General features: G+C 41.0%; 1 protein-coding gene across 1 annotated transcript; it reads left to right on the top strand.

Annotated features, from left to right (window-relative positions):
- Window positions 1-28061: 28061 nt before the first annotated feature.
- Window positions 28062-62619, top strand: P2RY8 (P2Y receptor family member 8). Its single transcript, XM_042042072.1, has 3 exons — window positions 28062-28229; window positions 31732-31817; window positions 58422-62619. Exon 3 carries the CDS (start codon window positions 58490-58492, stop codon window positions 59561-59563), a length of 1074 nt encoding a protein of 357 aa, XP_041898006.1. The 5' UTR covers window positions 28062-28229; window positions 31732-31817; window positions 58422-58489; the 3' UTR covers window positions 59564-62619.
- Window positions 62620-72089: the final 9470 nt, after the last annotated feature.

Raw genomic sequence — 72089 nt, 5'->3', positions numbered from 1 at the left:
ATTCTGGAAGAGTCATTGCTAGTGCAACTGTTGACACCCTAAAGAGTTTGGTTTTTTAAAGAGGTAAAACTGCATTACTACAATTGAAGAATTACAATTCTGAGGAAGACAAGATCTTTTAAGCAGACAAGATCCCCTCTGTAGGTTCAGCCTGCCCTGCCCACTATAAGTTTCACCTAATCCAGAAAGACCAGAGATATTTTGGTAGATCTGACATAAGTATAAATGACTGGTATCAATTCCATGTTTCAGCAGCAATGTCTATAGCCCAGCCTTGCTTCCCAACACACTCATCAGGGATGTCAGTGGAATCAGTGGCAGAATGCTCTGCTGTGTTTTCACTCTTTTTGCTCCTGGCAACCTTTTTTTCATTTTCCAGGGCCTGATTGGGAAATCTGAAAAGCTAAACAAAGGAAGGATGACCCAGCCAGGTCACATTTGATTTGCACATAACACTGCTCTTTTCATGCAGACAGGTACTGTCAATATGTTCCAGAGTGTGCTGCCAGGGCTCATTAATTACATCTTTAAAAATGTCTTCTAGTCATTCCTATTACCAGATATTGAGTTTATACTAAGATGCAGATTAAGAGAGCTGAAATAATCATTAGGTAGCCCAAATCTATGACAAAGTTTTATCAAAGTTTGTTTCTGGCCCATTGTATATGTATATGTATATGTATATGTATATGTATATGTATATGTATACATACTTCTATACCCATCACTATACATCAATCTATTTATACAAACATTCATATATATATATATGTATATGTAAACTGATTTTCTCCTAAGGTCCTTCTGCAGATGACAGAGACACTCAAGTTTGTGTAGGGAGAGTCCTCAGGTGTCTGGTGATTCTGTGCTAGAGAATGACAAGTCACCCAAGATTAATTTGCAAATATTCTCCTCCCTTCCCTCCCCAGGTATATCAGCAGTTAAAGAGACAATTTAGGTATAAAAAAAAGACTGGGTTGTCAGAATGAAATTCTGAAAGTCATGTAGATGCTTCATACTACTAATATTGGAGAGCAAACAGCTTCCAGCCAGAGACTGAAAGCTTCCAAAAAGATTAGGTTGTTGAACTTTGAACTTGCCACAAATGAGCAGATATTCAGGTACTGTTGCCTGTTGTGTCACCTGGAAGCAGGAGAAAATATAAAAGTAAGGAGACATAAGGCTGGTTTAGTGACATCAGCTTTAGGTGTAGTGTAGTTTGTTTTGACCTGCACCACAGGAAAGTCTGACCCATATCTGTGTAGAATTTACTTATTCTGTCCACATCTAGACACTCACATAAATCCTGAGAGTTTCCAGTATTATGGCTGCAACACCCACAACATCACTGTAAGTGAGCTATTTTTCCTAACAGCGCAATGACTGGATGGAATAAGCATTTTTTTCATTATTTCTATTTAACCTGCACTTCTCTATTCTGTTGGCAGTAATATTATAGGCATGATGGGAAGAGAAGACAGAGGGAGAAGGGAGGTTGCCATATATTTCATTTCTTTGGGCAGTAGTTATCTCTGATATAATGACAGTCCTGTTTCAAGGATAAAGTGACAGTTTTCCACAAGCGGGCAGAGAATAAAAAGACTTTATCAAGTAATTTTAAGTATAAAAGAAGTAATTAATTCTAACTTAACAGTGTATTTTCAGCTACTTACACTACAGTTTAATTGTTGTCTTACTTCTAATTTGGTATGAAATAACCACATGCTGCAAGCTTTGCACCAAAGGAAAAGTTATTTAGGTTGGTGCAAGGGGACCTAACTATGAGTCATAAGGTATGATTTAGAAAGGGAAAATGTCATGACTGCAAGATCCTTTGACCTATCAAAAGGGAAAGGCATCATGACAGCCAGGTGGTTTTATCTGAAAGACTTTGTGGGCAAAGCTGCAAAGCCTAAAAACTTTTTGTCTTTAGCTTCAATTTCCTGCTTTACCCTTTACTGGTAAGCATACATGGGTATGTCCACTGGATTTCAGTGATATTTCTCTGTCTTCACAAGCTTGCTAGTATTCCAGAGAACTTTTTACCTCTTTTAGAAAGCTTTTGCTTAATGAGCTGAGGGATGGCATTTTTTAATGTTTCTTTCCTTCTATCCTTGCACCAGGGTCAGGGCAACTCCAAGCACAAATATATGCTGTGCAGAGAATTGATTGAGAGCACTCTTGAGGAGGACTTGGGGGTGCTGGTGGATGAGAGGCTGGACATGGCCTGGCAATGTGAGTTTGCAGCCCAGAAAGCCAAACATGTCCTGGGCTGCATCCAAAGCAGCATGGCCAGCAGGGCAAGGGAGGGGATTCTGCCCCTCTACTCCACTCCCATGAGATCCCACACAGAATATTGCATCCAGCTCTGCAGCCCTCAGCACAGGAAAGACATGGATCCATGGAATGGGTCCAAAGGTGGGCCATGAAGATGATCAGAATGCTGCAGCACCTCTCCTGTGAGAGCAGGCTGAAAGAGTTGGAGTTGTTCAGCCTGAAGAAGAAAAGGCTCTGGGGAGACCTTATAGCACCATCTAAAGGGGGCCAACATGAGAGGTGGAGAGGGACTTTGTACAGGGGCATGTACTGATAGTTCAAGGGGGAATGGCTTTAAACTGAAAGAGCATAGGTTTAAATTAGGTATAAGGAAGAAATTCTTCGCTGTAAGGGGAATGAGGCACTGAAATAGGTTGTCCAGAGAAGCTGTGGATGCCCCATCCCTTGGAATGTTCCACCACCAAGGCCAGGTGGGATGGGGCTTTGAACACCCTGGCCTAGTGGAAGGTGTCCCTGCCTACGGCAGCAGGTTGGAACTAGGTGGTCTTTAAGGTCCCTTCCTACCCAAACCATTCTGTGATCCTATGATGTGTTTAAATTATTTTACGTATATATGGCGCAATGGCCAAAACATTGTATATTGTGGATTATGGTATTATAAGAGGACTTAAATTCTATGACAGTGATTATCTTCAACTTTATCACCCTTCCCTACAGAGCTGGACTACCCCAATTTTCTTTACAAATATGGGTATCGCTCCTGTGATCTCAATCAGTTTTTCAGGGACCATGGCTCTTTTTAAGCAAGCTCTTCTCATCAGAAGATTGCAGGGGAGTATAGTTTTAGGCAAACAATTGCAGTTGCCCTGACTCTCGGCTCATCTCCTTTTTTGCACTCAGCTTTCTTTCACTGGCATTCTGGCATGTTCTTACTAAAATAGTGAGTTTAGGGATATGGCAGCACATCAGTTTGAGAATAAAGCAGCATCCTGGTAAGATAAACTCTCAAGGCCTGCCAAGTCCAAGTTCATGACAGCTGATAGTGACTATACAGTGCACAGAAAAAGCAATTTGATAGTTGAACTGTTTGTCCAACAGACTGAAACTGAATTTCTCTCCCTGTCAAAACTTCCTTATAAAGACTTTCTAGCTAAAAGAATTAAGCATGGTGGTGGTTTAATTTTAAGTGTGAAGCTATTGCTTCCTACAGGCACACCTGCATGGAGGAATTCAAACACCTCAGGTAAGGTTTTAAAAAGTCAGTTGGGATAAGCTTAAATTACTCAAGGCTGAAGTCAAGTACAGATTTGAGGTCTTCATTTCAGCTCTCTGCAGGAGATGAGTGCTGAATCTCTCTCTCTCCTGAGGATCAAACAGTTGATTTTTTTGTTAAGATCCTTTCAGTGACAGGTTCACAGAACCTTCATGATTCATCAGCTTCTTCAGGTGAGGTAGGAAGCCTAACCTCATTTTCCATTTCAGCCCAGAGGGAAACAAGCCCACAACCAAAATTGTCAGGGCACATTTTTCCGACATAGTCAAAACAGGATGTTCTTAACACAGAAGCCACTGTTCACTGTTATGAGCCTGAGGTGTTTGATTTCTAGCAAGCTTTACTTTTCAGTCCAGGCTCTGGGCACCAGAAAGGTGGTAGTGTTTGTTAGCTGATGAGTTTAAAAGATAAAGGAAATTTGGGTTAGCACCTAAATTGCCCAGTATGCAAAATTTGTTGTGATGTCTGTTGTTCAGCCAGCAGTTACTGATCTTGGGACATGAATCTAGTGAGGGATGTTCTACAACCTGTGTGAAGATGAGGTCTAAGTCCATGTGATGTTACTTGTAAGAAGCACTTGGGGAGATTTTTGTTTGTATACACAGTGTTTTTCAATTATTTTCACATTGTCATAAACTCTTTAATGTATTTTATTTCAGATAAAAGTCCGGGTGGTCCTGCTGAGCTCAGTGATGTCAAAGACAACCACATCTGCTGATCTGTCAGTGAAGCACTTCCTATGAGCCCTTTCCCACACAGAAGACCAATGCCAGTCAGCCAGCTCCAGCCTGGCTGACCTAATTGATTTTGTCTGTGGTCATGGGGAGCCTAGCCCCATGCCTTCTCCTCCCCAGCCAGTGTCAGGCAGAAGCCACTACCTCAGGTTAAATGTTATCAGCTGCACGGATTTGTTTGGCCTCTCTGCTGGAGATTAAATACCACAAGTAGAAGAAGGAAAAATGAGTATTTGTTTACACCTCTGCTGCCCTCATGCACAGCCCAACTTGTTTAACTGTGGGAGCTGGGGCACATGCTGCACTTTAGTCTGCTGCAGCCAATACTTGTAAGTGCACTACAGTGTACACTGAGCAATTGAGGTCAATGCTTCTGCATGTGACTTTGGGTTCTGCACTGCTGCCAGATTCAAAATCACATTAATTAAGTTGAGCACTGAAGTAGATCTGAGAAACAGCAGAAAGACAAATCTTGCATTGTTCTTTCTCAATCTCCCTCTCACAACTTCTCTATGCAGGAAGTTGGCTGCAAATTTTGGTGTTTCACCAAAGCAAATAAAATTTCTTGTATAGAGCAGCAGTCTTTAGAAAGGCTTCTGTACACAGAACATGTTTCTCTCTTTGTTGACCTTCATCTATAATCTAAAAACCACAAGGGTTCAAGCAGTGTGTTCCAGAGTAACTAGGCTCTCACAGCAACAGGTGAAAAGAGGTGTATCTGAGTTATGATAAAACGAGAATCATAGAATATTCTGAGTTGGAAGGGACCCACAAGGATCATCAAAGTCCAACTCCTCCACAAGCCTCAAGAGTCACACCTTGTGCCTGGGAGCATTTTCCAAAGTCTTCCTGAACTCTGGCAGGCTTGGTGCTGAGACTGCTTCCCTGGGGAGCCTGTGCCAGCGCTCCACTGAAGTGTGATGAAATACAGGCAAAACACAAAGGATGTGTAGATAGCTATAGTATAAAATTTAGCTTATATAGATAATGGCCAAGAAAGAAGACAAATATTAATATTCAGAACTGAAGTTTCACCTTGAAGGTCACTAACAGGAGAACAGCCTAATACAGGAAAAATGGAATGTAACTTAAATTGAGTGACTAAACCTCAAGAAGGGTGAGGAGTGCTAGACTTGGGTGCTGTAGCATAGACTCTAGCCCAATGAAATACCTGCAAGTAAAACACTTCTATTACTAATTCAGAACTGCATTGATTATGGGAAATTATTATTAGCACCACTATTTTTACCAGGTATTTCTAATTTTTATCAAGAATAATACACCTAAAACTAACATTGAGGTTTTGACTCTATATTAAGAACTCTGAATATGTACTGGTTTTAATCATCAGGCTTTCTGACTTCTGCTTTTTGGAAAGCCCCAGCTTACTTCTCACTTCTGATTCTTTTCACCTCTGATGCTTTCAGGTTCTTGTATTTCTTATTTGTGTGAACAAGGCCATCCTGGATGTGGAAATTTTTTTTTAATTTTTACTAATTTTATGAAGGCTGCATGTATATTACTACTCCAATCTGTTTTGCTTCTATCTTCTACTGCTTAATATATGACATTTCCTTAGAGGAGCTCTTGGTAAATGATCAATCTGCTAAGGAACAAATGAATAGCTGAGGTAATAATTTCTTTCAGCATCCCAGCTAGACCTTGAAGAAGACAGCCTGTTCCCAATCTGAGACATTTGCACCAGTCAGGAAGGATTCTTACCTGATCTGTTCAGCACGGGGACTACTACCAGTGCAGACAGGTTCTCTGGTTTAATATATAAGGAAAACAAATGCAAAAGCTATCATTAGGAAAAAGCTTTAGCATAGAAATGGATTTTACAGGGGTGACAGAGGTTTGCTATGGACCCTGTAGGCATTGCTGGCATTACCTAATGTGATGTCTTTGCTAGTTGTCTCCAAAACAGGGTGTCTGTACCCCAAGGAGTGTGAAAGACAATTCAGCAGAGTGCAGGAGGAATATATTTTTGTACCATTAACAAATAAAATAAAAATATGAGTTTTTAAAGTAGTGTTTCTTTCATCTTTACCTCATCCATTTTAGTTTCTATTTCTTGTAGGTTTTATAATGTACATAATACATTAATACAATAGTGCATCTATATAACTTATTTATAAATAATCATACATATATTGAAGGGTTGTGCTTGAAATTTTTTTACTTGGGATACATGATCAAAGAAGTTTGGAGACCTGTGTCATATTGGAACCATCCTGCCCTGGTCGTTTGTCTTATCAGCTGCAGAGCATGAGCCTCAGTACAGATTAGAACATTAAGTAGCACTATTGAAACAGATTACCTGTTTTTTCCACTATGGAAAATTAATCTTATGGTTGAGTGACAGGGACAGATCAGGCTGCTAATACAGAGACAACATATTGCTTCCCTCCTACTCATCTCCATCTTCTTCTTGGATATTACTTAATATTTTAAGAAATTCTTTGCAGTTCTCCTTTCTTTAAAAGGGAGGTACGTATACATTGGAATTTCAGTGCTGCAAACCATATGTCAGTTCTGGAAAAATACCTCTGGTGATGACTCCAGCATTTGTGATGCAAGGTGAGTGAAACAGCCATACAGTGCTCCCTGAGTAACGGGTTCATCATCCAAATACAGGTTTTTGAACTGGAATATTTTAGCAAATACTCTAAAATAGCTTTGTCAGTGACTAAAAGAAATGAAAAGAGGAAATAGGTGCACTAGTATAACAAATGTTTGTATTGGCATCCTACAGCAGAAATGCATTCAGTGAGAAAAGACTGAAGAAGTTCAATGTATGTTAAAAAATCAGGTAAGACAATAATTTATTTATTTATTTAGAATTGTTAAAGTCATTAGCAGCAGAAGTAACCCCTTCCACAGTTTGCTTGACAGACAGGACTAAATGAATTGTGGTAGTATTTGTTCAGTATCTGTAGTTGAAAAGATTGAGTTTGTCTAGACTGGAGAAGAGGAACATTTGGAGGGCTTATGCAGGAAGGAGCTCATTACCTGTGTTCAGGGTGAGCTAAACAGGATTTCCAGGCTCCAGACTGAGTAAAGAATCACATATGGAAGATTTTTTTTCTTTTTTCTCATTTATAGGTGGCATTTGAACAAATTGCCTGAAAAACTTATACTTTCCATCATTCTGTCTAAGAAAATGTTGGATAAACATTTAATATTAGAAATTGAGCTAATTCTGCCATAGGGAAAGGATATGAAGAAATAAGACCCCATCCAGCCCTATTTGTTTTGTGAAACTGTGGCTGCTATTTCTTATATTGTTTTGATTTATACAAGGCTAAATCTGGGTTTTGGTCTACCTTTGCTCCATCTGTCAGTGAAACAAATTCCAGAAACCCCTGCCCCCCCAACAAATATTTGATCTATAAATTACCCAAAGTCCCATGGATTGTAAGTGACGTGGTTTTATTTTGCTATATTGATTGTGTAATTATGTAAAGCTCTACTGTAACAAGCCACATTTTCTTGAAAGTGTCTGTATGGAATTCAGGCTTGACCACAGTGAAATAAAGTTGTGAAAGAATGCCTGTTTAAGGCAACAGTTCTTTTCTGAAAACAGAGTTTCATTGCTAGAACTACAGATCTAGTTAATTCATTTAGCTAACTATGTATTTTGCCCTTACTCAATTGTGTAATTCCACTTGTGTTTTATGATGCCAAGTACTTTGCATACATAAATCCATCTCAGGAAAAGGCTGAAGTTTTCAGAACTGCTTTCTTAATTTAAGAGCCCAAGACAGATTTTGCCTTCTGAAGTCACTTAGGCTTCATAATGAAACATTTTCCTCAGCGTCTCTTTCCAAATACCTGCTAGTGTGAAACGTGGGTGGGGTGCCTATAACACCAGAAGTGAGTAGGATGAGGACTGTGTGACAACAAAACCCAAACCTCAGAGAGCTGCTCATTTTATTTTGCTTGTTCTTCATGGGTTTGCTGCTGGGGGAGGGGCTGTTCTTGTCCACCTGCATGCGCATGAATTCAACAAGCTGCTAAGAGGGAAAGTCAAATTGAGGTGATGAGAACAAGGGAAGGTGGATGAGATGTGGATGCTGGAGGGACGGTGAAGTACAGGGAGATGACCTGTATTGGTGTTAACACACTATGGTCAACTGGTTAATGTGAGGAGAAAATTGACTTTTCTGTGGAAAGTTTTCACTGTCCTGGACAGACATCTGTGACTTTGAACGTTGTGAAGACGTTATTGAATTAATACTCACTGCATGCAGAGCTTATGAATACTCAGGTTGACAATATACAGAGCTTTTCAAGGATTTCAGATAAAGAAATCAACTATAACTTGGCAAAAGGTTCTTTCCACAGAGAAAGGCTAATACAGAAGTGGTTTTTTGGTGGCTGTTTTTCTTGTGAAAGAGTTAATGTGAAAAACTCTGGTTTCTATCTTCCCTCCACTGTTTTCCTCACAGGGCAGTTATTTGATAACTTAGGAGAAACCCCAGGGAGCCAGTGAAAAAGTCCAATGGTTTTCACTGGTTTTTATATGACTTTTTTTTAGAAGGATAACATGTTATGTAAGGAAATGGATACCTTCTGTAAAAACTCCCATTAGAGGACTAAAGCAGAGCTTGAAGTCTTGTAGATTCTGCTCTCCACTTCTGTTTGATATGATGCCAGAGCCCGTGAGTTCACATCATATCCTATACCTGTACCTCTCTGCTGAAAGGGTAAGTTCTAATGAGAAATGTTCAAAATACTTCCTCTTCTGTTCAGCTGTGCTCTTTTGACCATGTGCTTGCATCTTCATGCACACACAGAGTAGCTGTATTCTGGGGGTTTTCCCTCAGCTTAGTGCCCTGACTTTTATTTAGGAAATTACTGGAACCTGTAAAACCAGGTATGTTCACAAATGACAGTAGCTGTGACATGAGCAAAAGAGCATCCTTTGTGCTTCCACTGTTCCATAAGCGGCTGTGAGGGTGGGCTGCCCCACAGGAGCAAGCCAGGAGCCAAGAGGGGCCATGAGGCTGGCAGGGCCATGCCCTCCTGTGCCAGGTCAATGCATCAGTACCCAGCAAGGGAGCAGAGATAAGACAGGGATGGCGATCATGGCCAGCCCAGAGCCCTGCAAACATCTGGAAGGCTCCAGTGATGGGGCAGGTGCGAGGGCCAGTGGGGGCAGTAGGTGATGGCCAGCAGGTACAGGCTGGGCACAGACTGTGGTGTAGCTCAGGAAAGGGCCATGGCTGAGGATCTGGTCATGGATGCAGTTCCCAAGAAAATGGGAGCTGTAAAGCTACCCCAGTGGTACTCTTGGCTCTTTCTGCCCTAAGCCTTTCGCAGCAGTGAACCCAGCCAGGCTGCAGAGCCAGGGCAGCACTCAGGGCCTGGGAGATTGGGGGCTCAGCAGCAGAGCTGGACTGAATTTTTCTTGGATCACTGAGAAATGCTGTTGTATTACATGAAGAGTTTTCTTGGAAGCATATTGCATTATTAGCAAAGTCTCTGGGCTCCAAACAGAGCTCTCTGGGTCCTGGAGCATGGGGCCAGCCGCATAAAAAAGCTTTAGGGTCCAGCAGTGGCCAGCGTGGCCACGGCCTGAGGAGCCTGTACTGGGGGCAGAGGCTTCAAGGTGTTTGTGCAGCAGGCAAGGGGCATACTCAGTAGCTCAATAAAATCCTTGGGGGTTTGAAACTTTCAGAAACATCAACTTCCTGGAAGAAGGGCACCACCCAAGGTGTGTTTCCTCGGAGGAAACATCATAATTTCTTGAAATCTTTGGTTTGTGAGAAATAAAGGGGAAAAAGGATAACATTGTGTATATAGTTTTGTTCTGACTCAGACCAAACCCAAATTTTAAGAGCACTTGAACTTCCCAGAAACCTCAGAACCCTTTCTGATCATCTCAGAAGGAAGGCTTGCTCTGCCACTCACCATTTTTTTCTCTAGAACAAAAAAAAGTTGATTTCTGCACAAGTTCTTTTCAGGAAACATGTTGTTCTCTTGTGGTTGTAGCTGAACTTTACAGCACTGAATATATATTAAAAAAAAGACTTTCACAGTAGAGAAAAGAGAGGACTCTAAAGCTGTAATGAGGCAGGGAACATAGGAGCAAGGTAAAAGCCTTGAATGCTGAGATCACTCTTATTTACATTTACTTCATACAGCCACAAAGATAACCCATTTTTTATTGTGGTATGGACTTACTGGTACTGGTATCAGGTGGGGATAAAGGCAGCCAGTTTTAAAATCTCTCTCTCCAGACAGTGGTTAGACCATAACAGAAATGTTAGTAGATAACAGGGTGGCTTATTTATATTTCAGTACAAAGTTTCAATGTGCTACCTGATATTTCAGTGTGAAAAAATATTGCTATGGATATAACAGTCATGAGCATGTGAATGGGCCTCATATCACTTGTTTTAGATGTTAAAGTCTCTTTCCAGGCAGTGATGGAGCTCAAGTTACAATCAGGTAAAAGATCTAATATAAACAGTGCAAGGCTTCTCAGTTTCTCATCAGAGAAGCTTTTTGATGCTTTGTATATTTATCCCTACCTCACCATGCACAGGCAAGTGTAGGGATATTATTTGGATGAAATCTTGTGGAGTAGCAGCTGCGTTGCCAAAACCACATCAGTATGAAAGTCTTAATGGATTCCAGGAACTGGTCTCTATAGTCTGTCTGACCCCTCCTAAATAGCTTTGACTTCAGGCAGTTTGCCACAGGGATGGGGTTCTAGCCTCAGTTGGATACAACAAAGTAAAAATTAACATCATCTTGTTCCTGGTGATATCCTACAGGGAGGAAACAGAGCTTTGTTGACAGTCTAAGTGCAGTTTCACTTATGGATTGAGATTGTAGCCATGCCATAACATGAAAGCCAATAGATTTGACCTTCTATGCCCTCATGTTCATACGTACAGTGGAAGCTCTCTTTTCCACTGTACCTGATAGGAAATAAGTCCTGCCTTAAACACGTTGGTCGAACGTTGAGCTTGTTAAATTGTGATGTGTCCTTGCTTTAACAGCTTGAAACTGGTTCTGTGCCAGTGGAGCTGCTCAGAGATAAAGATGTCTTGATGTTTTTAACTGTTGGGTGTTTAACTGTCTTGGTAGTAAATCAAAGTCCTGGCTGCAATTTAGAGACAAGTCATGAGCTAGCTGTAGAGGTCAAAGACCCCATTGCTAAGGCACAAGGATGGGAAAAGGGAAGCACTGAATAATTCACAATCCAGGACTTCTGTTTTTCCTGCCTTCTTGTACAGGTGATGCAAAGTCCATTTTTCAAATTCTGTTTGTGAAGCATCTGAAAAAATGCTCATGGTCCTTACCAATGTAGAACACCTAGCAAAAGGAAGTGCAAAAGGAAGTACAAATGCTATTTTTTGCCTTGTGTTGTATGTATGAGTTTAAAGTACAGCATAAAATCAGCATGAAGCCACAGCATTGAGATGAAAAGTCTTGAGGCACCTGATCTCAGTCAGAGTAAAAAAAGTCCCTTTTTTCATAGGTGTTTCGGGTGTTTTATTACTGTCACTAGAACAGTAGTATGGGAATGAGCTTTCAGTTACAACCCTCCACTTGGGGCTCAGAAACCAGACAATTCAGTCATACAAAAAAGCCATGGCACTAAACATATTCTTCCTTCCCTGCCTTGGCAGTGATTCCCTGGAAGTGAACAACAGGGGTTTTCAGCAGGTGCCACTGCCCCAGCCTCAGGAATCTAAAACTGAGTCAGCAGCACCCCTTGCTATGACTCCACTCAACCTGAGGCAGCCCTTGAACCAGCTGAGATGAGGATGTTGCCTCTCTGTCCCTGAATCTCAGGCACCTTCCTCCAAGGATCTCCTCTGATGTGAAGCCAAGCCAGCTGCACTGTACCCTGGGCCCTTTAGTGTCCCAGGAGCTCTGAGGTAGGTGCAGTGTTTTGCTTTCAGCATCTGGAAACTCCGTCACTCCTCAGCTGGGGATTTAGGGTCCTCCTTCAAAATGGCTATGTGCATGTTATTCCAGTATTTTGCATGACTGGGGATCCCTTGCAGCATTTCTGAATTGGACTGACTCCCTTTGAAGTTGTTCTTTGGGCAGTACTGAGAACTGTACTGTGGGCCATTGCCTCTTGGACTTTAAGATTTTTCAAATAATTTTATTAAAGCTTTTTGAATTATACTTCAGGGCTATCTGGGTGAAACTATCTGGACTTGTCAGTTTTTTTCCTCACTTCCTCTCGTTTGCATCAAATCTCCAAACAACCAAAGAACTCCCCCAAAGTGAGATGCATTGAGAATACTTTCTCACCTTCTGCCTATACTTCACTATTTATCTCCTGCCTTCAAAATTACCAGATTTTCCTGCTGCTTGTGGGTCCTCAGCCCTGAGGATCAGCTGTATCCAGAAAGGGATGCCAGACACTTGGGAGGAATGAGTCAAATGGAAAAGGAAGTCAAATGCTTGGTATAGATGAGTAAATAGTCCTATTAGGGAGTTCAGGAAGGAGATGGAAGGCCAAGGATTGAAGATAACCTTTTTGGTTTCGAAAAAAAGGTTGTTAAGGTGGGGGGAGGGGGAAGGAGAGGAAGAGTGGAAGGAGAGGAAGAGGGGAAGGAGAGGAAGAGGGGAAGGAGAGGAAGAGGGGAAGGGCATGCTAGTAAAAGTAATTGTGAGTTCAAGTGGAAGAAAGAGAGTGTATTACTGGATGTCAGAGCTCTCCTCCTCCTCTGGGACTGCAGATAAACATATTTCTATCCCAAGCTGTGTTCTATCAGTCTTGATATCTGCTGACCAAAACCCAAAACTTTTCCATTATTGTAACACCTGTGTTCCTGCTCATGGCTGATAAGCACAAGCTTTTCAACTCTGAATCATCAACTGAAACTTTTATTTCAGGACTGAATACATGTTCATCAATGCTGAGGGAAGGAAAAGTACATGGAGATAGTATCAAAAGGTTATTAATTATATCAATAATTTCTTTCTTGTTCTTTCCTTCATGATTACTTTACATTGTTTCTTGAAAAATAGAATACAGCTCCAAAGAGCAGGGCAGAAACAGATTTGTAAGAATTATTTCTTAGGGTTGATTTCTGCATTAAAAAAACCAACCAAACAAAAAAACCAAAAACAAAACCAAAAAAAAACCCCACAAACAAACAAAAACCCAAACAAAACAAAAAGGCAAACCAGACCCAATCAAAAACAACGACAAAACCAAGCCAAAACAAAAAAACCTCTCACATTTTTAGAGTGTGGAGGAGCCGAGGTCCTGCTGGAGGTACCACGGTAAAGCAGGGATGGCAACTCCTGTACTTCCATGGCACCACCTGGTGGGAGCTCTTTGTCCCTGCAGCTTTTTTGCATTTTGCCTGCACTTGGTTTTTCAGCGGAGCCCAGATACACCCGCACCCCAATCCATGATCGGGCACAGCCAAGTCTTCTAAACTTTGTCCCAGTGACCGTCTCTTCTCCAGGTATCAGAAGGATAGGGCACAGGTGAGGGCAAGTTAACTCCAGGCTCATCCCCTTGCAAATTGAGTCCAAATATCTATAGATATTGAGCCAAAACTGTGCCTAGTCTTGTGTGCAGACACAAAAGAAATGGAATTGTGAGGCTGGGAGTGCATTAATGAAGCTCCTGCTTCAATGAGCAGTATCAACAAAACCTGCTTTTATAGCATGTACGGTTGACATTAGTAGTCCTTTGCATCCATACAGGCAAGTGGAGCCGAGGTAGGCTAGAAATAGCCATCCTCTGACTGAGGTCAAGGGAAGAGGAGGAATATGGTTATGTACTTAAAGAGCAAACTTTCTCACAGTGTGCAGGGGGAGAGTGGTTTTCATGCTCTTATCTCCTAGTTTCCACAATTTGACATTCCAAGCTTCTTTCACAAGTGTAATTTCACATATAATGGGTGCTCACTTTCCTTTTGGCTTTTCCTGTTGTTCTGGAAACATTTAGCTTGCAGTCTATATCTCCGTGCTGCAGCTGCCACAATATCCTCCAGAGAAGGATTCTCCTACATCTTGCAATAGCAGCATGACATGTCATGAGCTTCGTCCACCAGGGCATATTCCAAACTGTTGATGATGCTGGATTTTTTCATTTCACTGGAGGGAAATCTTTTGTGGACAAATGAAAGTGGTTTAGGTTCAACTCCATATCACCTTAAATCCTTTTTAAAATTGCATTAATTGGTTCTTTTTAATTATAGCTTAAACTTTCTTCTTCACCTTTTTTTGCTCTTAAGAGAAAGTTTTCCATCCCCATAGTTGCAGGAAAAGGTTTCAAAATATGGATCTCAGTGGATGACAACCCATAAAGTAATTATTTAAGAAATAAATAATAAATAAATAAATTATTTAAAACCATCTCTTAGTATTTATCACATCTAGGATTTCTAGATGCATGAGACTGGCTGTAGGACTTCCAGGTAAAAGTGTGAAGGAATAAAAAAGCATTACTTTCTGGTCCCATTCTCTAATTCTGCCACATTTAATTTGAAATATCTCTACACATAGCTAACAGTATTATAGATTTAATCTGCTAGAGCATCAGTTGCAGATGGTAATAACTCAGACTCTTGTTTCCATTGTTCTAATGCGTACACCCACAAAAATGTCATATAACTTTATGAGAAATGGGGGTGGGAGAAAGAAAATCACTTTTTTACTCATCTGTTATCATACTTCATCTAAGCTTCAGTCTAAAATAGTTTAGTTTAATAGCCTAAGTATACCAAGGCTTGTTTTGGGAACCTACATCCTGAATATAAGCTCAGCAATGGCTGTAATGTGTTTAACTCATTAAAAAAACTGTAAGTTAAGACTTGCCTCTGTGGAGTGAGTCACAGAGGATGGGATTCAGCTCATGTGAATTAAACAGTCTAAAATGGAAGAGTCTGAATTAATCTTGACAACTGGGGAGTGAGAGACACTTCTATCTAGACACTTCTTTCTAGAAAACAGATTTAATTTCTTGCCAAGGAGGAAGTGGAGGAGAGGGGGAGAGGAGGGAGGCAGGTCCTTGCTGGTGGTCAAAGTTTTCTAGTTTCTGTTGCATCTGACAGTCAAAGCAGGGCCCAGACAGGGGTCCTTGAAGACATCCAGGCTCTCCAAGTCAGTCTCAGCTGCCCTGAGAGAGGCACGCTTCAGTTTGGCATTGGGCTCATGGGGCAGCAGTTTGAAAATATATTCTGTGGGACAGAGCCCCACATTCCATCCAGTCAGAGCCTGTTGAAGGGATAAAAGCTGGGGAGCGTGTGGATAAAAAGAAAAGACTTGGGAGTCAGCTAATTTGATTTTCCTGGAGCTGGCCAACAACAGAGGAACACTGCAGACACCTGGAACAGCATCTGGCTTGGCTTTCCCTCCTGCTGTGTCTCTTCCCTTCCTTGGGACAGCATCTGTTTGCTCCTGCCTTGTTGTGGCAGGAACAGGAGGATGTTTGTGGTGCCAGCTGTTGCTGTAGGGAAGGACAGCATAGCTCATCTCAAAAGTGGGAGGCTAGGAAGTTCTGAACAGAAGGAGGATCTTGCTGCAGGTGGGAGCAAAGTTTCAGGGTTTGATGCTCATGAAGGTCCATGCTTTTGTACAGGGTGTCAGTCAAGGCTTCTACATGTGTGATTAGCCTACCGAATAATTAAATTTAATTGTATGCAGTGTAGCTCAATGAGTTGCAATTAGTGATGCACTAGCCTTATTTTTAATCGTGTTAGCTCACATTTCTCCTTTCTAAATGTTGGTATTCCCTAATGCTTCCTCATTAGGACATGCAAACTAAATGTGTCATAAAATTGCTGATTTCAAAAACACATTTCATTTTTCTCCATTGTTACAAAACACAATAGATGGAGCTGAAACCTGCAGGAAGTATCCCTTATCATCCATGGTCATGGGCTCGTTAAAGACTCAGCCTCTCACATTTGCAGGTACGTTTCTAAGAACAGAGATTACAAACAGATCACTACATACGTTAATGAAAGCTGAGGCAGCCTCTCATCTCTGTGTATGGAAGTTGAGAAAGAAGGTCAATAATGTCGCCACATCTGAGGGGAAGCGGGAGAAATCTGCAGGACAGAAAATCCAGGACAAACTAGTTCATGCATTGGGAACTGGGGAAACACAAAATATTTTGGTCTTGTGGAAGCTTACATGTGCTCAGAGGGTTGAAAATCTACCTGCTGTCTAGCTGCCACTGTAAGTTCAAAAATCAAAATCCTTACATTTCCCATCAAGGCCTTAAATTAAGGTTAAAGATACATCAAGATTCGATGTGGAAAAAGAAATCAAACTTGAGAAAAGTTTGTTTCAGATCTTAGCCTTTTCACAAAGCCATAGTGCCTGACTACATAGGAAACAAAGAACTTCTTAAATATTTTCTTTTTCACTTTTCTCATTTGGCTTCTAGCCATTTGTTCAGTGCTGAATTGGTCAATGAGAACCAAAGAAAATGCTGCTGCAGATGCTTTTGGACTGAATTTTTGCTCCCAGTCAACCAAACAGGCTTGTTTTTCTGCCACTGGGTCCTACATCCCCAAAAGTGTCCAGGTCATGTAGGAGAAGAAGCAGCTTATAGTGGGCCAGCAGGTTGCCCATCTTAACTGGTGTAGCTATTGCTGCTTTCTGTGTCTACATTAGAGCTACAAAAATATGTTGAACAAGCCGAGTGACCTCAGCCACTCCTCACACAGCCTATCCTCAAGGCCCTTCACCATCTCATTGCCCTCCTTTGGACACTTTATAATAGCTTTATATCTTTCTTCTATTGTGGTGCCCAGTAGTTAGTTGAGGACACCTGTGTTTGTGGCTTCAGGAACTCAACATCATGGCAGAAGTCACCAGGATACACCATTACCTGTCTTCTTTCATGCTGGTCCAAGACTCCCTCTACACCTCACTAACCTTGCAGCGGCAGGAGCTGTGGTAGGTGAAAATGAGAATTTCTGAGGTGGCAAGTGGGTCCTCTTTGGAGGATGGATGAAAAAAGTGAAAACCCACATAATGCACAGGGAGGAAACCCAGGGAGGGATGGAGGGAATTTCACTGCATTCACACGGGGATGGTGCTTTTCAATCTCCAAATCCTTCTCATCTCTCTCCTCCAGTTTGTGTTGTGGCAAATTGTGGGGTGAGGAGCAGCAAGCAGTGACCCTGCATGCCTTCACAGGGGTGATGGCAACCACAGGAAAATGAGCAGTTGGGTGGTGTAAAAGCAGAGGCTGCCTTTAGGCTGATTGCCCATCTCTGCTCTTGAGAACGACACCTCCAGCACAGAGCAAGGCAGATGCCACAAAGCTATTCCCAGCACAGTGCTAGCATGTGCTTCCCCACCAGAGAGAGAAAGAATAACTTGACTGGGGGTAAAAATGTACATTAAAGGAAACATTTATTTGGTGGAACAGATATTCTGGGTGCCTAAGAGAACACAGTCTTGTGATGCATTATGTACCAATACCTAAATTGCTATTACAACTAGGACACATATTAAATACTGCAGAAAATAACTGTTAAAAAAATTTATGGGTGAAAATGTATATTCTTTTCTGAGATGAAAATGAAGAAGTGAAAAGGTTTCTGCTCTGTAAGGGCGCTTGTTCCTTAAAAACATGTAATATTTAAATTTTAAAAAGAAATAAAATAGTGGGTTGGTTCATTCTTTACTCATTTGGCTTTCTTCCATTAAAAAAAAAAAGGGGCGGGAAAAAAAAAAAAGGAGGGCTTTCTTTTTTTACCTTGTAAAGCAATTTGAGTAGAGGTCACCAAATCCATCCTGTGACTGTAGCATTAGGTACCAAAACAGAGGAGATGCCCAAGACCAAAAGCTGCACACTGCCCTTCCAGCCCTCTGCTTGCTCATTCTCCTGCCAGCCCAGACTTCTGGCAGGATCCTGTAGCTGCCTGATGCCTTGGGCTCCCTTTGTGAAATTCCCCCGTAAACTGACCGGCAGTCCTTCATTTTACAGCACAAGTGCCTGCATTTCCTGCTGTCCCCAGGAAAGAGCCAGCTCCTCAGCCCCACTCTCTGTCACCCTGCAGGTCTTGCCTTCTGCAGAAGGAGGTGATGCTCCAGCTCAGGCTGCACACAGAAGCCTCAGGCACTGCCCAACAACTGGTCACTTGACCAATTGAAATGTTTGATTACAACCATTTCAGGTGTTCAAATCTGCTCCTCTGGTGTGCACATTCTTCAGCTCTTTAATTTAGTAAGACACATCACACTTTTCAGTGCAGGAATGACAGACAGCAGCTCACTTTGATGTGTTTGTTGCCCTGACCTACATTTCCTTAAGAAACACTGTTTACATTAAAGATGCTGCTTTTTCACAGGTCTCTGTGCTCTCTCCCTGCTCACTAGCAATGGCATCACAATTATTCAAAAACTTCTTACTTCCCCTTGTACACAGTTCAGGGAAACCAAAAAGCACACTGGTGCTTTCGACTTTGTTTTGTGTGGGATTTTTATGATGTGCTATATGCCTGAAACAGTGATAATAACAATCCAGTTAGCCTATATTGCCAAACTGAAGAGTTTGTTTGTGGTTGTATAAGCTGTTGTTGGCATTTAACAGTCTCCGCTTTGATCCTGCTGTTGTTACTGTGCTGCAAAGAATTTCAATGAAAGGCACAAACGTAGATCTGCAGATACCTTCCTGAGACATGCATTGGAAATGAAGATATGCTGAGATCTTCCCAAGAAAAGAATTACAAAACTGAAAATACATTTAATCTGGAATAGATGCACATTTCATGGTTTTTTGGGGACCTGAAAAGACTGCTACTTTAGAGCTCAGCTTGCAAAAAAGACAGCAAACTGCTCTCTGCCAGAACAATTGCAACTTCTTTTGAAGAAAATTATCATCACAAAATAGCTCACTATGAATAGTAAGAAAAGAACTGATCTTCCTTGGCATCAGCATACTCCAGCATATGAATGTCTCTGAATTAAAAATGCAAGGTGTGCATTAGTGCAGGGGCCCTGCACCCTGCTGGACTACATTTCTTGGGCTTAAAAAATTCTTCCAAAGCTTCTTTCCCTTTTGCATTGCTAAAGGAAATGACTCAAGACAATACAATAAATATTCAGTCATGCAGCAAAGAAATATCTGGACTGAGAGCAAAATACATTGTTGCCTGGGTCAAGGGTAAGTGCAGATGAGTTGACAGAGCCTGCAGTTAAAAACTGAATGGCAGAAAGATCCACAGATTATCTTTAATCTGTCTACGTACATTTAGCTTCCTCTTTGCAATCAGTATTTGCGCTGTTGATGCATTGAGTGTTAACACATTGTGTGTACATTTCCTAATGATGTTTGTGCTTTAGCAGCCATTTCTGGCCATGGCCCATCATGTCATGTACCCCCAAGTATCTGAACTGTAGGGCAAAGCATGGCACAGCAGAAAATCAAACTGCTGCTCTGCATCTCTCCTCCCTCCAGGCACTGACCTTACAGCCTCACCTGCTGCCCAAGGTTTGGTCCCAGGTCCACGACTGCTGCCAGGGAGCCTCAGCCACAAAAGCAGCTCCATAGGGCTGCAGCTGTGCCCTATGGGAGCCCGAGTTGAGCCGCAGCTGTAGCACTGTGGGCATCCAAGCCAGCAGGTTTACATATGAGGCTGCCACTCCTCTGGAAACCTGCAGCTGAAAGGACACCTGTCACACCAAGTGCCCCAGACGGCTCCTCCCCAGCTGCCTGGGCACTCCTGCAAAACCTTCCTGAGCCATGCTGCTTACTTCCTCACTTCTTTCCCCTCCCCACTGCCCTTCCATCACAAGAGCCATAAGCAAGGAGGCTTTTGCCTGAGTCACCTCGAAGTACGTGCCCTTGCATGGGACCATTTTGAATGCACAGCTTTGCAAGCAAAGGCAATGAGGATGTCAGGAGCGAGGCTGTAGCCCCATGAGTATGTCAGGAAGACTGGAATCATTCAAGGAGCTGCCATGGTTTTATTTGCACCTTAGCAGAGCTGGGAACATAATTTGACCCTCACTTTTTTTATGTGATGATCCTCCGGACTAATTACAAGACAAAAAGTACAAGACTGAGGCATTTGTCATTGGAACAGAATCCAGGTTCCTGATTTAAACTGCAACACAGAGCCCATTGGAAATATGCACGACCTAACCTCCCCATCTCACACACCCCATTCCCTTTCTGCAAGAAATACCACAAAATTTTCTTGTATCTTGCTGAAAAGATTTCTTAGCAAATGTGTGTCTGGAAAAATCAAGAGCTTTTCTGGGTGTAACAGCCACACAATAAATGATTAATGAGCAGTAAGATCATCTGGGGTTTTTTATTTTCCTCTCTTCTTTTTCTTAAAAAGAAGGGGAAAACCAGAATTTTTTTGAGACACAGGTGACACCTTTAAGCAATGGTGCATGATAATTTAAGAAATTGGGTGGAGTGCTTCCTTCCTGTAATCTGTTTGTAATCGGTGCAAAGTTAGAGCCAAATAGGATGTCTTATGCAACGTCTGAAAAATAACTTTTTAACAGTTAAAAAAAGAAAGAAAGGTTTTCCCACATCCTTGGTGGGCCTAATTCTGACTCCTCTTAAAGACGCAGATAACAGCCCCCTGTCTTGGTAGGTGGAATTGCTGGTGCTGGCCAGCTGGTAACTCTTCCACCTGTAGTTTTCTCTTCTTGTTCAGTAGGCAGGCTTGCTTCTTGCACACTTTGTTTTGGGGGTAGAAGTAGATGTGTCTTCAAGAGATTTTTGGTTGCAGTCAAGACCTGACAGCATCTGCTTGCCTAAACATGGGTGAATACATTTTCCCAGCAGCTGTGTGATGCAAGATGGGGACAAAGGGGAAAAAAGCGCAACCGAAACCTGCAGGGATCTCATCATCCTGTATGCAACAGCCACAGCCTCCTTTTTCAACACCCTCTGCTTGAGAGCAGATGGCCATATTTCAGTTTGTCACATCTACATCTGGGCAACAAAACAAAAAACACCCACTTTTCAAATAGCTTCAAAAAAACCATTGAAACACTTTAGTTGATAAAACAAAAAGCAAAAACAAACCCAGAGCATTTTAAAAGTATTTTTTTTTAACCAGAGAAGATACTTTGCTTCCCTAGGTATTGAATTTTCCAGGAGCTGACCATTTATCTGACAGCTTTGTCCAAGAGTTAGACAGAGTGATTACAAGGATCTAGGAAGCTGGTCAGCCTGAAGAAAGGCTTTCCCACTTGCCTGTCCTTCTTTTGGTGTTGGACTTCGTGATTTTTAAAGGTCCCTTCCAACCCAAACCTTGTATTATATCGATGACCTTGGTTAATCAGGGAACAGGCAGACAGGAAGAAATGGTTTCCTGTCAGCCACTCAAGTGTCTGGGCTGGCTACTGAGGTCTGGAAGGAAACAAGTCTTGTGGGTAAGGGACCAAACAGCCTTGGTACTGGGGACTAAAACTGGAGAATAGGGGAACAAAGTGCTTCCCATTGTAAGAGATCAGGTTTGTGACCACTTGAGGAACCTGGTTGTGCATAAGACTATGGGACCTGATGAGATGCATCCCAGAGTCCTGAGGGAATTGGCCAATGTAGTTGCCAAGCCACTCTCTATGATATTCCAAAAGTCATGACAATCAGGTGAATGTCCTGGTAACTGGAAAAGGGAAAACATTATACCCATCTTTAGAAAAGTTAGAAAAGAGTGTGGGAACTACGGACCTGTGAGCCTCATTCCTGTGCCTGGGAAGATCATGGAACAGATCCTCCCAGAAGCTATGCTAAGACACATGGAGGATGGGGAAGTGACTCAGGACAGTCTGCACAACTTCACGAGAGGCAAGTTCTGCCTGAATAATCAAGTGGCCTTTGACAGTAGAGTGACTACAGCAGTGGACAAGGGAAGAGATATTGTCTGTCTGGACTTCTGTAAGGCCTTTGACATGGACCCTCCCAACATCGTTTCTCTCTAAGCTGGAGAGAGATGGACTCGAAGGGCGGATCGTTCAGTGGAGTAGGAATTGGCCAGAGGAACACGTGTCCCTCGTAACACAGCTTTGAACCAAAGCCTTGCCCATACTGATTTCAGTTGGTCAGTCCCTAGGTGTTTCAAGGCATGATCCCAGAAACTGAGACCCAAGAATATGTCTACTTTGGTTGATGTGGTTTTACCAGCATCACCTAAGAACTATGGGGCAGAGAGCCAAGACAGAGTTCAGTTCTGGGGTAACACTCAATTCCTTCTACCATAGAGAGTAGAGGGGCCACTGCTTTCTGCAGGACCACAGAGATTTGTCTCTTGAGCTGACCCACATTTTGGGAGGGCTTTAGAGCAGTGGGGGTGTGGCCATGTCTGTCTGTTCTTAGGGGCTCAGCTCAAACAGGTGCCTGGAAAATGGCAACAACTGACTGCATTTTCTCCCAACCCAAGTTACATTGGGTAAATTTATGATCACTCTGCTCGTCTGTCTGAGAGAAAGTTCCCTCTGTGAAATGCAGTAACCTGATAGACCAAGGTCTTGGATCCTGCCTCCTTCCAACTCTTCTCCCACAGAATTAACACCTGAGGTTCTCAGTCCTGACTCTGGGCCTTAGGCTGAAATTTAGATGCATTTTTTTTTAAATGACAAATGACAAACAGAATTGAACTTTACATGACTGGTGGAAAAATATCTCCAATAACTACCCACTAGGTAAGAAATTCTGATCCCTGCACTTTTTTTTTTCTCCTCCTTTACAATGACTGGAAAATTAAGGGAGACTCATTTATGTAGGGATAACATCCTACATAAATGAAATAAAAATAAGAGTGAGGGGAAGTCAGTTTTAAAGGCTGACTGAGTATCAGGATTATCAAACTGAAATCTGCCTTGTAAGGGTTAGTCAGACCAGCAGTCTGTCAGCAAACATGCAATTTTCTGAACTATTTCAAAAGCAGTTAAAGGTTTTCTCAAAGCTGAGTCAATTCAAGCTCAAGCTTTAGCTGCTTCGTGCTGTGCAGGTAGATTTATTCAGACTCAGCTTTTGAACCACCACAATGGAGGCAGTGATCAAAACAGCAATGACAGAGTGATTAGAGCCTTAAAAACCCCAACATGGTGAGGATCAGGGATAAAAATTTCATTAATTTCTAGTAGATCAAGAAATGTGTACTTTATTTTGTGCTGATTAAATTTTTAATTTCAGTCCAGGTGCGGTTTTTCATTTGGGTTTCTTTTCTAAAAATGTTTTTAGGGAATTTAGGGACAGCTAGATTCACAGGAGTGCTGTGAGGTGGCAGCTACAGACCTGAAAGCAGAGCTCTGGTGTTTCACAAAGTGGGGTTTCGTTTCAGCTGCAGGAAACTATACACCTCTTGGTTCTCGATCTAAGCATCACCTCCCTCATAGGAACAGTCACCAGACCACAGATTTATTCTGCACTGAGAGTAGCTCAATATTTTGTACAACATTGATGAGGAAAGACAAATGGTGCATCTGAACTTGCACTCTGATTCATGCCACAATGCACTGATGACCCTGGTTATTCCTGATTTGCAGTCTGTGCCCCCTGCTTCATCCTAGCTAAGGGCATTCCCCCCTTCTCTCTGCTCTCTTTCTTCTCCATCCCCCTTGCACATCAGAGAGTATTAACTCTGCTCTGCCATCTGTCATCACTCTCCCTCTATTCCTTCCCAGACTTTTTCTCACTCCTTGCTTGCAATAAGGTCTCACTCACCTGAACCTTTGTTGCAAGAAACACATATGCCAGGTGTCTATTTTGGAGAATTCCTCCAGTTTTGTGTAGAAACCAAGGTGCAAGTGTGAGTGTGTTTGGAGGGGAAGGAGATGTTGAGACTCGGAAAGTCTTGAGACAGTTTGGTTCAGGGGTGTGACTAGGACACTCACCTCAGTGTAAAAAGTAAGAAGTTTCCCTGGCTGTGGTAGGACAGATCTAGTTGGAGAGATCGTGGCCCCAGAAGACTCTGCAGTCCAGTGAATGAAATGGTCCCCCAGAGGATGGAAGGCCCATCTCAGACAAAGCAAAGACCCATATCATGTACTACTACCAGTGCCACTGAATTATGCAGCAGCACTCATTTCCTGTGGTAGAAATTTCCTATACTGAAATGAAAATCTGTCAGTTTGAAAACACTGACATGAATTTTTTTGCTTTGAATTTTTTTCCCATTCATTTGCTCTTGGGCAATATTACACGAACCTGCAATTTGGGGGTTGAATAACTGACAGACAAAATGTTTGACCCTTGAAGGCTGTGACATTGGGCAAGGAACCAGGTAACATCTCATGTGCAAGGAAAAACTGTTTGGTACGTTTTCTTTCTCACCATACCACCCCTCCATGGGCCTAGAATATCTGTAATGAATCTAGCTAGAAGTAGTTGGTCAAGATCATCTGCTTATTCTCTAAGAGCTGATAGGAATGTCTCTTTTCTGGAGAGCTCCACTGCTGATTTCACGTTAGCGCTAAAATGAACAATCAGTGATAACTGAGAACTGGAGTTTCTTCAGATGTGTAATGGCATTATAGCACACAGGTCAACAGCACTGGGCAAAAATGAGTTTTGCCACCTGGACGATGAGCACCAAAGTCATGTATTCTGTCTGCCATGTATTCTGTCTTTCCTAACATTGTTGGCATCACAACTCAGTTCTGAGGGCGGGTGGGTGTTACACAGATTGGAGATAATCAGATTGGTTGTGAGTCAGGGGTCTCATTCTTTCCACTGCTTGCCTGCCTGCCATTCATCCCTCAAAAAAGCTCACCTTGCTATGGGACAATTCATGCCATGGTTATCTCATCTGCCTAGAACGGACCAAGCACCTGAGCCCTGGAGATCTGCTCAAGACTTCCTGGTGCTGGGTGACAGAGAAGCAGAAATTCTCAGAAAACTCTTCTCCTTTCCTTCACCTTTGCTATGATACAGGATCGATGTCAGCAGACCCTCTTTCCTCCCTCCCTGTTCTGCTTGTCCTCCTTCCACAGCTGAGGCCTCCTTTGCTCCTGCCACCTTCTCTCACTTCCATACAGATTTACCCTTCCACCTTCTCACTCCCAAATCACAGGACTTCTTTTTTGAGGTTGCCCACTGTCACGCTCCCATATCACTGTACTTACAGACCTCCGACCACCACCTGTGCAAGCTGCTGATCTCTTTATCTCCCAGTGCATCTAAAGCTGAGCTCCAACCAGAGCTGCACAGCTCAGCTCAAGCTGAGATGAAGAACCCTTTGGGAAGGTGAAATGACAGCTTGCATCTCTCTTGTTTTCATGTCACAGCTAACACTGTGCCATGTCCTCCTGTGGTTAGACCTTCCTCTGCTCATGGCATGACCGGCTAGGTCCATCAGAGAGACCCCAAAGCAGGTCCTGTATGTAGCCTGCAATTCTGCATTCCTCCAGACCCTCCTCAGCTGCAGAAGAGAATCTAGTGTTTGCGTCTCTGGGAATAACATTGCTGTTAATGAATAATCACATTCAGCCTTAGTGCAGCTGCCCAAAACCGTTTATTTTTTCACCATTTTTTATGCAAAGGGTTGGTATGGCCTGAGGCTGGGTAGCCCTCAGGGCCTCGTGCAAATCAGATCCCCATCTGCATCTGCTTCCTCTGGGCTCCAGGAACCAGAGCCACATTCAGGTCAACCTCAAGGCTGTTGCAGATTGACCCTACAGGAAGACCTCTGCACTGGAGAGATACTGAGGAGCTTTCTAACACCACTTAAAAAAAAAAAAAAAAAGTCTGAAACATCACCAGGCTAGTCTAAAATATGTTACACAAAAGTCATGTCCCTGTCTCCCAGGAGAGCACAGTTGAACTGCAGATTCTTTACCAACAAAGCCAGGAACCCAAATGCTCATAGACTGCTTGAGACAGCCCCAGGGAAGACTCTCAAAGTGAACTCCGGAGCTGCTGAGCTGAGTGAGAAGCTACATATGGACACCGCCCAAAGGAAACACATCTATAAAAATGCACACCACTGCTCATAATCATTCTGAAAGACACGACCAGTCTTCAGAGTGATGCTTTCTTACCACCTAATTGCTTTCTGAGGAAATTTTAGCATGGCCAAATGAATGTCATCAAATTGATTACCTTGTAGACACAGTAGTTATTATTATAATTTAATTATTAAATAATCTTCTTTTCATAATAATATGTTATGATATGCCACAGTATATTGTGCTGCAGCATTAATTATTGCATGTACTCATTATAATATTCCAAGACTGTAGAATTTCATGGTTTTTTACCAAAAGTGCATGCTGGGTCTTTTCATTCTGAAAGTTTCTTTCCCCAGTTTTAGAGGGGAAAGCTTCTTTAAAAATGGGAGTGAATTAAAAGTTGCAAAATTTTAAATATTTGTAGCCTTTAGGATCAAAAAGTGGAAAATAAAGAGCTCTATTTCTAGCCTGCTATATTTGAACTAAAAATATTTTTGTTAAAAAAAATAACAACCAAAGAAGCAAAGCAAATCTCATTTTTACTAGGAGATTTTGGGGGATCTGATTCAATATATTTTGCAGTTTTTGAGGCTATGAGACTGAAACTCCTTCCTGTTTACCTGTGGGCTCATGGTGAGAAGACTGACAGTTGGGTTTCAATTTTTGATATGTGGAAGTGAGAGGAGTTTAAAGCAAGAACTTGAGTCTCTGTCCTGCAACCATGTTCAAAGTAAAATGCCCTGGTGTTTCTGCATATGAAGCTGTATCATCAATAGCCGTAGCTTGAGAAGCCACACAGATGTTTTGGCCTCCATTCCAAGAAAGCAACTAAGCACCTGCTCCAACCAAGGATCTTGAGTATCTTTATTGTTTTTGTGGTAGACTGTAAAAGGATAAACTTCAAGTGCAGACCAGCCTCATCAGTGTCATGTGGGAGCATGCCTCTTGAGGTGTTGTTACTGGAAATAATCACTGGGAGGTCAAAGGTAAAACTTAACTTGCAGAGAATAAGGATTTTATTTGTAGTTTTTATAAAATCTTGATTGCATAAAAAAATCATGCAAGCCTATGTATCTATATATAGCAGAAGGAACTCTTATTTGGATGGTAAAACTCCCAGATAAACAATCTTGCAAAGGTCTGTTTCTTTCCACTGCCTATATTCAAGAGTGCCTTGAATGATGGGCTCTGGTGTAGATACCTGCAGTGCAAATGCCAAGGGCTAGGTAAGACAACTCCATCCCTGTGTTAGGAAACCCCAACACAAAGTCTCTCCACGGGCTCAGAAGCCCAGGTTCCACTTTGGGTTCTGTGTGGAGGTGTCCACTCCCCAGAAGTAGCCTGTGCTCCTGTGGGGAGCAGGCCTTTAACAGCTTTCAGGCTAGTGGATGTTTATAAGCTCAGTCTCAGAAATGCCTTTTAGTCAAACAGATACATTTAGGCAAGGGAAAACAGGTTTTCAGGCACAGGGGGGTTTTATGTGCAGAGGACTAACTCCTGATGCTCCAGGATGCCTGACTTTCAGCTGGAGACCCTCTGTGTATAAAAGTATCATACACTATACGTACATCAAATGCTTGTCCAGGCTGCAATGGATGCCACTCCTTCAAATAACCTAGGTTTTTTACCTTGCTCTCGTGGGCACCACAACACTGAAATCATGTTGAGAATATTGCTCCATTGCTCTAAACCTCTTCTATAAATGAGAGTTGGGAGGTCAAGCCATTACTCAGTCATTTCTAAACTTCATTACATAAGCGTCACTCAACAGTAAAATGCACTTGGTCACAGTTATGCAGAAGACACTGCAGTTTTTCTCTTCCACTGAGGTTATCAGAGTCTCCTCTGGCCACCTGCATATTCTCAGTGTGAAACAGAAATCATGTGTAGGGCAGAGTTACCAAACTGCAGTGGAACTGTACTTGAAAGACTTCGAAGTGAGGAAGGAGTTAATCATTGCAAAATAGTCATTTCCTGAGCCCTCTGGTTGGATGAGTAAAAACTTTCAACTATTTCTATTTCTTCTGTGTCATTTAAGAGGCTTTCAAGGTGCACTGTACCTCTCAGACCAGGTAAGGAATACAGCTTTTCTCTTCTTCATTGTTTATTCGTAATAGTTTTTCAGAGGAGCCAGAGTCAGTACAAGACTGATTTTTCTCCCTCCTATTATTTACATCTGAAGGGAGAACAGAGTTCATTGCAGTCCAAGAAGTACATGTGTTTCTTTGTGCCGGATGACTGTGAGCTGTAGAAATAAAGGAAGAACTGTATGGCTTAATAATAGAGCAAAGATAATGAAGAAATTACTTTGCATATATTTAGAAGTCAGAATTATTACAGCAAATACTGCAGTAAAAGAGAAAGAAAACTCATCGCTAGTTTTAAGGAGTTCACTCTGCAAAAACCACTATCAAAAAAAGGAGTTCTCAGGTGCACAGTTTGCTTTAGTGAGGAGAGTAGTAAAAATCATAGTGTTTCTTCAACTCCGTTTTTAAAAAGAGGAAGAATGAGCTTCTATGTATTGGGGGACAGAAAAAAAATCAAACCCAGATAATTTTTGACCAGTTTGGGTTGTAAATCTGGACGTGATATCTATCTTTAGCTATTGCAGTCATGTACTATACTCATCCTGAGACTGCTCCGGAGGTTTGCAGCAGTCAAGCACACACAGAAGTGACTGTGGAACCATATCATAAAATGATATAATTTCATCAGGGTCTTTTGATGCATAAAAACTGAACTCAGACAGACAGGCACCAGAAGGAAGTCCTGTAACACAGTGCACTTTTGCATATGGCATTTGTTGCCTCTTAATAGACAGAGAGAGAGACTATTTGTGTGAAAAACTTTTGTTTAATAGTTCAGAAACAAGAATAAAATAGCCATCAGTGGGGCAGTTATCGTAATAATGTGCTGTCATTGGGCCACATAGAGAAAGGGAAATTGTATGTGGTATGCTGATCGCTGAGTGAAATCATACACTAATATGGCATTTGTGGGTTTTTTAAGACTCGGGTTTTTTGGCATTTGTGACTTTTTAAGTCTTTGCTTGTAATCAGTTTTAATATTTGGACATTGACTCCTTGAATGTTGGTGTAAACACTTTCTGGATTTTAAACATAGTTGTCAGAAGAATCTAGGTAGGACTTTTAACAGCATGGGTTTGATTCAGACACAAAATTTCCATCCACGTTGGGGCTTCATACCTAAATCACTTCCACCTTATTTGTGAGATTGCTGTTACAGCAGCAACTGGACCTCTGTAATGAATTTCATCCTCAACAGACTCAATGAGCCACTTGAAGTTTTGTCACTGCACCTACAGATGGAGAAGGAATTCAGATGAATCCCAGCTGGTGCCAGACTTGTGCCCTGGTTTTTGCAGCTCCCCAGCACAGGCAATCTGATCAAGAATCCTAGTCTTCCCCTGCAAACAGCTGTGTCAGTTTATACACAACCAGAGAGCATGTTACCATTCTGCTAGGGCAGAGGCTATGGCATGGGTAGAAGCATTTGCATCAGCCTTATGTCTTCTCAGTTTCAACATCAATGCCAAGCAATTTGCTGTTCCTTACAGGTCTGTGTGGCCTCAGTTGGTAAATACTTGCAGCCTATGCCATGGTTTGCTGGAGGAAAGCTGGCCAAAGTGTGCCTACCATCCTCCAGTCACATTTCTCAGTTACTTCATAGGCACGGCTCAAGGGAAAGTGCTCAGCAGCTTTGTGTGGGAAGAGCAAGGTGAACCCAGGCATCCCCTGTCACCAACCAGCATCTTACCCACTGCTTCTGCCTCCAGTTTTTAGCATCCCTTCAGGCACATTTATTGAAAATGTGTATTCATCTTCTGTCTTGCAGCGTGGGTTTGGGTTCAACTCAGATGCATCTGCCTGTGCAGATAATTTTGCTTTCACTGATGACTGTAAGTGCAGAAAAGGCCAGCTTAGGTAATTTAAAATGTTTGCTCTCGGTGCTCTCTTTCAGCATCAGTATCTTTGTTTGATGTGGGAAAAGGGTGCACTCCTTGTCTCTCTGTCGGAGGGCAGCAGGCGTTATGTGCAGCGGTTATGTGTAAGAGCACTGAAAACAAATACTAGAAAGGTCTTTCCTTGTATGGTAGGTTTGGTCTGCCACAGTAACTGCTGCGTTCTGGACAAGTGGCCAGAGGGAGAAACCCAGACACAACTCAGCCACAAACAAGTTATCTTGTGGTAGACTCCTCTTTCCTGCTCAAAAATAAAGACACACCAAAACTGTGTGCTGGTGTTTTGCACATGTATTGCCACTTAAAAACTTTACTTCACATTTGCATAGTTTCCAGATAAAAAGTTGTTTTGAAACAGAAGTTCAGGGGGCTTCACTGCTGACAACTAATGTTTGCAAAGCTTTCAGCTGGATAGAAGGGAGGTTTTCTTATCAGGCATATTTATTGACACTGTTCCCATGCTCTTCACAGAGTGCAGAAGGAGCTTGAAAATGTAGCTCTCCTCTGAAAAATGACATTACAGAAATGACATTACGGTCTGGATCTTGACTACCGCTTCCAGAATTCCTGGATGAAATGAGCTCTATTTATAATTAAATGTCTGTGGGATTGTTGTTTTGGCTTGATTATTCTTACTGCCAGCTCTCAAATGGGAAAGTCAAACTGGTGTTCCTCTTGGGCTTACTATTTATACACAGGAAACCTGAGAGGGACTCAGCCTGAGAGCTAAGGTTGTTATTTAAAATAGGTTTAAAGTGGGTAATATAGTCCAATTTTTTGCCTAAATTTAGATGCTAATCAATAAGAAATATCCCACAGGATTAATTTTCTACATCTTTGAATCTGGTAGTGTCAGTTTGATCCAGTCAATTTTCATACATTTCTGACTGGAAGCCTTCTGTCCTTATGGAAATTCTCCATTGGCAATCTTATTTTTCAGGGCTGATGAATATTTAACTGAAGTTAAATACTCAGAGAAAGAGGGAGAGAAATCTGTGTATGCTTCGTGCAACAGCTCAGTATTTCAATACTGGGTTTTAGCTCTCATTGATATCCTAACGCAGAGATTCTGCCTTTTTGTGCACAGAGTGATGAGGGTCCACGAGTTGTACAGGCTGGGGCCAGGGATTTGTAAGCTTGGTCATCAAGAGCTGCACAATTTTGTCACATTTTCACACTACTGCATGAGAAATTCAAGCTCAGCAGCTGGTGAATTGAAAATCCTCGCTCTCCCAACTGCTGACTAAGACTTGAAATAAGAACAGAAATTACACCTTGGTATGGTTGTGAAGAAGAAGCTAGGGCTATTTACTGTGAGATACACTGTACTTGATTCACAGCTGCAAAAATGAAAAGGGAAAATAGCAAACCAACAAGAAGTATGTACTCTTTTCTCTTCATCTTCAGATACCTGTATTCTGAAACTTTAGTAGTCCTGCACAGGTATGTTTTACAGCTAGTGAACCATATATTTAAGGCTATGAAAGAAAATGTTATCAGTGCTTGTCACTGAATTATCTTTAGATATGTTCTTTTTTTTTGTTTTGTTTTCTTTTGATTCTTAAAATATTTCTTTTTTTTCCTTTCTGCAGCTCTTACTCATAGAGGAAATCTGATCTGCTGCAGCACGGAAACATCAGCGGTGAGATGGCGAGACGAATTCCTTAGGGAACTGCCTGTAAGTCTGGTCAGCATTTAAGATGAAAAGTTTTGCATTTTCTTTGGCAGGATGTTGCATGCAGAGTTTAGCTGTATGAGGCAATTGCTGAGGCCATAAGGGAACATTCAGGAACACAAGCCTCTGCTTTGAGTAGGTGAATAAGCACAAAGGCAGAAATAATCTTGTTAAGACTTTGTCTTTCTCCCCTCGCCCGCTCCCCCTCCTCCCCTCTCTTCTAAAAAACATCACTGGTCTTTGAAACTTGCTAAATGATGCCCGATTGAAGTCCTGTTCTCCCAGAATCCTAGATACACAGTCTCGAAGTAGATGAGGACAGAAGGTGGTTGGTATTGGGACGGCAGTTGACAAGAGGAAGACAGACTTTGGGTTACATGCTGCTGATGATTAAAGTGGATTTGTAGAGGACAGCAAGGTGTGATTCTTTCAGCTCTTTCCCTCAAATACTCTGGAGAAACCCCTGAAATATCCAGATCTCAGAAACATAAATCTTGGAGGCAGCACGGGCGCGTCGGCACCCTCTAGTGGGCTACACAGAAAATGTTTTTACCCAGCAGTAACTTCCCACTTCATTCGCTGGGACCAGTCATATCCTGATCTTTAGCGTATTTGACACACCTGTAATAACTGTTCTCAGCCTCTGTAACATGATGGCTGCATCCAAACTTCTTTTTTGGAATGGTCTTTTCTCTGTCAAAACTCCTGAACTATACAAGAAGTTCATTGTGGCTCAGAGTTGTTTGAGGGAGCATTAATTGGTGAGAGATAAAACTGTGCCAGAACTGTAACAGCCCAAGCAATTGAATTTCATGGTCTGAGCATTGTTCTGACAGTGTTAAATTTACTAATATTGACATACTTTACCTGTAGTAAAGTCCCCCTTGTGCAGGTGGTATATTCCTCAGAGTCCTAAGTGTAAATATCACAGAATAATACTTCAGCACAAAAAAATCAATGAACAACCTGTTTAGTGGGAGACCATTTCCTGTCTCATTGTTCAGCTCTCATCTGCTTGCTGCTGGAGAACACATGCTGACTGAGACGCAGAGCTACAGGAAAAAGCAAAGCAGCCTTGTGATTTTAGTGACTGAGCGATGTTCTGGGAAATATGATTTTGCCACTGATTCTACCTGAAAGTAGATGCTGAGAAAAGCTTTTGTGATGCTGAGAAAAGGTCACCTTCTTAAGAAAAGGATACACGTGAACTGCCTGAAATGGAGCTAGGATGGAACTTCAGGTGTTCAGCTCCAAACAGGGAAAATTCTGTTGCAGCCTCTGACTGCTGGCGAGTTATAAGATAGTAGTTGCGTCTTATAACACAAGATAGCAGTACTTAAAGATACTTAGAGACAAATACAGAGAAGATATGCATTAGCAATTATAGAACAAAAGGATTTTTACAGGACTGAAAGAGCTGGTCTGGTGCCACTGAGGAGAATGCTTAAAGCACATCAGTAAAACTATGTTTCTTCTTTACAAATACAAGTGCTTGTTTTTCAAAAGGTCAAAGAGTAGGAAATAGTGTAACTCCTTCTATAGAGTATAGGAGAAAGAGCATGCACACTCAGCTCTGTCTTTGGAAAGTATTTAAAGGCTTATCCACCTCCTTCCTTGCTAGATAGTATGCTAGAACTATGGTCTGGGCTGAATTGCACCCAGCCAGTAGAAGCTGGAAGAGCAAGCAAAAGAGGACAAAAAAAGTCAGAAGCCTGAAATACCATTCAGGTAGAAGGCTAAAGATCTTGTCTCTAGTCTCGTCTTCAGAGACACTGTTTCACACTAATCACTGGGTAGCTCCAAAGGCCAAACTAAAGAGTAGATTCCAGGCCGTGTCCACTTACTTGATGGCTGCTTCTGTCACTAGGCTAGAGAATCTCTTACCCTCCTTCATGGTGTTTTCATCTTTCCCTGAGTTGTTGTACTGATAATTTTTTAGTGTGCATCTCTGATGTGAAAGATGGGCAGTACCCAGAAGCTTTGTGGTTAAAGCAATCTCCAGCTCAGATAAGAAGTCCCATGGAGACATCTTAAGGCATCTATTTCCTGAAATTAACCACTACTTTATCATTCAGACAGGGCAGAAAAGTGTTTTTCTTCTATCAACCACCTTAAAAGATTGTAGCAAATTAAATTTAGTCCCCAGAAAGAAAAGGCAACCAGGAATTTTAACAAAAGGAGCTCTGGCAAAGAGGTTCAAGGCTCAGGTCTCGTAGTTTCCCTGTGAGAGCGAGTAGGTTCTGTGAGACTATTTTTTCCTCAATTTTTCATGTTTTTAGGGCTCATCCTTTGTCTGCACTGGATGATCTATGTGTGTGGCGTGCGAAGAGTGCTGACTTCACACTGTTCCATATCATTTTGCTGACTAGTTCAGATCCCATTCTGAGACACCTAAGCCTTCACTGGTGTCTTCATCCTTCCACCCATGTGATGCTTATCTTACAGCACTTGAAATTCTGTTTCAGATCTAGCTTCAAGGAATTAAGCTTTCAGAAACAGGCACCAACTCTGAACTCCTAATTTTCAAATGCTTATGAAAAGATATCTGGATCTGACTTGCAGAGTATCGATTACTCACAAATCCAGGTATGGTCAATAGAAATGTGGCTTTGAAACACTAAAATTTTATTTAATGCCAAATGCTCTTAAAAATCACATCCTGGGTAACTCAGGGCCTCCATTCCTCATTTTCCTCTTCATAATATGGGGTTAAATAATCTTCATATTAGAAGACGGCTGCAAATAAGAAATTTACAGGTCTTCCTGAAGCACTTTGATGCTACAAAACTGGATGCCATAAAAATGCCACAAAATCAGTTGTTTTTTTAGTATTTAGGACAAGTTTGAACAGTGCATTGTACATAGGGAATAGTGTCATTCATTGAACAATCATGAGAAAAAAGTCTAAATTTTTCTGATAGGGTATTTTGCCTTTGGAAAATTGCTGGGAAGGCATTGGTTTCAACAGAGATCAAGTGGAAAAGGGCAGACTTAAACATGTCCATTTTCCAGCCTGTGTCTTGTAGAGTTTCTTGGCAGGTGGGCTGATTTCCTGTCTTCAGCTTGCTGACTTCCACCATTTCACTAGTAGGATCGTTCAGCTGAAAAGCAGCCAGGGGAACCTGCTGATGAAATTCTGGCTCCCAAGCTCTTCAGCTGTTTATTTGTTTAGGCTTCTAGAACAGTAACCTTCCTGAGATAAATGGGCATTGTGAGCATTTCAACATGGAAGGAAAAGACAAAACATTTTCATAAGGGACACCTTCCATTCCCCTCAATCACATGTCTCTGCAAGGCTGGTGATCTCAGTTACACAGTGTTTAAATCCTCAGTGCACTGATCCTCAGTGGCTGTTGGGGTCTTTAGAAATGCATAGTTACTCAAAAAGTTTGCAACCTATCCATGATTGCAGCTAACAGAAGTTGGCTGCTAGCATGTGAATGTGAGACTGAGTTTAACAGAAGCAAGATCAAGCCCTTAAGCCGGACTAAACTCTGCCTTGCACATTGCATACAACATCTTCTTATCAGTCCAATTTGTGACCTAAATCTGTATATCCCTGTCAAAGAAAATCACTGGAACCCACTCTTTCATGTGAAGATGTGTCTTCTTGGTCACAGATTTCTCCCATGGGGGATAAACATATCTTTAATGTCTCTAAGAGGATGAAGAATGAAGTTTCCTGTTACATGTCTGGCTTTTGCAACCTCAACAATTCTCAGCAGTGCAGATACATAATCTTAAAATCTGGTCTTGGTGGATAAAATGGCCTCACAAAATCATTACTGAGTTCTTTTATGGTTAAATGCATGTTAAATGTTTGACATTTAAAACCATATATACTTGGGAAAGTTATTTTTGAAAATGAAATGAAATGTTTTCCACCAACAGCTCTTCTCTGAGAAACTAACAGGACATGGCACATTTTTACATGTTATAGTAGGCTGATAGGTTTGTGCAACTCACATGTCTATTTCTGCTAAAGTTTCTGGGTTAAGTACAGAATTACCCCCCACGAGAGGGGCAGAGATCATAGCCAATATGGATATCAATAACATAAATGGTTGATTTGCCCTGGACTTGGAAATGGTTACCTTGGTTCTCAGCACCTCCCAGTTTTTGCTGCTGCAGTAATGCAAAAACCAACTGCAAACTCTCACAGCAGTGCCTGGAAATCACTTTGTTATACAAAAGTGATTTGTTATACATGTGGGAAACACCAGCATGTGGAAAGACTATTGCTATGCCAGTTAGCAGCAGGAGAGCAGAGGGAGAAATTGTATTACAGAAAAATCAGTTCCTTCGGTTGTGCAAATTCTTCTGACTGCCCTAACTTGTCTTTGGGACTACTGTAGTCATGAGTGTAGAAGGAAAAATAGGTGGTCAGAAACAGAACTATTTAGGCTGGAAAAGACCCTCAAGGTCATCGAGTCCAGCCCTTAACCCAGCACTGCCAAGTCTGCCACTAACCCATGTCCCCAAGTGCACCATCTATACATCTTTTAAATACCTCCAGGAATGGTGACTCCACCATTCCCCTGGGCAGCCTGTTCCAATGCCTGACAACCCTTTCAGTAAAGGAATTTTTCTATTATTCAATCTAAACCTCCCCTGGTGCAACTTGAGACCATTTCCTGTTTTCAGTTATTACTTGGGAGAAGAGATGGAGCCCCATCTGGGTCCTACCTCCTTTCAGGTGGCTGTAGAGAATGATAAAGTCCCCTCTTTTCTTCAGACTCAACAGCCTCAGCACCCTCAGCTGTTCTTAGTAAGACTTGTGCTCCAGACCCCTCACCAGCTCCATTGGTTTCTTCTCTGTACACTCTCCAGCACCTCAATGTCTTTCTTGCAGTAAGGGGCCCAAAACTGAAAATCTTTGCCATCTTCAAAAGGGCATGTGGTCACCTGGAGATTTGACTTCCTCAAGTTTGGAGTAAAAACCTCAGTGTTGCAGCTTGCCATTGCCAACCATTTTGTTGTTCACACTACCATGCTACAGGAGCTGTAAATGCTCCCCTGCCCCCACCTGCCACAGCAAAGTAAAAAATTTTACACCTTCTATATATGATCAGCCTAAACTTTTCTAGTAAATCTGAAGAAAATAAGTAGGGGCTTCTTCACAAAGAACAGGCCAGAAATTCAAAGCATGCCAGGTGTTAGAAATAAAAGCATGCTTATCTATTAAAGATGTTTTGGTGTCCACCTGTGGGCTCAAGAGAACTGAACGCTAAATGCTTTCACTTCCTTCAATGGAAGATAAATGTATGGTTCATTCATAAAATGGTCTGTCACATGTTGGGTCAAGCAGATTTGATGTAGGATTTGCAGACTGATATTTGTATCCACATGAAATACTTTGTCTTCTATTCTGGGCTGCACTTTCCTTGCTTTGACCCCAGACTGAAAAAAGGGATGGGTGAAAGGCATTTTCAATAGTTAGGATGAGATGGTGACACTGCCCCATAAGCAGAGACAACACCAACATGTGTGGATCCAGTGGCTCTGGGGACAGTAGAAAACACTAGTTTATTTTTTTACTATGACTTACAATGGATTAATAGATAATGAATATTGTCCTTACTGCTATTGCACACGTCTGCAAACTTCTCCTGAGTTATTATGGCCATTACACACATAAAACCATAGGCAGTTGCACTTATCAGGGAAAGAAACAGAAAAACATTAGGTGGAATTACAAATGTCTGAATTCCAGGCTTTTATCCAGTTGTCCAAATACTTTATGCAATGCTCAGAAACTTAGTTAATCTTGGGACTTTCACCCTTTATCAGCCAATTCACATTTATTGAGGGAGAGAGGAGAAGTACAGACTCATGTATATAGACCAAAGATCCTTTTCAAACAAAGCTGGACAACAGCTGGGCTCAGTAGTTCTTTGGATTGCATTTAAATTCTTGCTTCCATGTTAATGATAAAGTGAACAAGTGAAAGTGTTTGATACCTGTTCTGGCTGACAGCTACCCAGGACTGCCACATTCCCTTCTGGATTCTCCCATATCACATCCTTCCCCTAGAGATGAGGCTGGATGCTCACCCACAGACTTCATTTGTCTGATAAGAAAGTGTATTGAAATACCAGAGTCTTTCACTTCTAAGTCCAAACAGCCCACTCCTGTTTCTGTGAACAGCATTCATTGACTGACTCATAGAAAGAATTGCCTAGTCTAGCATCTCAGTGCAGATGGATATCTCCATTATCCCCACTGTGCTCCACAGAGCCCCAGCCCTCACCTTTCATTTCTGCAGCCCAATGTCATTGTGCCCTTTTACTTTCTTCTGGGAGAAAGACAACAGATTCAGGTTGAGCTTTCTGCGTGGACATTAATGTCTCAATGCTCATCTCCTCCTCCAGAGAAATGTGCTGTAGAGACTTGTGGGGGTTTATTTCCTTTTTTGAGATCTGAGCCCAAGCTTAAGTCTCTTGATGTGTAGCCATCAAAGGCACTGAAGACAATAAATAACTCACAGTAGTGCTGGTAAATAAACATCTTGCAGACTGTTGCTCACTGCCTTATTGTTTCATGCATAGTGTTAAATGGGATTATATAGAAGCAGAAAGTTAAGTTTGCAGCAATTAAACTTCTAAATAGCTCTGAACATTGAGATTAAATGTTTTCAATTTTATATATTTATTTTGTATTTATTTTATTCACATTTAGTTCACTTATTAAATTAACTAGTCCTAAACCATCCCTAATCTAAATCCTTTCCACAACCACCCACATTGGTGAGAAATTATGCCATAAATTTTGGCAAGGCCCTACATACAGACAGTTGCAAATTACAACACTTTTTTGAATATAGCTGCAAGGCATTGACTTAAGCATTAGGGGTTTTTTTATATGTTAGGGCTACAAAGATTGTATTGCTGCTGAATCACTACTGTTAATCGTGAAAAATGAAAAGAGTATTTCCCCAGTGGAGAAACAGCCAAATATGATACAACTTTTAAAAGCCAGCAGAGCATTCTCAGATCAGAATTACAGAGTATGTAAAGGTTCTTTGCAAATCAGTTCGTATTTATATTTTTTACACTGACAGTCCAGCTGTCCTTTGTGGCAAACCTCACAAAGGGTTTTAATGTGCCTGTTCTGTTTTATATACTTTTGACCCACTTGATCTCAAGTTAAATAACTAGATAAAAAAAATGGTTCTACCCTACACTGGAAGGGTTTAGAAACCAACCTCTCTTCTCCTTATTAGAAATAATCCCTTCAACTTCATGTTTCAGTCTGGGTGGGTGAGAAAACTGTGCTTGTTTTTTTTTTTGGCTAAAAAGTGTAGTGTTCCAATTGCTGAAGTTCTTGTTGCATTTTCCACTAGTTATGAACACCCACAACCCCAGGAAAAACAAAAAAAGCTGCCTAGTTTGGGGCTCCTCTTGTTGTTTATACACCATTTAAAATGTTATCAAGTCTTTCTTAACTCTTTTCTTTACTTAAAAGCAGATTGTTTCAACCACTACTTCCTTATTTCTCCTCCCTTCCTCTTAACTCTTTAATAGAGAATCTCTACTTGTGCTTTTCTTTTTCATGTACAGTCTATGAATAAGCAGATCTGTGCATCTTCCCAACCAACTGGGAGTATGAAAACCAAGCAAACTTTAGGGTAGATTTTCATCAGAACAGCAAGATAGAGTTGAAGAGTTGACAACAGTTTTCAAGGAGTGGGGGAGAGGCTCTTACCACTGAGAATCTTATAGTCTTCTCATTCATCCTTCTAACGAGTTTTCTTTTGACAGCCTGCATCACAGAAAGCATCGTATTGTCACCACACAACACTGAAAATGACCCGATCATCTGTTGCTTTCCTCAAACCCGGTCCTTCAGTGATGCACCCACATACCCACGGATAGGAGTTAATCATGCCAGCAGTGACAGGATGTCACAAGAGATAGCTGAGGTCTCGTGCTGGGACAAGAAAGTGTGTGTAAGCTCCTCCATGTACGTCCTGTGAGCCTCGTTCTGTTAAAAAAACATTGGATTGGTGCTACTCTGAGGCCAACCTGGGGTATGTCGTAGCTCCATGAGCACAGCTTTCATTCTCACTGGAGTCCTTTTCTCTGGTCTGGCTTCCTAGGTATTTCCCTGTGTAATTGCCCCCCTTGGCAGGAAAAAGTAGTCAGTGTAAGTACAGGATCTTTATACTGTTCTTCTCCCATTCCAGCCAGGAAGGGGAATATGTAAAGGGTCTTAGCAAGACATAGAGCAAGTAGATACTTATATCCCTGTAGGCGGAATCTCGTCACCACGACGCCATCCGCCTAAACAATCCAGGAAATCAGGAATGTTTATTCAACAAGAGCCCTACTTCACCCCTGATTGTTGGGGTGGGGGGAAAGATACATGAACTCTCAGCCAGGTGATTTGCAGTGAAGGCATCACACCCACCTGCCAAACTCACCCTCACACACTTCCACAAGTACCTTATATCTGCCTGGGAGAATGGTGCAAAAAATGTGGAGTTGGGCCAGGTAGCTCTTCTATGCTGAATGTCTTTCCTAGTCTGCTGGGACAAGATATCTGTTCTCAAGGAGTTTAGCAAGACATTTTATCTCCACGATCTCAAAGACTGACTGAGTGACAATACATTATGGAGACCTACCAGGGTTCTTGACCTAGAGAAAAGCAATTGGGACTGCTATAAAAGCAGTAAAGGCAAGTATTTTTATTTGACTGCCACTGGTTCTTACAACAGAGGATGAAGACCATCCATCCAGGGTGGGACTGTGCTCACCAACGAATGATTTAGCTAGGAGCACAGGAGATTCTTCTGCAAAAGGGGCATAAACCCAGAAGGCAGAGCAAAGCAATTGTGCATTTGTGACTCACATTATATGCCTAGCATCAGGCCTCTGCATGTTCATATGCCTGACCTACTTGCTGGGATCCACTCCAACCCTGCACTGAAGGAGAAAATCTTCATCACAGGTGGAATTTCCAATTTCTGACCTTTACGCTGCCACTGAAAAAGGCTTTAGGAGCCTAAATACTCTTTTGTTGTCATTAAGGGCTGAAATTCAAGACTGAGGTCTTCAGTTGCTCAGCTTTTGCTAAAGGTGCCATTATCAAAATTATGAACCCCAGTCACTAAATCCTCAGAAGCCCAGATATACTAATACCCAGCTCAGGCTAAAGGCCTGAAATAAACCACAGTTGTGGAGTGGGGGGAACTCTGTTCCTTGAGCTGCATCAGCTGGAGGACCCAGTACACCATAAATAGCCAAAACACTTATTGGAGACTTACTGGAGTACATCCTGCGTGGGATACAGCCAGAAGCAAGGCATCAATGCCATGTGCCCTTTAATCCTGTGGATACTTAGGGCACTCCCTTCAGACTATGGATGTTTAGCTGGCCTGATTGGAACCAAGCATTCTTGCAGAAATGCATTGACCATAATGTTATTTATCTACAACTTGTCTTTACTCTTGCCGCTGAATTTGTTTCAGTTTGCCTGGTACCGCTGGGATATAAATTCCATGGGTGAGAAAAACAAACTGTAGTGTTTGTTTAGCACTTGAGAGGAGAAGACATCCAAAATGCAGTTCCTACTTAAATGTAATTTATATATTTTAGAGGAAGTAACAAATAGAAAGTCTTATTGCTTGGTGAGACATGTAGATTGAAATCTCATCACTCTGAAGAGAGAAATAAATTCTAATCTCCCACATCCTCACTGTGTGATATTAAGGAAGTGGGAATAGTATTCTTGTTTCTCGTTTGGATACTTCTGGGTTTTATGAGATAAGATGGATGCAAACATCTCACTGCAGCAGAAATTTCAGTGGTAATACACGGTTGTATCTAGAGGTCTCCTTGAAACCCTCCACAAAGTGTCAAAAGCTGAAGCTTTCTCAGAGACTGAGGTGTTTCTGTCTAGCTTTCTTGCTGCTCAGTGTTCTGGTTTTCTGTATCTCATGGTAAAAGGCCTAATTGTGAGCTGACGAGGTGGGGACATCTCAGATGGGGCGATGGAGACTCCTGGGCAGGTAGAAACTTATGTTTCTACAACCTGAGGCAGAGTAGGTGTAGATGGTGGTGCACTGGGCTCTCTCTGTGGATTTACATTCTGTATTAACTCCTCTAGGTACTTGCTGCTCTCCTTTTTTTTTTTTTTTTTTTTTTTTTTTTTGGGTGATTGAGCAAATCTAACCACAATCTCTTTTTACATCCAGTTTCTAAAGAAAGTCTTTTACCCGGTTTTCAGCTGAACTGTGTCTTCACTGGTGACAAGAACGAGATATCAGAAATCCAGTATACAAAATAATACAGTGATTCTGTAATATGAGGTATTCAATCATTTGAGAACCAGAAAACCTTATTGTACCTTGCAGTTTGTGGGTATTTTTACTCTTGGGATATTATTACTTATTATAATTCATCAGAAAAAGGAATCCACTACCTCTAAAGAAAGACTTTTTAAAATTTTGATAATGAATTCAGGAAGTCTCATTATTTGGATAACATCAGTTAAAGTACAAGGAAGTGCTCAATTTCAAAAGCCACTTAAAATGTTCTCCATATAACTCTTGTAGTATTTCCAAAGACACTAACATTCCTTGAACCATCAGCAGCAAGGTAACTGAGTTGTGCAAAAATATTAGTATTATTTAAAGAAAAAATTATATCAGAGCTGGAAAGTGACTTTTCAGAAGGCATTGAGCAAGTGAAAGAGAGAGCACTGCAATTGAAGATGTTCTGCTTATCATCCTCAAGAACACACCTACAGTCTTGTCAACTCTTGTCAATCCAGTCAACCCTCAGAAGCGACCTGATTCTTAATGATCTATCTCTTGTAATTGCAAGGTGGCTTTTTCACAAAGAGATACAAAGAAGTCATTAACATTTTCATCTCCTTATTGACATGACTCTCTGCAGGAGTGATAATGAGGAATCTCTTTGTGACTGTTGTCTTCGGTCCACTTCATCCCAGCAGTTTAGAAGTGCCCTTGGAGTGCCAGATCCTTTTACACAGGCATGTTCAATAAGGTGGCTCCTTACTCTGATCTAGAAAGTCATATTGCTTTGGATGCAGTGCCATTGTGGGGAGGCCACTGACATACTGGTCAAAGTATTGTTGCTACGTTCTCATTGACAGTTTTTGCAGCAGGAGACAAGTTTGCATTTGCTTTTGTTTTTGCAGAAGGGTGCAGGGAAACTAGTCAGGAATGCCACTACTATGGACTGACTCCTAAAATATTTGGATGTCTAATTCCTTTTGAGGGCTTAAGCCAAAATTAGCATATTTTCCAAATATTGTTTTGCATCAGGTGTGTAAAGAAAGGAGAAAAAAACCAGCAAAACCTACTATTAATACAAATGGCAATGGCAATGAGTTGGCATGTGATGCAGCCTAAAAAAAGGAGACTACTATAAGCACATGTTCAGACTAAAATGCACTGTCTTGTGATTAGTATGACCATTTCAAAATATTTCCTGTTGTGATTGTATAACCTTTAAAAAGAAAGAGTAGGTTTGAGCTGGTGAATTGCTAGGTGTCTTCTCTTTCTACTGGTCTTGGTGAAAAAAAAGGGATAGATTTATTTTGCATTAAAGAAACAGGTAAACAAAACTAAATGAAAAGCCTTGAGGGTTTTGTGTAGGTTAGTTTACATCATGCTGTAACAGAATGCTCTAAAAACTATCAGCCCACGCAGTACAAACACAAGTAACTTTTACATGTAATTTGTAGTACATCTTAGAAGCATCTAAAGAGATGGTGTGGGAGTGGAGGGAGGGCTGAACTGAGGAAACTGCTTTTGAAAGTTGTTTTTTTGTGTGTGCAATTTTTTTTAAAGAGTTTCAGAGAATTGAAAGAGGAACCTACACTGAGCAGCTAGGCCTAACTTGTAAAAAACTTTCCCCACATCATGTGGTGAAACATCTTTTATCACTGCACTCTTATCTTTAGTATGTTGGCACTATGGTTTGTTCACCTGCATGGATAGATGGATGGGGCTAGAAGGGATTGTGTGAATTTATTTTGCCTTTCCAGACTTTTATGAAAATGTAATGTACAACCTTTATTAAACCACAATCCTCAAGAAAATTGATTTATTTTAAATCTTAAAACTCTCCTTTCCTTTTCTTTCTTTCTCTCTCTCTGTATATTTGTATGATGATAAGACAATGTAAGACAGAGAAATACACAGAGAAGAAGAAAGGAAACTAAATTTGCTCTCCTGAAATGTACATTGCCTTTAGGTTTTTATAAAAGTCTTTCTGAGATGTTAAAATTAAAAGGACTCGGGCCTGTTTCCTTCAGTTCCCTGAAAGAGCTTCAAAACACTGGCATTTTCCATCATTTGCTTGCCAAACCACATTAAACCTCACCGCAGGCTGTAGTGCTCAGTGACTGTCACAAGCACGGGTGACTTCATCTCACATGCCCCACCAGGCCTCTCCACTGCTAAGCTGATGCCACACGCAGATGCTGGCTGGACACCATGTGCACGTGCAGAAAGTGTGCCCAGATTCCAGGGCATTTCAGCAGGGCTGGGGAGGGCATAGTCTCGGCAGCTCTTGGTGGGAAAACCCCGAGATGGCTCCAAGCCCCTGATCTTCTCATGAGCAAGCACAACCAATGAGTCCCGAAACAGAGCTGGGAACTAAGCAATAGTGAAAAATAGATAACCTCCACTATTCTCAGAAAGAGAAGTGAGAAAGTAGTTGGTGCTGATCTTCCTTCACTGTGAGCTGGGGAGCAGGCTGCACTTTCAAAAGCACCATCCTGTCTCTACTCCCAGGTAGCTGAGGGCATCCTTGGGGTTTCAGAAGAGAAGGGGGCTGCTGTGGTGGCTGGGATCACATCTCAGCCACTGCCAAAGCATCAGGTGTCTGCCAGCAAAGGAGCTTCCAGAGGCAATTCTCCTTCATGATCTATCTGTGATCTACAAGATACTGAAAAAGAGAACCAAAACCTTTTGATAGGGAACTCCTCATGAGAGCCCAAGTTTCAAGCTTGCCTTTTGCTAACAAGTTTCAATTAACCAGTTGAAGTTGTAGAAATTTATTTGCAATAGTCAATAGGTCAAAGCTCTTTGTTGTCTCAATCAGGAAGGAGACCCCAGGTCAGTGCTCCTGCTGCTGTGGAGACTCAGGGTGACAGAGGCCTGAGCCAAGAGCTGCTAATTCTCATCTTGTGAGGAGCTCCCCGCTGGACCTTGAACAGCTGGTTTCCACAAGGAATCACACTTGATGTGCCTGAAGACACACATCACACCATAGTGCATTTTCCTAGTTTGATTAGGGGTACTTGAAAGGCTTTATTTCCATATTGTTTGGTGCTGATTTTTCTATCCCAAGAACATTGCTGCCACATTTACCATCCTCGTTATGTGATTAATGATGCAGTCCTCCAGTCACAGCCTTCAGCCCACGAATATTCTGTTGTGTGTTGATGCAGCTGAATTGTTTACTGGATGTGACACAAAGCTCCCAGTAATACAACAGTACCGATCCTCCAGTTGCATGGCCTGTTTTGGCAGGGCTGTAGCAGTGTGTGCCCTGGCCATACCATTCCTAACAATCACTTTCTTTCATCAGACTCCTCAGATGCCTAAATTAGGTCAGATTCCCAGCTGAAAACCAGGGCAATCAGCCTCAGCATTTTTACACTTTTGATTTAACTGGTTTTTTAATGTGTCTGGATTTTTTTGTGGCTCACTGTTGTATGTGATGTGCTTCACATATGTCACATGTAGAAACTGTTTGTCTGGTTCCTTCTTGGGCTTTATTAACACCTTCTCCAGTCCTTTTTACTAAGACTGCAGGGAATTTAATAACATTCCCACCACTAAATATGTGTCATCCTGAACTATATGCTTTTCTGTGACAGTTGGCTCTCTCTAATTTTTAGTTTAAAAACCATAACCTTAATTTTTAGTAACAGAAACCTTGCCCTATTTTAGTTTAGGTCAAACCATATTTTTCTGATGGCACCATCTGCACTAAACATTTCTTTTATTCTTAAGTGCACCTATACCATCTTTCTATGCATCTGTTGTCAAGTTACACACTGAAACTATAGGAATGTGGTAATATTTCAGACCACACCACTTAGAGATCTCTAGGGCTCCTAGCAGCCCAAATTTTGTCTCCAAAGAACTGTCTCCCACTGCTCTACTGTTATACATATCTTATTGGAGCATAACTGTACCAGTCATCAAAATTGCCTTAGAGCAGCCTAGCTCACAACCTGTTTCTAGTGGTATTCCCCAGGGGTCAGTACTGCATACAATCTTGTTCAATTTATTCATCCATGAGCTGGATGAAGGGACAGACTGTGCAGCCTCAGCAAGTTTGATGGTGATACAGAACTGGGAGGAGTGGCTGATATACCAGGGTGCTGTACTGTCAGTCTGCAAGACTTAGACAGGCTGGACTGATGGACAGAGAGGAACCTAATGAAGTTTAACAGACAGATGCAGGGTCCTGCACCTGGGGAGGAATCAACACATGCACAAGCACAGGTTGGGGGCTGATCCGCTGGGGAGAAGCTCTGTGGAGAAGGACCTGGATGCCCTGATCGACAACAAATTGTCCATGAGCCATCAGTGTGTCCTTGAGGCCAAGAAGGCCGATGGTACCCTGGGGTGCCTTAGGAAAAGCATTGCCAGCAGGTCGAGGGAGGTGATCCTGCCCCTCTAACCTGCCCTGGTGAGGTGCAACTGGAGTGCTGTGTTGACGTGCAGACAACTCATGGCAGAGACAAGGGTGTAAGGAGGTAATATATTGATTGCAGTATAGTAATGAAGTAATATATTGATTGCAGTATAGTAATGAAGATACACTTTCTCACATGGTAACCGGGAGCTGTTTTGCAAAACTTCATCCAAAAGTGGTATGCAACCTCCTTTGCTTGTATGAGTGCAATCAAATACACAGAGTGACTGACGAGATATGGATCCACACCTCTGCTTTCATTGCAAGAACGTGTTTGTTTGCCCATATGCCTAAAGATAGCAGATCACAAGATATATGTAATAGAAGTGATTATGAGATACAGAGTGTTGGCAAATGGAATACACAAAACTATCTCTATTAAGTTGGGGCTAAATACCAAGGTCATAAAAATTATAATTAAGACACTAATTTTTAGTGCACAGTTAATAAATAACACCCTTTAAAGCCCAGTGTATTCAGCAGCACTTCTTCTCAAGACAGCAAGATTTCCAGTAATGATTTGCATAACAACGAAAATAAAGATATCTCAAGACATTTTGCTAGCAATAAAGAGGAACTCAAGTAATGCCAATAAGAATCTGTTCTAATGGATTTTGGAGACTCACTCTCCCACAAAAACCAGCTGCAGAACATGTTTGACTTCTGACATTATTTCATAGGTAGCATTCATTATAATAATGTATTGGCATATATCTGACTATAGTGAGGGCACTTACATACTTCTCCAAGCAGAAAGAGTATCTTAGACAAGGATAGAATCCAATTTCTCTCTTATTTTCACATTTAAGTTATTTAAGTGCAGAGAGGACTGGAGAGGAAGACCAAACCCTGAATACCATGGCACTTGCAGTCAGGTTCAGCTGAAAAGCTGAACTTTGACTTGCTGTCTCACCTGCACTCAAGGATATTGAGAGGAATGAAGCAGATGTGTTTTCAGGGTGCTATTCCTGTTGTATCTCTTTCTATTAGTGTGACAGCTCAAGTAGTCACAAAGAAACTGGATTAAAGGTGAAGCTTTTCTTAGAAATATTTTTCTTTTTTTTCCCTTTTTATAATCTCTACTTCTTGTATGTTACCAGTCATACCTCTAACTGGTATCATCTTTCCAAGCTGAGGAGAAGTCAAGAAAAACATGTTAAGGGTTGGTCAGGGAGAAAGTAATAATACTGTTGGCTCCTTGCTCCTCCTTTCTGTGCATATACGACACTGCTTTTAAAAGTAGGTCATACCTGCTCCTGTAGGCTGCTGTTTCTGAGGTTCCTGATACCTGTGCACTGTGCCTTTGGGTAGATGAGCTCTGCACTGTTCAGGAACTTGTGAATCCATACTGTGTCCTGTGCCAGCCACAACCAGCACAGCTGCAGTTATTGATGCTCAGCTTAAGCTGTGAGAAGAGAAGCCGATTTTCAGTTCTTTCAGCAGGTGAACAAAGTGATTTTGCACAAGCTTGGAAACAATGATCTTGCTCCTACCTATGGAACATAGAGCTCCGAGGTGCTGTGCATACAACACACAGAGCTGCCTCAGACTTCACTGCGAGCTGCATGAACACCAGACTTACAGGTCTGCTCCTAAGACAAAAGTATCCTGGTCAAGCCACTGGGCCTCCATTGATTATATGATCATAATTAAAAGGCAGAATCAGCCATGGTACCCCACGATGTAGCTTGAATACTATTGAATGTTGATGGCAATGTTGAAAAATGAAGAAACTTTTTCTAGCAGAGAACCACAACCACTTATACGTGACCATATACGTGAGCAACTGAACATCACTCCGGAAAAATACAGCTCATACATAGCACAGTAGTACAATTCAGGGTTCACATTCTGAGCTGTGACAATAAGCAGTAAAAGAAACTGGGCAAAAGAAAGACCTGTGACAGTGCAAGATTTCTCATGGAGATGACCTGAGGTGAGCCCTAACCACCAGTCCCTTCCGGCCAAGCTGGAAAGGAAGCATAGTCTAAAGTGCTGGGAAATGAGCTCACATTTCCCACTGCCTTGGATCGCATACATTGCTGCCTCCTAGCCCTTTGACAGCCCAGGCCCACCTCTCCTCCTGAAATATATGCAGGCACCTATTTTCAGTGGGAATTGACAAGAGGTACAGGCAAATGGCTGAACGCAATATCAGTTCCAGTCATACCAAAGTGCCTCCAGCAGCCCATTTTTGGGTCAAAGCCTTCCAGTAAGAGGTACAGTTTGACAGGAAGCGAGGCTCATTCTTTCTGTATATCTAACTCCTCTTGCCCTTTCGGGAGCACAGAATAAGATATGCAAGAAAGCTGCACAGTGCACATCAGTTTAGCTCCTACAGAGCCCCTGGTCTCGTATTTTTCAGCCAAGACTGTTTTCACTAGTGCTGATGTGAGAATTACTCCAAACTGACATGAGAGTCAGGAGAATGCCCAGTCTGCAGGAGTTCACTGCCAGAACATTGCAGAAGGCACCTGGGGAGAGAGCAGAGTGGTCAGTCTAGTACGTGGCCTGCCAGTAAGGGCTAAATGGTATGTGCTGAGCAAGGACTACAGCAGGACCAGAAGACAAAATAATTTTTATTCTGAGTCCTTATGATCATGTAAAACTGACTGTGGGTTTCAACACACAGGTGGAAGAAGATGGATACAGGTAAAACAATTCATTTGATCCTATCCTGTTCCAATTCATTTTCACACAGAAGCTGACCTGGTTATTTAAAAGTACCAGCTGAGTGATTCAAGTGTGAAAGGGGTCAATTATGTTTTAGTGAACTAGTCCAGATTTTGACAGAATCTAGGCAATTATGGGTCTCCAGGAAATTGGGATCTGAATCAACAGGATATTTAAAACAGGCTGGAATCAGCTTCAAACACCTGCATTTACTGTGACTATGTATGCAAATATTGCAGTCACTGGAGATTCACCCAGTACAGTAAACACTTTCCAACTCATCCTAAAATAGATACTTAGATTTCTATGGATGATAAATCCATAGCTGTAGCAAAGACCAGGCAGGAAAGCCCACCTATACCCAAATCCTGCCACTTAGTACTACTGCTGTGGAAAGAGTTTTGCATTTTCATGTTCCTCCTACTTAATAGGAGGAACAATAATTCATCCTGTATTTTTACAAGTCATCAGTTGTTATGGATCCAGCACAGGCTTTTTGAGACACGTCTATTTATCTAGGAGGTAGAAAGATGTTTTGAATGTACTGAGACCAACTAGTGGAAGCAGTGGAAGAAGGCCCATCTGAAGACAGCTTACATGCTCAACCAAGTTATTTGATACATCCCTAAAAATATTGCTTCCAATTTCTGGCCCCAGTACATTATATGGATGTTAGAATTACTCTACATGTTTTGCTCAAAACATTTCCCAAATACCACACCAAATTATCCTTCCAAGTACACCTGCAAAACTTGGTGGCCTGTCCTGTGTATGAGCTCCATCATAAGCTGAATTGATCAACAGCTACAGACCTTCATATCCTTAGTGCAAGTATGAGAAAAAACAATATCTGAGGTTCTTTCCTTTTTTTTTCTTCTTCCTTTTATTTATTTTTTTTTTTTAATCTCTAAAGATAATCTTCAAGAGCACTCAGGCAACTCTACCTCAATTCCTTTGTGGACTGAATAGGAGAGGAAACGCAGAGAGCTTCACAGAAAAGAGAGATGAAAAGATAGAAAGTACAGATTTCAAATAGAATATATATACACACATATGCTTATACATGTGTATATTTATATATATTTGCTTGCTGTAAAATGCCAGTTGGACCATACAGATTCAGTGTAAGACCACCAAGTTTCTCAAGATTGAGGAATTCTCTCTTAGGAATCTGTCATATTGCCTACCACAAATGCCTTGTGCCAATAAACTATTAAATTCTTTTCCTGGAATTTGAGGTCAGAAGGGAAATGATCAACTACACTTTTCCTCTGACTCTCACAACAGCTATGTGAGGCAATTACTTGTAGAGGGAAGTAGTTACTGACCAGAAGTCATTCTCTGTCAATCCTGGATACAGATAATATTTAAAGTTATAAAGGAAATCAGTTCATGTGTTATTTAAATTTCAATTAGATCAGGTATTTCTGTGGTCAAAGTTCTATAAAAACATGTCTCTTCACCATCTTGCCACAAGTCAAGGCCAAGGTACCTGCAGGAGGGCCCTCTGGCACAGGATAACTCCACACTATGCAGGATGTCTGCCAGAGTAGTTAAAAGGAGGTTTACAAGCTGGCTGTTCATGGCCATGCACCATCTGACAAACACAGCAGTCCGTTTAAGTGGAGGTTCCCTGCCAGGAATCAGCAGTTTCAGGAACTGCTTGCATGGCTCTTCCTCCCTGTGCAAGACAGCATTGTTTCACCCAGAGGCAAGTTACCTTGTGTTGTTGGGAAATACGAGTATGTATATGGGCAGTGATCACAGAGTGTCCTATAGAACGAATTCCTGAGCTGTTATGTTGAACTCTTCTGTTGCCTTAGCTTTTCTAATCTTGTTTAAAATATCAGTCTTCAAAAAATTGAGCTTAAAAAGTCTGCTTATGTAGGAAAGACCAACATATATGTAATATTCTAGCAATTAGCCCCTACATTGGAACCTCTTTAAATCCCATTTAGGATGCTTACTCTGGCTGAAATTTAAACCAGCCTAAAAAATCTATCAGTAGAGTTACACAGCTTGGGTTTCAACTGACCTAAGGTTTTGCTCATAGCATTTTTATAAGCTGCCTTGCACACTGATAAAGAAAATTGCAAACTGCTTTATTTTGTAATCTAACTAGCACTTGAACTGTAAAATCATACTTTAGATGCTGAGAGTTGTCAATACTGGCCCACAGACTTACTATTTCCAAGAACCTGACTACTGCAGAAATAAACTTTTAAAGACCACATTGATGAGTTTCGCTCTGAACTGGCTTATTGACACAGATGACAGTGGCTGTGTTTATGCAAATCATACTTAAATTAGGGTGAATGTTGCTAACACCAGCACAGAATCCTGACTTTGCTGATTTATAGTTAGAAAAGGTGAAGATTCAAGTGAACTAAAATTCAACTATCAGCAAAACTGCATAGTCCACGACAGACACAGGAAATCTGAAAGTAGACTTGTACAGTTAATTTTACTACTTAGCTAGTTCTGAAGATTCAGTGCAGTATTTGCTTGTGGAGTTTCTTTGTCTTTCATCTGTATATTTAAAATTCACAGTAAGAATTTTCTGGTTCAATCTTGGAAACTGCCTGCTTGCACTCTGTCAGGCTGGAGAACAGAAGCACTCCCTAGTAGGCAGAAATGACAGCATTATTTTTCTTCACTTTTGAATAAAGTGGTTTTTCTTTGCAGTGATACAGCTAACATGCTCTAACAGGTGGAGGTATGCACCCCTCCACTGCATGAAAGCTGGTAATGCTCCTATATTTTCCTGCTGAAAAAATAGAGGGGTTTTTACCTCTCAATGTGAAACCCTTGTGGAGAGAAGACACTCTTGTCTTACCTTGCCCTGACTGTTTGAGGTCAGAGCTATAACCACCATAGGGTTTGCTTTGTCTGGGTGTACTGAGATAAAGACTGACATTTGTCTCTGAAAGAGTTTTTGATTAATATAATGATTATAGTGTAACTTTTTCATTGTAAAAAATATGCCAACTTTTGCAGTGAAGGAATACGTATGGTTTACTTATGTCCTTTATCTGAGTTATCTATGGCATGGAAGGCCAGGAATATCAGAACTAGTTGGATGCTCTCAGTTTGTTTTGTTTTGTTTTGTTTTGCTTGGTAATACTTGCACACACAAGCTCACAGAGGTTAGAAGTGTCATTTCCCAAATGTATTTCTTCTTAAAAGAAGGTAAGCTACAACACCAAATAATGCCTGTGTGATAACATAACTACAGGCTTGGCAACAGTTTCTGACCTTTGTAATAATGATGCTCAGAACAAAACCATAGGAAAACAATTGGCTAGACGAACAAGAAAGCCCAAATACAAAGAAATTTCTTAAAAGACTTGGGTTCACATCTTCACGAAGTGAACCAAGATCTTGGCTTTTAGAGATGTAGAGATGTAACCCTGCAAGCTAAAATTTGCATGAAAGTTTATTGCAAGTGTGAGAAAGAACCATCAAGACAAAACCTGCAGCCTCTTTCGGTAAGGCCCACGTTCAGTTTAGGAAACATTCAATCGGGGATGAACTCATTTACATTCCTCAGTTTGGTGAACTTGAACATTTGCAGAAGTGTTTCTCTGAATCGCATGAATGGTGCTTTAGGAACTGTACTTGAGAAGTGTTACAAAAGTGCACTTTTTCTTCTTGTTCCTCATATTAAAACCCCTTACTCTATCTAAGTATCAAAGTGTTTGTCACTTTTCCCACAGCTCGAGATTACTGACTCTTGGCTCCTTGCCTTCCTGACTCCTTCTTCTCCTCATACTCAGTCTACAATAGAAATTAAGCATTTGTTTTATGTGCTTTTACTCACTTCACTCATCTCAGTAGTAATTCAGACAGTCCAGGAGGGGTTGAAAACCCAGCAGGAGCTCTGTACTGAGAATCCATAAGTTTTCTCCAGTTTTATCTACAGTTAGGTAGACATAAACTATCTTAATTCTTTAGCTCTTGTTACTGCTTTGTAATAGTATTAAACTGAGTAAGTAAAAAAACCCCATAAAAATATTCTAAAAAGCAGTCTTTTAAGAAAAAACAAAATACATTCTTCAGCTACACTTGAAGAAAAACTATTAAGAGGATTTTTCTAAGTGCTTACAATAAAATCTGTGCTTTCACTTTGCTTCATTCTGAATCTATTTGCAATTGAGTTGAAATAGCATTTCAGCTTATTTTTCCTGTAATCTGAAGCATGCCATCCTACACTCTTCAGCTAGAAGGGTGTCTTTCTAAAAGTGTACCAATATCAAAGAGTTTATTCCACAAGAACTTTTTTCTCTATGCAATACCGCTTTGACAGGTAGTGAACCAAAAATTATGAAACACAATAGATTTTGAAAGGCTTTCTGCTGCATGATATATTTTGAGATTTATTTTTCCATCTCAAATTACAAAACAGATCTCAAAAGTTTTTATAAATTGGCAATTCCCATTTTGACTTTGCTCATGGGCTTTTCAGTCTTTTTCACAGGTGCACTTGACATTGACAACAGGAAGATAACAGATGTAAGAGAGAAAACACATCAGTTTAATTTAGCAGTTCTCTAAAAATAGAGACATCTCTACGGTTACCCTTCCATTGCAAAGAAATAACATAGATATCTTGTGATTTTTTTACTGTTTGATTTTTAGTATACCCTTTAATGTTTTATTTATCATCTTTTGTCAATTGAAGGGAAAGAAATCACTATTCCTGTCAGAAGAGTGTTAAGCAACTATCACCTTAGCTTATGGTTACAGCTTGGATGAAAACCTGATGCCACTGAATTTCCAACTGAGTTTTCTGTGCCGAGTGCCATGAGCCAGTGAGTACAAAGAGTAGTGAAAAAATCCTACATGGATTTAGCGAGTATTACTCCAGAGGTTGTTTAGTACTTAATATGAGACTAATATACATCCATCCACTAAATATTTCAGAAACAAGGCAAGCAGAATAGGTTAACATTTCTCCTTCTATGTCAGAAGCTTGAGGACTGATGTAAATGTCAATAACACTGGATCATGTCACTTGAAGAATCCTTATTGAGTTTTTGTTTCAGTCTATCTTTATGTCCATTGGTCTGTCATATTTTAAATATAGCTCTCCCAAAACCAAAGCAAAACCATGTATTTCCAACAGGGAAATTTATGTAACAGAACTATATTTTTACAGATTATGCATATGAAACCATATCTTAGAGTGGATGTTTTAAAATCCATTCAAGCTTCACTGATTCAAATTGTGTTTGAAACCTGAAATTGAAAGGAAACAACTCATAAAAAGTAAGAGAACTCTAACTCTAAACCTCTAAAGAGAGCATCTTTTCTCTCTTGATGTATTACATTTTCAAATTAAACCACAAGAGATAGACAGAGATTGTCGGTGCAGTGAGGGAAGGACACAAAATTAACCTGAACAAGATGAAAATGTAAACACAGCATTGACTAAACCCCAATAGATGCAGCAATGGGAGTGGTAAAGTACATTGAAATGGTACATTGTGGTTCCAGCAGCTTAACCTGGTGTCATGGTTTCACCCCAGCCAGCAGCCAAGCCCCACACAGTCGCTTGCTCAGCCCCCACTAGGCAGGATTGGGGAGAGATTGAAAGGGTAAAAGGAAGAAAACTTGTGGGCTGAGACAAAGACAATTTAATAGGGAAAGCAAAAGCCATGCACACAAGCAAAGCAGAACAAGGAATGAATTTGCTGTTTCCCATGGGTTGACAGGTGTTCAGCCATCTCCAGGAAAGCAGAGCCTCATCACATGAAAGGGTTACTTGGGAAGACAAACACCATCACTCCAAATGGTCCCTCCTTATTCCCTCTACTTTATATACTGGTAATGATATTGTATAGTATGGAATATCCCTTTGGTCAGTTTGGGTCACCTTTGGTCTGTCTGTGCCTCCTCTCACTCTCTCATGTAGCCCCAAATTTCTTGCCAGCGTGGCACTACAAAAAGCAGTGTGGTGGCTCTGTGTAAGCCCTGCTCAGCAATAACAAAAATATCTCTCTATTGTCAACTCTGTGTTCAGCAAAAATCCAAAACATAGTCTCATATCAGCCACTGTGAAGAAAATTATCCCAGCCAAACCCCACACTGCTGGGCATTTAAAAAGCAAATTATTACAAGTAAGGGTGAATCAGAGCAGAAATTTCATCTAGTCCAGGCTTTCCTGACAAGAAATTTGGGTTTAGATCCTGAGAGAACCTGGCAAAAGGAAAAACGAAATTGGGAGGAGGATTTTCTGTACTCCACATTTCCCCAAGAGACTAACTGCCCTCAAGAATGACATGTGACATCAGTCTTGTGAGCTTTGCATGCCCCCTTCTCCCCTGCAGAAGACTCTAAAGGAACCACCACAGCATTCTTCTTTTGCTCATTGTGATGGACATCTTTATTACTGAAAACCATGTCAAGGAGACCTGGGTAGGTCTTTTTGGAGAACTCTTCTAGGCACATAACCACAAAGTCTGGTGTCCTTCAACTTCAAGAGGTGCCTACATATGGAGGTACTTATGTTTTATTGACAGTAGCGTTCTACGAGTGCATAAAATTTGCCTTTAGCCAGGCCATGAATGCTGACACTGCTTTGCATTCAGCAGCACCTATGAGTGCATTTTTTTATCTCCTTCTTATCAAGATGTACTCTCAGAAAAAGCAAGTACAAAAGAAAATACATTTGAGATTAACACAAACTAAAATGTAAGACATATTAGATAGCTTTATGACCAGTGTGACAGATTTAATGGAAATTTTCACCTATACTCCTACCTCCCCAAGTACCTGTAATTTCTATAGGAGTAGTATCTAGGGGCCTGTGACAGCAAATACCTTTCACTTGCAAAGGTATATTATTAGAGCTCTGTGAATACTCTGATACAGACAACAATTTTCTGTTTGTTTTGAGAAGTACTAAGTTGTTAGGCACAAAGGGGTGCTACTTGAGAAGGATTTTTGAGGCAACAGACTTAATGAATAAGTATTTGCTATGGTAAGACATAGACAGATGAGTTGAAATAGAAAGCATTAAGGCTTTTTCCCCAAGAGTTATGTGACAATGAGAGCTTTTTCAAGTTAGCCTGAAAAATGAAGAATTAGTTTAATTCTTGATATAGCTCCCCTGACAAGAACTGAATTTCATTTGCAACAGATTTGGCTCAAAGGGCTTTTTGCAATTGTGCCCATTTGATGATCACTTCACTACTTCGCTCTGTGTCATGTGCATGATATATGTACATCTCTGACATCTTTGCAATTCCTATTTTCTTTTTCCTTTTTCTAGGCTTCCAACAACTCAGCTGGAAGCAACATTAGTCAATATCACTTTCTTGATACTGACTCTCACCACTTCTGAATATTTTTATCTGACATTTGAAGCACTATGTCACATAGATCAGATCAAGAAAGAACCTCACTAAGCCCCCACTGAGCAGCTTGCTGCTGTAGCTGTACCTTTTTCTGGATTTGCACTTGGGTTTTTCTGAGTTGATTATCTCTTTACTGCACTGCAGCCTCCAGTAGAGACTTCACATTTGCCAGGTCTCAGGAACCACCAATGGTTCATAAAGCTTTTCAGTAAAAGCCTCTCTCAGAAAGCACAGTTTTTGGCAGAATAGTTGATTCCAGCTATAGAGTTTCCCAGCACCATGGGCTGGGCTCTTTGAGGGACTGACCAGCTACACTGCTCATGGTCTATGACCACACAAATTAAAGGTCTTTTTTAACAAGATATGATGTTAAGTGACACCAACTGGCACCTCTGTTTTTTTAGCTAACCTCCTACAGCAGGGCTGTCTTGCAACAAGATGCTTGGAATGAACGGTGCAGGTGATGAGAGTCCACAAGGGAGTGGGCCTGAACCCACTCTCTGCCTGTTATTAAACAGCAGAGATGTGCCCACAGTTATTGTCTGACTCGGCCTGGCACCTCTTCAGCCCTTACCGTAACTCTTCACAGAACCTACCACAGATCTCTCCTTTGCCTTTCTGGGCATTCGTTGCCATTTCTTCACTTTTTCAACACTACTTTTGTGAAACTGCCTCTCTGTACTTGCAGCTTAACGAAAGCAAGCACACAAGTAGCACATTGAGGCATGGGTTCTTTCCTGCAGCTGCTGAATGCTACTACGCTGCTTGAAATAAACAGGCTAAACCATGAGCTATTGCATCTGCCAAGAAAGATCTGTGTAAACCAGACAGTGAAAGCATAGGTTTGCTTTGCAGACTGCAAAACTGAAACTAATTTTGCAGAATTACAGATGATGCAAATAAGACAGCTGCAAACAGAACGTTTTTAAATAACTTACATTTTGCAGAAACTGAAGCTCAATAGTTTTTCTTCTTGGTAGAAGGAAGCTTCTCCAGCCTGTAAACCAGTCCGGCAACTGCAATCTGTCCCTGGTTCTCATGGTTTTTTTCCTTACATTCTGTTTATATTATAAATATAGCAAGAGTCACTGAATGCATGTTCTCCTTTCCCTAAGCTGAAAACAAATGAAAAAAAATTTTAAATCCAGCCCTTACTTGAAATGGATCACTCTTTAGTTGCGGGGGGGGAAGGTCAGAAGATACTGTGCATTACAGAAATCAAGGTCATGACATCTAGAGTAGATATGATGGATTTAGCTCATGAAGAATCTATGGACTAGTGATCACATGCAGACATCAATTGAATTTCAACTTGTGATATGTGATTTTCTTTATATTACAGTAACATAGGAGGTGTGATAATGAATAGACTGCAGAGCAGTCTGGATAGGAGGGATTGATGGGCCAAGGTCAATGGTGTGAGGTTCAATAAGGCAAAATTCCAAGTCCTGCACTTGGGTCACAAGAACCCCAAGCAGCACTACAGGTTTGGGGCAGAGTGGCTGGGAAGCTGCCCAGTGAAAAAGAACCTGGGGGTGCTGGTTAACAGCAATCAGTGCTATGATTTAATTGACATGTGGTGTTTGCTCAAAGGCTGGACTCTGTGATCTTGGAGGTCTTTTCCAACCTTAATAATTCTATGATTCTAAGTATCAGAAAACCATTCAGCAGGGGAAAGGTAGCTGTTCCAAGATAGGAAGAAGTGAGACTGGTAAAATATTATGATGATTTGGAGGGAGGCAAGAATTTTCAGAAAGTAATTTTAATGGATTCAGTGCATTCAGAGACAATCTGTCAAACTAAAGAATTTTTGTTAGTTGATTAATAGAGGAATTTTGTTCTTAATTTCTGTTTTGACATTTTGCTTTTCTCACTTGACATTTCTCCTCTAGGTTTTCAAGCCAAGTTTTCATGACACGATCCAGCTGGCTTACAGGGATCAACAACCCACTTGTGAATAATGGTTAAAAACGAATCCCACCTGGACGTTTTGACGCTGGCAATGCTCCAGAATAAAACTGTCTCCATCACCCTCCCAGTTGTGTATACAGTGGTGGCTCTAATCAGCATCCCTGGCAACTTGTTCTCCCTTTGGGTGCTCTGCAGTCACATCAAACCGAAAACACCTTCTGTTATCTTCATGATCAACTTAAGCATCACAGACCTTATGCTGGCCTGCTGTTTTCCCTTCCAGATTATTTATCACATCCAAAACAATGACTGGACATTTGGCAAGACTCTTTGCAGCCTTGTGACAGTGATGTTCTACACCAACATGTATTCTTCCATACTGACCATGACCTTTATCAGCATGGAGCGGTACATGGGTGTGGTACACCCCTTGAAGCTGATCAAGTGGAGAAGAAAAAGGTATGCCTTGGCTGCCTGCCTAGCTATGTGGATTTTCTTGCTACTAGCCTTCTACCCACTAGAAACTACAGATCTGACCTATGAAGTGAAAGAATTAGGGATTATAACCTGTTTTGATGTCCTAAAATGGGATATGCTGCCCACCTTTGCAGCTTGGGTAGCCTTTCTCCTCACTTTATTCATTTTGCTCTTCCTGATCCCTTTTATTGTAACAGTTGGATGCTACATTGGTATCATTAGGAAGCTAATTCAGACATCGAGCAGATATGGTAATAAGCAGAAGACTAGATCCATATACCTGGCAACAATTGTCCTTCTGGTGTTCATCACTTGCTTTGCCCCCAATAACTTCATCCTACTTGCACATATGATCAGCCGCCTATTTTACAACAGCAGTTTGTACCCTGCCTACAAGCTCACCTTGTGCCTCAGTTGCCTCAACAACTGCATAGACCCCTTCATTTATTATTTTGCATCAAAAGAATTTTACCAGAAATTCATGCAATTGTTTTGCCCTACGGTGCTGCTCAGCGACAGCTTGGAAAACAGAAGGGAAAGTTTATTCTCTGGCAGGACCATGTCAGTCAGATCAATGTCAAGTGGACCTATGGATGGGTTAGAGGGAGTAAAGGTCAATTTGCAAAGGCAGGAAAGCATTTTTTAGCTTTAGATATTCCCAGAAGAAAGACACCTGTGAAACTCATGAGTAGACACAGAAGACATTTCCTTTTGAATGGCCATGCTCAAAATACCTTGCTCCAGTGACAGAACTCAAGCTATACTTAAATTGCACTTCAGCATTTTCTGATTAGAAATGGAAGTCCTAAAGGAACGGAGTTTATTCAAGAAGGCACTGAAGCAAATCCAACAGGGTTAGCCTGGAAATAGCCTTGCTGCATAAGACCAAGGGATAGGTTTAGAACAAAAGTCACTCTCAGGTTGTATGATAGTTAACCAAAGACTTATGATTCTCAGTGAATGTGAAATACTACTGTACATGAATTAGAGCATACACCAAAGCTGGTTTGGGAGTTGTTTTTCTAAGAAATGTGCTAATCTTTGGTTTTGTTTTTACTATATTTTTTTCTCTCTTGTATTTCTATAAAAGAAAGAATAAAAGTAGCATGGCATTTTACCATTAATGCATAATGCACAGCCACTGTGAATTCACCACAATACTCACCCAACTGCTTATCAGAGTCAAACCACACTGACACTTGAAAAGGTTAGGTTGACTCATATTATTTATTTCAATTCTATACAGCAAAACATCTCATACAATGAAAGGAAAGCTACAACTAACAACGTTTGCAAATACTTCTGCATTTCTTGAAGTTATTAATTTCTCAGGACTGTGGTGAGCATTTTTTTTAAGGAAACAGACTTTCCCACATTAACCTGTTACAGTACCAGTGCTGCTTGTATGTGGTTAGTATCAACTGGACATTTTCACCAGTTCACTGTTGGCTATGCATAGAAGAACCATCCCCTCAGCACACTTTAGCTTTACACAGTGCCTGGGGAGTGAGCTTTCCTTCCTTACAGAGATGGTGTGGATTAGAAACCAGATTTTCAGCTGGATAAATGAAAGTTCAACCACAGACTGGAGAGTGATTCTGTGCCAGCAGAAACCAGCTGAAAACTTTTCACGATGGCCAGATGTCAGAAACTGACTTCTTTCAGGCAGACAAAAAGAAAGAAGAAAAGAAAGAAGAAAATAAGTCTTGAGAATGGGAGCTGTACCAAACATCCTGAAAAAAGCTATGGCAGGTAGATTGAGCAGTCGCGTATTTGGAACCCTTCTCTGAAATATCTTTCTACAGCTTGTTTGCATATTCCATGCCATGTGTAATTCTTTTCACCTCTCAACAAATGCCTGTGTGCTTGGAAAGAGAAGTGCTACAGAAGTTGCACTGAGAATAGACAAAAGAAAAGCTTTTCTTGTAATACTTACAGCTCTTTACCTACATTTGACCTTCATGGACAGAGGAGAGCCACAAACCACCTGAGAACACCGGGCAAGTTCCCCTCACAAGCAAGGCAAAGCTATTCCATATTTTGCTGTGCTGCAACTCCATCCAACACTGAGGAGGAAGCTGTCTGCAGCGTTGTGGATAGTTGGTTCAGACATCACATGCTGCACTGATTCCTGAGCTCCTGTGCCTAAGTAATAGGCAACAGCCAAGGCCCTTAAAATCTGCCATTTTTCTTTGGGTATCTCATGATTAAAATATAATTTTCCACCACTAATTACCACGACTTTCTTCACAATGTTGTGGAAAACCACAACATGCACAGTGAGATATTTGAATGTCCTATCTTCTGCTAAAGTATTGTCAGGTTTTGGAGCAGAATAAATGTGAGTGGACCTAGGACTACCGTTTACAAGGCAATGTGAACATTCAATGCTTCGTGGCATTTCACAGTGTTAGTTTTAATTGATCTGCACATTTTCTGTGTACAAGGCCAACCTTAGTGATATGTAACCCACCTAAACTCTCCCATCAATTTGCCTGGAAGCTACCTTTCACTATTAATTTTCACATGATTCCAGCTTTCTCACTATCACAATTGTTTAGTTGTTTTCTGCATTTTGTTGTGGCAGAAACTTTTTTTGAAGTTTATACTGAAATCTCTCTCATTTTTCTTTTTTTAACATCAAAATATTTTTACATTGAAAGCCTTTATTTCTCCTACATCTAATGCAGACTTTGTTTTATCTTGAACATGGTCCTCAAGTGCATAGTCCCTCCTAAAATATGCTGCAAAGTGCCTGAACTGTAACTGACACAAAATAGAGCCAAAAGGGCAGAAACCTTGCACTTTGGACATCAACTGCTATATTTTAAAAAATAGTTAATTGTTCCTTTTTCAGGAGAAAAAAGATGCTCACAGCTGACTGAAAATATTCCCTCCAGCCTCATGCAGCTCTTCATAACCCTTCATCTCTCTTCTGACAATGTTTAGAAAGGAACAGGAAGGATGCCTCATTCAAGTACACTTCATGCCATTTCACTAACTAGCCTCTAGTTAGCTCAGATTCCTCTTTGGGTCAGTGGCATTGTTCCTTGAGAAAGGAATATAAAAATGAACCCAGCAACAGCAATCCTTCGAGTCTGATGGTGTATACTGTGAAGCCTTGGAGAATTTTTATTAGAGAGACGAGAATAAATTATTATTAAAAGTGGCCCATCATACTGTTCTTTAATCCTGGAAACATATTCTTCTGGGACATCATAAGAATAATGACTTCTACCCTCCCTGATCAGTGGGTGTGAGTTGACATCTATATATATAAACATATAAATTCATACACATATATGTACATTGCAATTTGTGAGGTTATTGAGAAGTTCATATCCAAACTACCCTCAGTTTGGGGAATATGAGCCCTGGGCAGCTTGCTTACTTGTAAGCATTACTGTGTAGTTAATGTAATTTTATTGAAAAGACAAGATATAAAGGCTTCTGTTTATTTTTGGGGTTGGGAGGGGAGTTTGTGTTTTGTTTTGTTTTTTTAATTAATGTATAGAAATTTAATCTATGAATGCGCTTGAACTTTTTTGTACATATAATGATAATAATTAAAAAAATAGAAAAAAGAACATGATTTAAGATTCATTCCCTTGTTTTTACCTACCATGTGTGAAAAACTTCCAAACATAGAAGAGGGCAGGGAAATCAAGTTATGAAATAAAATTAGTCTCTTTCTCATTGTTATTGTGGGGTTTTTTTCAGGTTTTCACGTTTGTTTATATATATATTAGAAGTTCACATAAAGCCCCTTCACAAAATTTTTAAAAGTATCAATACTTTAATGAGATGTTGGCTAACTTGAATCCTTCTCCTTGCCCAATAGGTGCACCAATACAAATATTTTTTAATTTCTATGCATTTCTGAAGTAGCCTAGCCCTCAGAGCCTGTCCCACCCCCAGCCTGGAGCAGGGCATTGGAGGAAACTGGGAAGGGACAGTCAGAATCAGTAGTCATGGAATCAAAGAATCATAGAATATCTCAAGTTGGAAGGGACCCACAAGGATCATTGAGTCCAACTCCCGGCCCTGCACGGCACCATCTCCAACAGTCACACCATGTGCCTGAGAGCATTGTCCAAACACTTCTTGAACTCTGTCAGGCTGGTGCTGTGATCACTTCCCTGGGGAGCTGTTCCAGTGCCCAACCACCCTCCGGGTGAAGCATATTTTCCTAATACCCAACCTAAACCTCCCCTGACACAACTTCAGGCCAATCCCTTGGGTCCTATTCTTGGTCATCAGAGAGATCAGTGCCTGCTCCTCCTCTTCCCCTCACAAGGAAGTTGGAACTGCAATGAGGTCTCCCCTCAGTCTCCTCTTCTCCAGGCTGAAAAGACCAAGTGATCTCAGCTACTCCTCATACAGCTTCCCCTCTACACCCTTCAACATCTTTGTACCCCTCCTCTGGATGTTCTCTAAGAACTTTATGTCTCTCTTATATTGTGGCACCCAGGACACAAGGTAAGGCCACACCAGCACAGAGAAAAGCAGGGCAATCACCTCCCTCAACTGACTGGCGACGCTGTGCTGTCATAAATGTTCCCTAGACTGACTATATTCCATTTTGGTTCCGTGTCTGTTTGGCTACATATATGCTGATACACGAGAGGGACAGAGATTATCCTGAAGTTAACTCACCATTTTTTGCAGTTCAAAGTGTTTAAAATAACATGAGGTCTACATTGGCACCCACAAGGGTGTTGTTTCTCTAAGGTGACAGTTAGGATATATGCTGCATACCCAAAGGTGGGAAGGATAGCACGAACATTTGTCTGTGAAATTCAGTTTTGGTGAGTGTGAAATAATGCACACAGGGAAATCCAGTCAGAGCTTTGTGTATAAAATGATGTTGCTTGTCAGAGACCACTATGAATCATAATCCATAATTCGATTCATCAGATCAGCATCATAGAAATCCATGGCTCACCCACACCTGGTTTACTCTGTGCACTTCTGGCCTCTGTCACAGATAGGACCAACAAGGACTGGAAAAGATCGAGGCAAGAGCATATGGTATGATCTAAGATATTAATTTAAAATCTTAGAAGTAAAATAGTTGAAGACTCTTCATCTCAGAAAAGAGACGGTATAAGGTAGGTAGGAAAGAGACCTACAAAATCCTCAGTGAAGTACAACAGCTGACTTGGATGAGTTACACTGCCTTTGCCCAAGCAACACTTCGTGAACAACATATTAAGCTAATGAGATCTCGGCTTAAAACCAGAAAAAGTTAGTATCTCTTCTTACAACACATAGTATAATTAAAAAACACTTTGCCAAGAATGTTGTGGATGCACATAGTACACCAGCCCAGAGAGACTGGAAAAGAACATGAAAAAGAAATCCACTATAGGTTACTAAACAGGCAAACCACCACAGGCCCAGGAAAAACCCGAGGATTAAAATCGTCAAAGGCTGGAGGAGTACTAAGAAGAAGTCATATTATGTGATTGCCCTGGTCTCCCTTCTCTTGGAATGCCAGTGTTTGAGGCAGGACACCATAAGCAAGACAGCCTCTTGGCTCCACTCTGCTCCGTCTCACACTCCCAGTTAAGGCCTGCCAGAACCACCTTGGAGCCTGGCCTCTTCCACCCTGCCTGCTGGAGTACTGCCAGTGGGAATTCAGCCTGCTACCATCTTGGAAGAGGCTATTCCACAGTCAGGGGAGCCTGGGGCACAAGCTTGATCGTCTGTCACTTAGCCCTTTAGACAGAACCACAGGATGGCTGAGGCTGGAAGAGACCTCTGGAGGTCACCATGTCCAACCTCTCTAACCAAGCGATCTCTCACGTTCAGGTAAAGATGAACTTGTGTTTTGCCCTTCAACAAATCTCTGCAGGTGCTTGTAACAATTAATAAATTTTGCTTCAGAACACATAATTATTAATTTAATTTCTGACATATTTTCTCACCTCTGGTCTCATTTTTTCCATCACCTATCTCTCTCAAAGGCTGCTGCTGTTGGAGCTGACTAGCAGCAGACCTCCTTGTCCACTTGGGGCAGGGCAATTCACTGTTGCTGGTTTTTTTTAACTCCTCAGGCAGCAGCCTAGTCTACTCTTTAAAGCTCACAGCTGTATTAGTGAAGAGTGCAATTCTCTGGCATGAATTGTCACAAATACATTGGCAAACACACTCTAGAGTACTTTTTCTGAAAAAAAAGGTAACAAAATCTTTTTCAATGACCTGACAAGTTCCTCTAGAAAAGCTAATTTAAGATGCTATGACCTGACAAAGTCCATTAAAATAATCAGTTTTATTGGTAGAATTTTTAGATGTATCTAAAGCCACAATTCTTTTAACAGCCCCAAATGAAAATTCTAATGGAAAATGATTCTCACAGAATGAATAGGATATAAGCCTTGGTTATTGTACTTAGTAATTAAATCCATTCTGAAAAAAAACAGGAAACTTTTATAGGAATAAATGTACTTTCCTCATTTATGCTGCAGGTCATAGTCTCAGAAGGAGTTATTGAGAGCAAAATTTAAGTAATACTATTAATTTTGATATATCTGGATTACTTTCATTCTGGATTAAGTTTTTGCAAGTGTTTTCTTCTTGAATCTGCAAAGTGGAATTATGGAGTGCATAACAGAGCATAATGCTTAGTTGAAATATCTTTTTTAAAGCTTTATTTTTTATTTGACAAAAAAACCCCAACCCTGCATAACTGAAGTCTGGACTGCTACTGAACTCCTGGTCTTTCATGACTCAGTTGCAAGTCATCTAGTATTTTTCCTTAAAGTCTAAACAGCTGGAATATGTTATCAAATGAGGAGACTCTCAAGCCTCTTTAATTATAAAACAAGATGTTCAGACCTGCCAGACAGAATACCTTTCTAGCTTTTAGCATAAATACCTCAACTCCCTTCTTGACTGTCTTAGCTCATGATGATGTCTTGCAGTCAGTCTTTTTCTTCTGCAGAAATTTTCAGCACAGGGACACTGATGGTTCTCTTTCCCCAGTTTCTGCACCACTGCCCACATGACCTGGCTCTGGCATGCCTCAATTTGCAGCAAGAAAAGTGCATGTTGTCCTACTGAGAGCTACCCAGGCTAATTGTCCTTTGGAGCTTTTCCAAGTATGTTCCACAATCTTAACTGTTGTTGTTGGGTCTGGTGAAGTAACAGAAAAATGGAGAAGTGTTTTTTTGAGTGCCTTAAATCTGAGGAAATGTAAAGGTTTTTCTCTCCTCTGCTGTGTACCTGAGCAGCTTTATCAAAGGAGAAAGGACAACAGACTTACATGAAGTATAAACAGATTCAAGCTGGAGAGGGGTTAGAGAAATCTGTGGCAGCTGGGCAGAGAAATACTTTAAGTAACTGCAGAGGGACACAGGAAGTTGGTTTTTGCAACAGGCTATCTACAGTTAGAGAATGTCTGTAAATAGTTTTCTTCATAAACAGCCACTTTCATTTTAGAAACATGGCGCCTTTTCAGCAGAAAAGCTGGCAGCAGCAGTAAAACTCCAGATCTCTGCTGTAAGGAAAGGAATGTGATTAACAGACAAATAAACACTATCGAGATACAGAACACCTCACAGAGTGACTCAAACCTCTGGAAATGTGGGCTTGCCGTGCACAAAAGGCATAACTTACCTGATCAAGTGTTACCCTAAGCATCTTACTGCTTTGCAGCATTCATGATGACTGTCTCCTTTGTTTCCTAAACATACATGATACCTGCTTTGGTTTTTGGTTGCATTCAGACATCCCAATGTCGATAGATCTGTGTGTTATCATAGACACACACTACAAAAGCAATGTTGGTATCCCACAAATGTTACCATCTTCATCTTTACAGCTGTCTTTGGATTTTGCCATCTTCATGCTTGTAACAGCAGGTTACAATAATATTCCTGGGGATCCCAGCAAGCACCTAAATAGGCTGTAGGTCTTGTTACCTCCCCAAACTCACATGGCTTCAGAAAATAAAGGAAAATATAAAAGTTAATAAGTTAATGTATAAGTTAGAGCCTCTTCCCATCATTTACCTCTACAAAGTGTCTGTCTACCTTCTCAATTAGAAACTCTCTATGGAGTGCAATGGCTTTTTCTCTCTAAAAATGTTTCAGCACCACAACACCTCTGGCTTGGTTTCCCCAGTTCCTCATTATTGTCAACATGCTGACATTTCTCCTTTTCCTATTTCATCTTCCATTCCATAGTATATGCAGAATGTATTGGTATCCCACCCCATTTTGATGAGTAATGCAAAATTCGCTGTACACTTTCACACAAAGTGTCCATATGTTTGAACTTTTTAAATCTTTAAACGAGTACAAAAACAAGGTAAAATACAACATATAATTTTTCTTCAATTTCTCTGATAAAACTGGGATAATAGAAGACAGAAATCTGACAGTATTTATTTCCATATTCAATAAAGGTATTTGGTTCATAGCGTAGAATTATTCCTGTTCTTATAACCAAGAAAATTTGCTGGAGGAGCCTTAAGCTCTGCGGCAATCTTATCTTAGCACTTATTAGCGTAGTTATGGTGTCTCTTTACCTCTCCAATCTCAATGCATCTCTTTCAAGATACTGCTAGACCTATTGCCATTCACATCGGCTCTGACTGTCCCTAAAAGTACACACCTGCACGCACACATCTGTGTCCATTGCTCAGCCTGGAGAAGAGGACGCTGAGGGGAGACCTCATGGCAGTTCACAGCTTCCTCTCGAGGGCAAGCGGAGGGGCAGGCAATGACCCCTTCTCTGTGGTCAACAGTGACAGGACCTGAGGGAATGGCCTGAAGCTGTTCTGTTATGTAATCCTTAAAATTAAAACCAGGGGTTTGAGCGTTTGGGGTGTGCGCTCTTTAGTTCTTAAAAGTTGCAGCATTTTTAGAAGTACTCGATAGTTAAAGTGCGTGATCAAATACGTAGGAAAATGACGGGACGCACTGCCCTCTAGTGGAGATACAGATAATAAATGTAAGAGCTCCGCAGATGTTCTTGACCTTGGAGCCTCGGAAGTTACTTTCTGGAAGAGGTGGGATTACAGTTGAGCCAATCAATATTCTCTTCTCTGCATCTTCTTTTCATTTTCCCTAACTTTATACTGTTGTCTTTGCAGTTATCATTATACCGTACAAGAAGCAGGAAGACTTATTTTCCATACTTAGGCAACTATGTATTTGTATCTTACATCACATATGTGTACATGCATTTTTTTATAAACACACACACACATAAAGATAACATGTGTATGCTGCTTATATAATATATATATTATGTATACACACATTTTCCCCAAAATATTTTATATACTTGTTTATGCATTTTTCAAATTTAAATAATACAGAACCACTGTTTTTTATAGTTGATACACTGCTTCTTTTTGTCTAGAGATTATGTAAGTGTTAATTGAAGTGAGACTGGGGAAAACTGGGATTATAGGTGGAACCTGCACAAGCAGCACAAACCAGCCATATGACTTCAAGGGGCTCATGAATTCAATATAATCCACTGGCTGTCAAACACACAAACACACAGATATCTAGGGATGCTGTCAGCATCTTAGATATCTCCTGTCCCAGAGTCTACAGGGTTATTAGGCTCTGCCCAGTCTCCCCTTCTGAGGCTGCTTGTTGGCCTCAAGCCCATAGCACAGCGAAAGGAAGCTGCAGACCAGAAGTTGCTCTCAGCAGCAGACATTGGCTTTGGCAACGGCTGGGAAAGACAGCACTGGCAGTGTGTGTAACTGTAATGCTGCTTCTGTGTCATGTAAATCAGGATGCACTTGCAGCACACCACTTTATCCTGGAAGAGGCTATAGAACATGTTTGATATCAGGTAGAAACTAGAAGGAAGGAAGTGGTCTTTCCTTTCTGCTATCCTATGTTGCTGCTGTGGATGTAGCAGCTCATCCTTTCAGCCAGCACAGGCACAAAATCTGTCATTCTGTGCTCCTCTTACAAGGATTTAGTTGTCTTCACACTGAGATCTTTTTCAAGGCTCTAGGCTTCTCCAGTTTGCAATATCTTTTCTGTGGCAGAGGCCAAAAGCAAAGTAGTTGGTTTGAATTCCTGACATCCTTTCTTCAATTATTCTTGTCAGGACTCTCTGTACACTATCTAAATGTGCTGGCCAAGGATGATTCTTTGGGGCTTGGATAATGATTTCTGTATTGTCAAAAGATGCTTTGTGAATGGCCATGTTCTCCTCCTGGGCATTGCTACATCCATATTTGATGTAGCTGTTTCTCCTTGTCCCAGGAGATGGACATGGAGCTGCCTGACAAACAGGCTGGTATTCTTCTGATACTAGTTATACTGCACTCCCTCAGCAATTGTGAAGTTTCTACCCAAGGTATGATGTAATTTGATAACTCTGCTATGAAGATAAAGATCTTCAAAGTATGTATGTAAAAACATTTACAGGGACATTATGTATCCTACAGCCTGTATATTTAAATCTTATTTCATCTGACTTCCTGTGGTCTCCATAAAATGTCTCCATATGATTGTAGTACTACTCTACTTCAAAGAGAAAGGAACTTCTGGGAAGTGGTTACATAGAGACATCGAGATATTACAAGCTGGACAGAAGAGGAGGAAGGAGCATTCGGACCTGAGCTGACAAACTGATAGGGATTCTTAAAAATGGCCTATGAGAAGACAGAGCTAAGCAATGAGACTGGTGAAAGAAATCTAGGGTATCTGCTCTGAAAGCACTCTCTGAGTCTGAAAAAATCTAGAATACCCTTTCATAAACCACGAATCTAGTTGAACATGTAAAACAATCTTAAAATATCAAGGAGATGGAGTGTTATATGAAGCAGGTAACTCTTCAGAAGGCTGCTAGCTAAATACAAGCTGTATATAAAAAGACAAAAGTAAAACATAGGACAGGAAATGTTAAATGACATCATGATGCTTTTAAACAGAGTTACTGATGATTAGCTGGTGAAAGAGAATCCATCTGCAAACAACTAAAGATCTTTTCCCATAATAGAAACAAGAGGTATTAATTACATCATGAATTGGGCAGACAAATTAGACTATGGCAAGGATTTCAGTGGCAGAAAAAGGTTCCTTGAAAAACCTAAGTCTGAGCTCTTTGAATTGATGAGGTTATCCTAGAAAAGTCAAGCTGCCCTGTGAAAGGTGAAATACTCATTCCCTTCATAGCTACTTTATAGCTAAGCCCCTAGGATTCACTAGTTTCCTCACACTGGAAATGCATTGTTCCCCAAAAAAGATGATCCTGTGCTTGCACAGGTGGCTCAGGCAAATAATACATCTGGGTTGAAATACATACACTCATCACAATACACATAAAAGTAGGCACAAGAACTTGATGATCGTAGTGCTCTTTACATGCTTGAAGGTGTTACTGTGATGGCCACAGAGTAAATGCATGGACAGGAAAGCAAAGAAGTCCAGAACAAAAATATCAAGGTCTCTGCAGTTCAGAACACTTACTGCTGTTTTGCTTCTGTTCAAAATACCTCGGATATTTGAAAAAGTCAACAGTTTCATAACCAACCTTGGACAAGCTAATCTTTGACTAGCACAGTCAATCACGACACAAACTTTTCTGATAACTGCTGGTGTCATTGATCTTCCCCTCGGTCAGCTCGCTGCAGCCTCACACTTGCTGTGTCTGGCTTGTGAGGCTGCCATGGAGCAGTTAACAGCTCTCGTCAAACCTCTCCCAGCTGCGGCAGCTTATGTGATGTGGTTCAGCTTTTCTCACAGGGTTCTTTAGTTTGACATTTAGACCAGCAGAAATAACATATAAAGATGGTAAATGAAAATATGTGTTTCAACAGGTTTGTGGTTTTGTCTTTTAAATAAACAAAATCCCCATTTGCCATGTAAGTTTAACAGAGTAACAAATGTAGTAATTACCACTCCTTACAAATAGTAATCCAGGAGCCACATCTCATTTTCTTCAAATAAAAAACTCTTTTAGTGGTCTCTGGTTTTGGGCATTGTCTGAACTTTCATGGAAAATATATAGAAATTACACATATTTCCCATTTATGTATTTAAGTTTCAAAAAGTCTGTCATGCAAAGCAGAATTCAGTTAAGGGAAACAAATCAGGCTTGTTTTACTCTTCAGTTAATGGGAGGCCACACCTAAGAAAGAGGAGTTATGTTGGATGCATCTCTAAAGGCTCTACAGGTGTCTAGAGACAGATCTGTCTTTGTTCCTCTCTCTCAAAACAAGCTGCCAGGAACAGGTGTTCTTTTATGTCAAGTCCTTCCTCTATACATACACAGAGATTGGGATGGAGTCACAGCTTCATCGCTCTGTTGCTATGTTAGCCAAACTATATTGGAAGACTGAATAAAATGAGGAAAAGAAGAAAATTTGGCCTATTGGTTTGCTATGTAAACCTTTGCATTATCATTTTAGTCCTCTGGAGTGTCTGAATTCAGTTTATCGTGCTTGCTTATATTCAACAGAAAGCAAGGCATAGTATAGAAAGATACCTCTGGATAAGAAATGTGTCCCAGATTCTAGGAACATCCATACATTGCAATTTCCCTTTCTTTGGTTAGTAATGCAGTCACATTGAAGATGTACATATATTAGGATTTCCATTTATATTAAACTTGCAAAGTTGTAATATTTTTTCTAAGAGGAATAACTCCACATCATTTCTTATGTGTGCCAGGAAACATAAGCTTCTGTTACTTGATGAGATCCACGTCCTTTTATTACATCAAAAATTATATTGGTATCATATGAAAGATACTATGGTTTTAATTTCTGCAATATCTTTCAGACCTGTCATTTGCTTGGAGCAACGTCACACTTCACAGCCCCAAAAAAGGAACAGTGAATTTGTTCTGACAAGCTCTAGGACAAGCATGGACTATTCCTTTTTCACACAGGCCCTATCTTCCAATCTGGCTCTTCAAATAGCCCAGAACTATATTCAGTATTACGGATTTTCAGAGGACTGTCCACATTCACAGTTGTATTTAATCTAAGGTTTTTATTTCTGTTTTCAATTCAGCAAGATTTCCCTAGGTGTAATTATTTGAGAAAAAAAATCTTTAAATTTTCAATTCTGCTCTCAAGTTACCATCAACACTAAAAAAAAAAAAAAAGTAAGTTCAAACCTTAAATTCTGGTATCTAGGCTGATGTACAACCTGTCAAATTATGGTGACAAATGGCTGATCCTCATG

Source organism: Corvus kubaryi, unplaced genomic scaffold (assembly GCF_017639235.1).
Source record: "Corvus kubaryi isolate FWS band 111438036 unplaced genomic scaffold, C.kubaryi_AGA036_p1.0 133, whole genome shotgun sequence".
In the NCBI taxonomy this organism is placed as follows: domain Eukaryota; kingdom Metazoa; phylum Chordata; class Aves; order Passeriformes; family Corvidae; genus Corvus; species Corvus kubaryi.
This window is presented reverse-complemented; position numbering and strand designations above follow the sequence as displayed.

Coding starts and splice junctions, on each gene's coding strand:
- P2RY8 (XM_042042072.1), top strand. CDS start 58,490: ATGGTTAAAAACGAATCCCACCTGGACGTTTTGACGCTGGCAATGCTC.